This window comes from Manacus vitellinus, unplaced genomic scaffold, assembly GCF_001715985.3.
Source record: "Manacus vitellinus isolate BGI_N305 unplaced genomic scaffold, ASM171598v3 scaffold_27_pilon, whole genome shotgun sequence".
NCBI lineage: Eukaryota > Metazoa > Chordata > Aves > Passeriformes > Pipridae > Manacus > Manacus vitellinus.
In genome coordinates, this window is record NW_021940039.1 from 2,396,642 (window position 1) to 2,461,593 (window position 64,952).

At 49.5% G+C, this 64,952-nt stretch overlaps 1 protein-coding gene across 1 annotated transcript; it reads right to left on the reverse strand.

The window, feature by feature from the left end:
* Positions 1–9,634: 9,634 nt before the first annotated feature.
* NACC2 (NACC family member 2) lies at positions 9,635–38,504 on the reverse strand. The gene is given in 7 exon segments (XM_018074371.2): positions 9,635–13,308; positions 15,121–15,218; positions 15,509–15,614; positions 18,168–18,335; positions 27,131–27,399; positions 27,401–28,055; positions 38,403–38,504. Coding segments are annotated over 6 exon segments (1,734 nt in total). The 5' UTR covers positions 27,994–28,055; positions 38,403–38,504; the 3' UTR covers positions 9,635–12,808.
* Positions 38,505–64,952: the final 26,448 nt, after the last annotated feature.

Below are 64,952 nucleotides of genomic sequence, written 5' to 3' on the forward strand. Positions count from 1 at the left end.
GGATCCCAGGCATCCTCCTGCTGGGGCTGAGGGGGCTGGAGGGATCCCAGGCATCCTCCTGCTGGGGTTCAGGGGGCTGGAGAGACCCCGGGCATTCACTCACTGGGACTGTGGGAGCTGGACATGGAGACACTCCAGGCATCTTCCCATGGGACTGGGAGAACTGGAGCTAGAGAGACCCTGGGCATCCTCCTGCTGGGACTGGGGGAGCTGGAGCTGGAGGGATCCCGAGCATCCTCCCACTTGGGGCTGTGAGTGCTACTTGAGCAGTGATTCCTCATTAAATCAGACACAAAACCAGGCAGGGATCACAGAGTGGGTTTCCAAGACCTGTCTTGTTTTAGGGACCCTTCTGCATGGTACAGTGGGGTAGAAAAACAGGAGCATAAGGAAGCATATTAATGAATATGGAAAACTTCTCTTCGGGTGCTGCGCACTCATAAATGAATCCACTTTATAGAGCCATAGCAGAGAGGAAATGACTATTGGGAGCCTGATTTATCTGCTCAAATGCTTTGTAGTACTTCAGATTAATAAAAATATTTAATAAAGAATCAAGATGCTTTATCTGTAATGCAAAGAGAATCACATCCCCTGTATTTTTATTACTGAAAAATTGGAAGCGGGAAGGAATAATGATATAAGCCACTGTATAAATGACAAAAATACCCATTCTAGTTATATGCATTGCTGTACAATCTTTTTCTATCCTATAAACATAATATATTCTTATGCCTATTTCAACTGATTCAGTAGTCATATGCTGCATTGTGCAGTTTAATACCATCCCGTCCTCAACAGCTCTGGCAAGTGATTAAATAAGAAATAAATTTTGCTGTCATTGCATTTAAAATCAAATCAAGGATCATTTGTTACCCCAAACGAACCAGTTATCCTGCTCTGCTCATAAGGAGGCTGCTGTTTGCTGAAGCATTTAGAAATGTATATATAGTAAACTCTTTGCATAATGGCTTGTACTGTAATATGATCTTTATGAGCCTCCCGCTCCGGAGACACTCGGCAGCGCCAATAAACAGCACATTGCTTTTTTAATTTAAAGTTATAGGTATGAGACGTTTCATATTCTCCTGGTGTTCATCTGAGCCTTGTTGGCCGTGCCACAAAACTGGGGGCAAGGCTTTGCTTCCCACCAGTGTCCCCCAGAACCAGCCTGGAATCACAACAACCCCCCCCCAGTGCCAGAGGGTCCTCCCCGACGTCTGGAACAGCCACGGAATCGCTGCCCCTGCGGAGAAATCCAGGAGCACCAAACCCCAGCCGTGCAGGGAATACACCCAGGAGGGAGAGACAGAGTGTCCCATTCACCAAGTCCATTAAATTTAATGTCACCACCTCGTTAATGGCCCCTCGCGTTATAATGTGTAATATAAACGTACAAATTAATTGCGGTACCTTCTAAAGCTTCTTTAACTGCTGCTGGAATGAAACCTTGCTAATAACCATAATTTCAAAGTCCATTCTTGTTAGAGGATTGTGTCTGGCCAAACTCCTTTTGTTGGCTCGTTATTTTAATTTCTCTCCTCCCCAAGAATTGCCATTTTTTGACGACCTACACGTCATCACTGGGATTTACCTGAGAGCAGCTCCTCTTTCCTGTGGGATTCCTCATCCATGGGCAAGCCTACACTGATGGACCATCTGCCTCGTGCTCCAGGTGTGAGAAAAACCCCGTGGTGGGACCCTTTTTCCTTAGAAATAAAAAAAGAAAAGAATTTTCATTTAAAAAAATGACCATTGTAAGAAAAAGGGGGTTTCCTGAGGTGCCTCAAGTGGATTTGGGCACCTCTGTTGGCTCCCAGCCCCTCACCATCAGCCACAGACCCACCGTGGACCCCCCCAAACCCACTGGGTAAATTATTTGTTGCGAATTATTTGCTCAGCTTTAATTATCAAGTTTTGGCACCCATTAGTTAAACCGGTTAATTTTATTACAGAGAAAACAACAAATCACACGGCTGACAATAATGAGGATGAACAGGCATTTAATTATCCTTGTTCTAGACAGAACAATTATTAATTTTAAATTGCAAAAACTCATTTGAAAAGTTTGGAGCCTGGAGAATTATCGTGGGGAGCAGAATATTGCTGGGGGAGATCTACGGTCAGAGGCTTCATTAATACCAGGAACTCCAGGAAATCAATTCCTGCACCAGCCTCTTCCTCCCCGTTGGAAAGGGCAGGAATAAAACTAATAAACTTTTGTGGGGAGGTTTTGTTAAAGGAGGTTTAGAGTCTCTCTTGCACTCACTGCCCTTGTGCTGCACCCTAAATTAAATTAAATTTTATCCTAAATTAGGGAATGGGACCCTCTGGCCTCAACACACAGCCAGGGGTGCCCTTTGTGGCTGCAGTCACAATGTCCCCAGCGAGGATGACAAAGGCATGATGTCCCCAGGAATGATGTCTCCAGGTGGGAACAAGGAAGACACGATGTCCCCAGCTGGGGCAGGAGCAGAGGGATGGCACTTGCACTCACCAGGACACAGCAAGGAGGGTCCCCACAACTCTGGGCCAGCACAGATCCCTTCCCTCAGCCCTTCCTCAACCTGAGGCGACCTGTGGGGTGAAGGAAAGGAAAAAATACCCAGCAACAACAAAAAAGTTGGGAAAAAGAACGTGAAGCTCGAAGGAACAACGAAGAAACCCCATTCTTTATCCCCAGTGGTCAGTGGCACAGATAACATTTTTCAAAGTGTAATTGCAGTCAATTGTACTTTCCCCCCAGTGCCCGTCAGCTCCTCTTCGCTGGCGTGATAAATGTTGGCTTTTAAGCAAGAATGGATTGATTATTAATAGCTTAGATACCAGTTACAGGAACTGCAATAAAACTGGATTTTAATTTCCCTCTCTATTAAGGAATCTCATGTTTCATTCAGCGTAGGGAGAAAATAGGGGGTTTTGCAGAGATATTAGATTTACTGCCACTATAAAAGATCATTGATGGACCCAACTCTGGGTTATGTTTGACTGATTTTTCAACAAAAGGCAGCTTGGTGAGTTGCTGAGTCTCCCTGTACCTGTGTCTGGCCCTGAACTTCTCCAGCAGCAGTGAGCAGAGGGTTTCATGGAATCATGGAACCCCAGAATGGTTTTGCTTGGAAGGGACCTTAAAACTCATCCAGTTCCAACCCCTCTGCCATGGGCAGGGACACTTCCACTATTCCAGGTTGCTCCAAGTCCTGTCCAGCCTGGCCTTGGACACTTTCAGGGATGGGGCAACCACAGATTCTCTGGGCAACATTTCCACATCTCCAGTGTCTTCAACAGTGCTGGCTCCTGATCTTCTCCAGCCTCTCTCCCTTGCACTCCTGCTCACCATTAAACCCCAAATCCCTGCAGAAAATCACTTCATCAGGGTAGGGGTGTTTGGGCTGTGATTTGTGTCTAAATCAGGAGCAAAAGCATAAAAGCTGCCTTGACTGAAGAACATAGTTGTGCATTTTAATCTCTTATAACTTACTTTTATGATGTAATTCTGAATTATGTTATTGCATTTGTATTTAGAGAGCACACCAGATGGTGCATGCAGTAACACTTTAAATTAGGGTTTCCCAAATACACATTAAATTTAGATTTAATAAGACAGTTATCACATGGGAATTAAATACCAATTGATTATTTAGAAGATATCACAGCTCAGCAAAGTGTGCAGCTCAGCCATGTTCTTGCACAGCAGCTGGAGCAGGGGAAGGACACCTGGAGGGAGCTTCCAGGGATCCTGCCAGGCATCAGTGGCCTCTCTGGCTCTTGGTCACCTTGTTGGTGACACCTTTGGCAGTGGAGGGTGGACACAGAGGGAGGGACACTGCTGTCCAGCATCACCCCTGGGTACATAAAATCACACTCCTGAAGGCACCTCCAGCCACATAAACCCATTTACATCCCCTTTGACCCAGCTCTGCACATCATTTTGGGGCACATGAAGGGGCTCATCCCCTGCAGAGGGTCCTGGTGGCACAGGGGACCCTGGGGACACAGGACAGCTCTGCCTTGGGGGTGCCCCAGCACGAGCCCCGGGGGATGCATCCCTGTCTCCATGTGGGCAGCAATCACAGCTCAGATGTGAAAACATTTCAGATCCTTGGCTGCCACCGCTTTACTTTTTTTTTTTATTATTATTATTCCGACCAGCAATATGCTGCTCATGGACTGCGGGTAATTTACTTTTCTAATCAAATTGATTTCCATTCAAATGAATTCTCTTGTCCGTCTCCATTCCAGTAATGTTATTTTAGGCATAAGCTGTGCCTTGGTACAAATGTCTAATCAAAGGGGGAGATGCCGAGGGCACCGCGGCCCGTTATGGTGAATCACACACAAGTGAAATTATAGATGCTTTTAGACGCAATAATTTACGTATTGTAACTTCTGGTGAGGCCCAGGGAGTGAGGTTACATTCCCCTCCTGGATTTAGCTCTCCTCTTGGTTTGTGGCTCGGCATTTTTTGCCTTCCCCCCCCCCCCTTTTTGTCCTTTCACTGAATTAGAGTGATCCAACTCCTCTCTCAGAGCAAGCAGAGCCCTGGGGGGTGAGGGTTGGGGGAGGGCTGCTGGGACCTGAACCCAGCAAGGACCAGACCCACCCCCAGGGATCTGGGGTCTCACCCTACTGTCCCTGCCCCATCCCAGCCCAGCACAGACAGAATCACCAGGGACAAAACTCCAGTTGCTGTCTCACCTGACCCCGCTCCTGCAGCACATCCCTCGTTACCTCCACGCCCATGGCAGCCTCCCTGTATGAATGTCTTCATTGTCACCGTGCCACTGCTGCTGCCCAGGGCTGTCACCATCCCAGTGCCACCCCAAGGAGGTGCCCACCTGCCATCACTCCAACCCACTCCTGCACAACCCACTCCCCACCACCCCTTCACCAACCCCAAGGACGTGTCCATCCGCTGGGCTCAACTCCAACCCATCCCTGCCACCCCTCCACCAACCCTGTGGCATTATCACAACTATCACCATTATTACCCATTAAGCTACCCTACACCAACTCTCCAAAGCCCCTCCTGCAGCCCTGCTCGTGGCTGATGGACGTGCTGGTGGCACAGGGAGTTCGGTGCCGGTGCTCTCCGGTCGGCACCGCGGAGCGCGGCGGGCACGGTGGTTTGTGTCGGGAGTGAGGCACTTCCTACTCTTCCCCCTTTATTTGTGTTTTCTGTCCTGCACGGTCTCCCTGAGCCATCTCAGGCGCTGGAGTGCTGCTCCACTCTCGATTATAAAATGGCTTGGTGCAAAAGATGCATATAAATAAGAGCAGCCTGAAGTGCTCCTGAGCCGGCGGCGCGGGGAGCGCTCCCGGATGTGATTTATGGCATCTGCTCCCTGGGCCCTGCTGGCATCAATCTCACACTTCACTCACGTGTTCAGAGGCAGGAGGGGGAGTGGCAGCACCCCCAGCACCCCTGGCACACACCCTCCTGCTGCTCCCTCCCCTCGCTGCCCCCTGGGCACAGCCTCGGGAAAGGGGGATGTGGATCCAGCTGTGAGCAGGGGCTCAGCTCTGCTGGGGTGCTGCTCTTGCTCCCTTCTCTTTGCCACGTGGCTGAGAGCAGGGATGATGCCGGGTTCACAGGGGAGCAGCTGGATATCCCAGACCAGAGTCTGCTGGCTGGCTGCCTACCAGCAGGGACCAGCAACAAGGGCAAGGACCAGCAACAATGGGCAACATCTGCAATGGGCAACTCATGAAGGGACCAGCTGCTGCAATAGAGGAGTCACTGGAGATCAGCTCCTTCTGTAGTGTTCCTCAATGACCAACCCCTGCCGTGACCAATGCCTACTACAATGACAAACTCCTGCTACAGTGATCAATCCCTGCCATGGCCAACACTTTTAGCACCAGCCAACACAAGTGTGACCCTGAGAAGAGCTCAGCTGGCCACAGCCAAGGCTGTGGGTTCAATCCCTGTGTGGGCTGTTCATTTAAGAGTTGGACTCAATGATTCTTGTGGGTCCCTTTCCAGCTCAGAATATTCCGTGATCCTGAGTTCATCTGCCTGGGGCCGCCTAAATCTGCAGCAAGTGGAATAGCTCCCACTGAATTTGGGCTGGTGGCCCCTGCCCCCAGCACCTCCCTGGTTGTCCCCACGCTGGGGACAACCTGCACCTGTAGCACCAAACCACGGGGGTGGAGGTGCAGAGCCAAACACGGAGTTTGAGCGGGTGCAGCGCTGCAGATGGAGTACAACCCAAGTAAATGAAGGCAGGCCAAGTCTTAAACCCCAGAGCTGCTCCCTGAAACCCAACACACCAACAAACAGCCACTTTCAATGCCCTGGGGCAGAGTGCACCCGTGGGTGCCCCCATCACCTCCCTCTCACCTGGAGGGTGCCACCAAAATCATGACCCCACACAGGCAGGGGGAAACCTCCCGTTTTACAACAATAGCAACAGAAATAACAGTATTAATGCCAAAAAGAGACCCTTCCCACCCACCCCACCTTTCTCCCCCAGTTCCCCTCACACCGCGGCGCTGCCGCAGCCCCAGGGCCTGCAGGGCCTGAGCCTCCCCCTCTCCCCTGCACACTCTCCCTCAGCACATTTCCACAGCGACGTCGTTTTCTTGGTTAAATAACTCATTTATCTTTTTATACTCTCTGCAGATCATAATACACCCACTCTGACAATACCACACACCAAAGACCTAATTTTAGCGCGGGTGTTTAGAAGTAATCAGTTTGAAATATTGGAGCGGGCGTACGATGGGCTCGGGGTTTCTTTTTTTTTTTGTTGTTGTTGTTGTTTTATTTTTTTTTTCCCTTTCCCCCTGAAATACTGACGTCTGCAAGAAAGCTGCTCATAAGGAAAATTCTGATTATAACAACTCATTTAGAATAAATCAGTTTGAAATGGTTTATGTAACGCGGCGGAATGCGCCGTACGCGAGCATCCAAGTCTCTGTGTTTTTCCTTTCAATGAGACGAGATTAAATGAAACCCCAAATGCAAGTGGTTTTGGGCACTTCTATTTTGCTAAGCAGAGGGAAATGCAGCTCCTCAGCAATTTTATGGCCAATTGGGTTGGGGAAAAAAGAAAAGAAAAGAAAAAAAAAAGACAAAAATGACAGAGAGCAGAATTACACCCTCCCAGCTCTGACACCCCACTTCCCTTGGTACCCCGCTCCACCTCAGCCTCTTCAGCTTTGAAACCCCATTCCCTACCCCTGACAGAACATCATCCCCCATGACAGCCCCATCCTGGGCAGTGCCAGGAGCCCCTGGACCTCCCAGTGCTCCAGAGAACCTTCCCTGGTACCCTGTCCCCAGGGAGCAGGGGTGGCGGCACAGCCGCATCTCATGGAGCATCCTCACCTTGTGCCAGGGCCTGAGCCACACGTGAGACTTGGCACACTCATCCCACGTGTCCAGGAGCTGTCCTGCCTCTGTTTTCTGAGCCTGGTTAAGGTTTTCCCCTGGTGGAGAGGCTGGAAGGTCCCAATGGAGCAGGGAAGTGGCATTTTCAACTGGTGCTGCATCCTCCGGTCTCAGCCCCACTCTGGCAGCAAAACACCTGAGTGATGATCAGGGGGCTGCAAACTCAATTTTAAATCATTTTGCACCATTGCACATTTAAGTAATGATAGTAAGAATAAAAATCAGTATTATTTTTTATAAGTGTGGAGGAGGGGAGTGCATGATGGGTCCAGAAAAAAAGCCCAAAGGTGCCCAAACCACATCAGGAGAGGGAGGAGAGAGCCCAGAGCAGAGCAGGGAACTCCAAAACCCCCCAGATTTGGCCAAACCCTTCAGTTGGCCAAGTTTGGGGGTTGTTTCATACCTGGTATGGGAGCCTGAACCCTCGGAGTCCCGTCAGCACCTCTGAACAATCCGTCCTGTTCACCACCCACCACCCAGAAAAACAGAAAACAGAGCGAAGAAAATCTTTTAATTGTAATTTACTTTATTATTTTGTAAATGTGAATTTTACAAAGCGTTTTACAATTAATGATCACATTGGGTTGGTTTGTTGTTTGTTGTTTTTTTTTTTTTTTTTTTTTTTTTTTTTTTTTTTTTCTTTTTTAAATGGATTTTTCATCATATGAAAACAGCTATGAGCACAGTTCCAGCTCGGGGTGGGGTAGGGGGGGGTGTCTTCATCTTTTCTCTCTCTTTTTTTTTTTTTTAGTTACTGATATATCGTGTCAGCCATGGCTACAAAATAACAGTCTGAACTATACAGAGTAAGAGCACATAAATACTAGTGAATAATGCACGATAAAAAATAAAATAAAAAAAAAAAAAAGAAGCTAGCATCGTTCGTGGCTGAGACAGTTGAGGAACATAATTCAGTGGTACTGTGAGATTTCCTTACAGCACAGAAAGTATTTTTAACAGTCATGAATTACAGTACTACTTAATACCCTATGAAGACGCTTTAAAAACAACCTTGTACTTTAAGTCCTTTTTTTTTTTTATCCCAAACATTCTGTCCAAAGGATTAATGTTCTATTTGAATCAAGTGCCATCCAAATGTTCAAGTCAAAAATATTTATACATTTATACTCAAGTTGGTTTTTTTTTTTATTTAATAATTTTTTTTTAATTATTATTATTCTTCTCGTCTGCTAAAAATAGTATTGCAAGTTTTGGCTTTTTTTTTTTTTACCTTGACATAAAAATCACGATTATATTTTTTTTTTCCCGGTGTGTGTGCAAAACGCTTTAACAGTGGAAGAAACTCACGGGAGGAGTCGAGGGGTTTCCAAAGGGAGTGAGCTCGAGTCCAGCCCCCCTCCCTGGGTGAGTGGGGTTGGGGGTCCCACCCGCCCCTCCCTCCGGCCCCGGCGCGGGGGTCCCTTCTCACAGCACGACGATTCGGAGAGCAGGAACACTTGGAACAGCAGTTGAATCCCGGGATGGCTGCGGATGGCGATGGGATGCTGGGGGGGACACACACACACACAGCCAGGGAGGCACCCGGGGCTCATCCCGGTTTCCCACGGGTCCTTCTCCACTCGCAGCGAGGGATTTCCAGAAAAACGAGGGATCTGAGCACAACCCCGGGGGCCGAGGGCTGGGAGGAGGACCACGGCTCTGCTCCCCCAAAGGCCGGCGAAGCCGGGGGCAATTCCAGTTTTGGGGGGGGTGGAACCCTTGGGAGCCCCGGAGCGTGCCAACAACCTCAGCTCCCCACCCTGCAGGGAATTCCCGGAGGGAAACCACAACTCGAAGAACCGCACCAAAGGACCCGCTGCCATCCCTCCTCCCGAGCCCCATCCAGGGGCAGCTCCCGCCCTCGGCGGGGATGGAACCGGGGCGGGAAGGCCGATTATCCCGGGGCGGGAATGTCGCCGTCCCCGCGGGACAGCGCGGGGCGGGCGGCGGGAGGGTGGCGCGGTTCCCAATGCAGCGCCCGTTTGGTTCCCGGGCCCCGGGAGAGAGCGGCAGCGCGGGGCAGGTGCTTTAATTAGCGCTAACGAGGAGGAGAGGAGCTGGTCCTACACTACGGCAGCTGCGGGAACGGGGTGCTTACACTCTGCGCTCTTTAAAGGTGCTTGGTATAACTTCAGATATATAATATACAGGTAATATTGCTAATAGTCAAGCATTAAGAATAAAGGTGCAGACATACCATAAATACTGATGCTCTGATTTTACACTGTCAGACCTAGATGAATGCAGTTTCCTATTCACATTATAAAGCAGCCCCAAATTCTAGAATTTAAAATAGTGTCGTAAACAAAGAGGAGGAAGGAGTCGGTTATGATCTGATCTTCTTAATCCGTTTTCCTTGGAAAAAAAATGATCAAAAAATTCTAAGGCACTCAGGAAAGCCGCATACAATCGATGGACTGCTCTGTTCTCACCTTACATTCAGTGTTTTAAAGGGGTTATTTTTTTTTTTTGCTTTTTTTCGCTGTTTTTTTTTTTTTTTTTCTCGGAAGAATACAATCATTACCATATAACATTTTCAAACATATCATTAATCCTCCACACACAGGAAACATTAGTGCAAAATGCTTGCCCTCATCTACCAGATAAGGAAAAACCCAACGCCCTTCACATTTTAGAAGTTTGCCTTCCTAATAACAATAATAATAATTAATAAAACAAACCCAAATCAAAAAAAAAAAAAAGAGGAAAGGAGAAAAAAAAAAGAAAGAAAAAAACCCCCAAAATATACAGGAAGTTGTGCTAGGTATAAAAATATATATTTTCACTGTGCAACTTGACTCTCTCCAGACTCTCTGTCCTAAGCCATTCAAGTACTTTGCTGCTGCCCCCCTGGAGGCCCTGCTGGCTGTCTGGGAACAGGTTTGGTCCAGAATTAATCCCTACAGCCAAGTGCAGCCCCCAGCTGGGGGGCTCAGCCTGCTCCCCACCCCCAGCAAGTGCTAAAAAGGAGGAGGAATCCTTTGCAATATCTTTTCTCTCTATATTTATATATATATATGCACACAGACACACACAGAAGGGACGACTTCTGATCTCTGACACCCGGATCCGCTCCCAGCTTGCCTCAAAACTTTTGGCAAACCCAAACTTTTGGGGATCAGGAGGGTCCTCAGCCAAACCTGACCCCCTGAGCCCCACCAAGGTGCCCTCCAGCAGCTGCTGTGGGGGGCATGGGGACACCCCCAGGGCCAAGGAGGGCTGGGGATGGCTGGGGACAAAGCCCACCCCGAGCTCAGCCCTGTGGTCCCCAGTTTCTTTTAGTGATGTGGGTAAAGTGCAAATAGAGCCCCTGGCTGTGCTCATTCCCACTCTTCCAAAGCATCCCACACCTCTCCACCAGCATCAGCCCCCTGACAGCTGGTCCAGGGTGTCACAGTCCCCCCACCAAGCTGTGCCAAAACCCACAAGCTGTGCAAGACATGGGGCAGGAACTCCCCCATCGCTGATTTTTTTGTGTCAGGAGCAGTGGCACAGGCTGGGCAGCCTTGTTATTACGATGCAAAAAACTGCTTCAAGTATCAAAGAAAACAAAACAAATGGCCAAAAGTTGGGTTATCCTCTCCCCGCTCCCCCTTTCCCAATGGAAATACAAAGAAGGAAGAAAACCCTGAGCAAAAGCGCTGTCTGGATTCGGGAACCAAAGCAGGGAAGAAAAGAGGAGCACAGCCACAGCAGCCAAAAAGTGACTCTTTGTGCACCTTGTTCCTAGTCCCAAATGTGTTAAAGAACAAGCTGCAAATGTCATTAAAGCAGGTCATTAAGTCACAGTAAAAATAATCAGCATTAAAAAAAAGGAAAGCAAAAAAGGAAAAAGCCAAACTTGGCTTTCACGTCACTGCCCCCATCCCCTGGGGGCACCCTGGCCTTGGCATCCCTGTGGGTGCCCGGGGTCCTCCAGCCCAGCCCCAGCACTCTGGGTGGAACCACAGGGTCCTGTTGGAGCCGGATCTGTGGAAAAGGACTCCGGTCACTTTGGGGTTTGTAGGGGCAGAGCTGGTACCTGCTGCCCACCAGACTCCAGGGACACCCACAGTTCCCATCCCAGGGCCAGCTGGGGCCACCAAAGCCACCACAGCCTGGGGACATCAGCCTGCAACAACGAAAACAAAGACGAAATAACTCCACATTGGGTTTTCCCCAGAAGGGGCTGTCGGAGGGGGAGCAGGAGGCAAAACGCTTCCTCCTCCCCAAAACCTCTTCACAGAAGGGCACAAATCTAGAGGGTTTTTTAAAAAATTTTTGCATTCAATACACTTCAAATTATTAAAAGCCAAGAGCCTGGTTGGCCTGGAGAGGAGGGAGGGGGCAGAGGGTGAGCCCTGCACGCCACCGGTGCAGACACCGCCGGGAGCCGATGCCAAGAGCTCCCGGCTCCGTGCCCTTTGGAGCAAGAACAACGTGCTTTCCATGCTCAGATTCCTCCCTAAATCCCTTCACAGGCACTGAGGAGGGGGTGTTCCCCCCTAGGAGGTGCCCCCAGGACCCGCACTGGTGCAGGGGGTGACACGAGCCCGTCCGCCCGGGAGCGGGTGACGCGAAGGTGCAAACGCGGAGAAGCAAAGGAAAAGGAGCAGCTGGGAGGGAGGGAGGGAGGGAGGGAGAAACCAAACCCAACCCCAGCCGTATTGGGGAAAAAAAACCAACAACAACCACAACTCCGGCCAGGCTCTCCACCTGCATCCCACACAGTCCTCCCAACACGTGCCAGCCTGAACTCCCAAGGAACCTTCCCAGCTCCCGGGAGCTGGATGAAACTCCCCGGGACAACAGCACCGCAGCCCAGCCCCGCAGCACCCACGGCCCGGGGCTCTCCCTCTGACACCAGATTTCCCCCACCCTGTCCCACTTGGCTCGAGCCCTTCCAGAGACAAACACGGCCAGTCACAGCACCTGCACCCGAACACACCTCGCTTTCCTGTTCAGTGACAAAACTTCCCTTAGAGGACAAGGTTAACGATGGCTTTACTTCTGAGCTGAGTGATGGATGGGGTGATGACGGGGTGGTGGTGGGTGGGGGGGGTGGCTAGCTTTTCTCCTCCCCTTCTTAAAACAAAACGAGAAAGAAAATAAAAAAAAAGGAAAGGAAAAAGGAAAAAAAAAAAAAGAAAAAGCTACAATCTTATAGAGTAACCTCAGGAATATCAAAAAAGGAGCCCAATATTTTTTTAAGTAGGTCGCCACAGACCTAGTCGTTTACAGTATAACGAATGCGATTATTTCCTTCATAAATTTTAAATACAAGCAGAATAAAAATCACATTTTTTTCAGGCAACAGTAGCAGTTCAGTAGGTAAGTGGCTTGATCACATTTTTTTTTTGTTTTGTATTAGTAATGCATGCAAGCAGCTTTAGTATTACAGATCCCTTATAGGTCATGAAATGTTTGCTCTCTCTATAAAGTCCCTCCGTAAGTACCATCTTGTCTTCTCACGGGAGTCTCGGGCCGGCTGGAGGAGCCCGAACCTTGTTCAAAAGGTTGGGGAGTGCTTTGGGTATCCGATGCCATGGCATCTGTGGCAGCTGCCTCCTGTATGACAGAGCCGGCCCCCTCGGCGTCCTCGCTCTGTTCGAAGGACTGGTTGGATCCGTTGCTCAGCTCTACATTCACTGTGTTAGTTCTCAAGGCTACTATAGTTCCCGAGTCGCTCCTCCTTTCTGCATAGATTCGCTGCTCGAAGACCTGAGCAGTGTTGGGCTGGAATTCGGGATCCAGGGGGACACTGTTTGTGGTGGAGCCCATGACGGTGCGGTACATCTCCATCCCTTCCGGCAGCATGGACTTGATCTTGGGCAGCCAGCGCTTGCGGACGCGGCGGGCGTTGGTGCACATGTCGGCCGCGATCACGTTCATCTCGCTCTCCTTAAAGCTCGGGGCAAAATTCTGACAATACACTGCAAAGACAGGGATACACAGAGCTGAGGATTCGCGGGAACCGGCACAGGGGCGGCACAAAGGCGATCCCAGAGACCTCAGCGTGGGCAGGTGCCACGGGGCGGAGGTTCGCCCACGGAGCAGAGCTCTCCAAGGAGACACTCACACACAAGGCTCCGCAGCTGGAGACAGACACAGCCAAGAAGGGATAAAAGCAGAAGGCATAAACATCCCAGGTGGCAGGGGAAGGGGGCTGGACAAGGATAACTCGCTCTCTGGGAGGCCCCAAACCCCAGAGGGACCAGGTTCTGCCTGCAGCCTCAGGCTCCAGCCAGAGCTGGTACCTTCAGCCACCAAACCAGAGATGGACACAGGAAAGGTCACACAGACTCCTCAGAAGCAGTTCCACCGATGGCTCTTAAACCCACAGTGCTGCAGGCACAGCAGGGAGCCTGGGAAATGTGGGAGCTGAGGGGGATGCACAAAGGATTGTCCTCTGCCTGTCCCCTGCATGGACCAGCAGCCCGGCCAGCACAGCTGCTCCAACTCCACTGGCACATCCACTGGGATCCAGCAGGAGCTGGGAGCTGCAGAACCCCACGACCCCTCACCATGCTCCTCCACAGGAGCCAAGCACCTGATGTTATGGAGCAACATCCAAGGAACTGCCACGGTGAATAATTATCAACTAAAACTTGTGCACAGGGTGAAACCCAGGCAGGGAGAAGCCATCCTGAAACCCGCCACAGGACACATCCAGAAACCTTTCCAGCCTCAGGAAGGACCACAGCTGGAAGGTGCAGCCCTGGGACTCTCCAGGGTGAAGCTGCTAACAGGGAGCTGACTGCACCACGTTCCATCACATTATTGAACATCTGCCATCCTATCCCTTTTCTCCACGTGCCACAGATCTCCCAGGGTGGCTGGAAGGCCCCCGGAGTTCAGCAGCATGGCAACAATTAGGGAGGGGAAAGATTTATCTTCCAAATCTTAGAAAAGAAATTTAAAAAACTGCTTAGAGTTTCGTATTCCAGCACAGTAATATTTAGGTAAAGATTTACCCTCCAGAATCCAGTCAGGGTGAGAGAACACGTTGATTTCCACTGTATATAATGGGCTTTCTGCACCCCTCAGAGTTTCCTACAATACCCAGCTCCTCACTCCCCAGCACCTCCAATTACTTGCAGCAGGGCTCTCATTTTATGTATATTTTTTAAAAAATAAGTTTACAAATATATTTAAGGAAATAGACTAAAACTAACAGAGCAGCTGATGGAGAGCAGATCCCACCCAGCAGGGCTGGAGCAGCTGAGGGCTTCCCTGGTTCCTGGGGGCCCATTTATTGCTGAAGACCAACAGCTCTCATTGTTGCCAAACCCACAATTTAAATAACCTTTTTAGAGCACCTATCAATAAGTTAATTAACTGCAAAATGAGTGCTTTAAAACAGAGTAAACCAGTCCAGTAGCAATTATGTTTCATATGAAGACACTGCCAAAACCCACCAAAAATTAACTTCAGCCCCCCAAAATTATAGACTCATAGAATGGTTTGGATTGGAGGGACATTAAAGATCATCCAGTTCCATCCCCTGCCATGGGCAGGGACACTTTCCACTATCCCAGGTTTCTCCAAGCCCCATCCAACCTGGCCTTGGACACTTCCAGGGATGGGGCAGCCACAGCTTCTCTGGGCAATCAAAAAATGATGCAAACTAAAAAATAACTTAATTTCACCATTATTACATAACAGAGATGGCCCTCCCTGCTCAGGTCTGGGCTCTGCCCTTGGAATGCTGCCCCAGCCAGGCAGCAGTACATCTCTCTCCTTACATTTGACTGCATTAAGGACTCTGCTGTCCAAGGGCTTCCTGCTGGGATCGCTCGTGGAGGACCGGATTCCAGTTCCGCAGCTGTTGGCAAGTGTGTTCCTGCAGGAAAGGCAAAGGAAGATCCTCAGAGTGGGGACTCCAGGGGCCAGCCCTGTCCTCCTCCCTTCAGATTCTGATGGAGGGATCACCACATAATGTGACTTTAAGGCAAGGACTTGGAAAACCTTGCGCGTGGAAATGGAAAACCGGGTTCGAGCAACACTGGGAGAAAGCACAGAACTGAGAGAGCAGCACATGCAGAGGATGGAACGCTCATGGCACAAGGTTAAACCTCCAGGAAATGACTGGAACAGATCCCCTGGGAGAGCACGAGGAGCAGGGGGACGTACCGATCGAAGAAGGTGGCCAGGAGACGCCTCAGGAGGACCTTGTGTTTGACACCGGCACATAAGTGGCAATTCATCAGCTGCCCCCGGGTGATGTAAACGCCTGAGCCTGGAAGGGTGGAGAGGGAGAACCCGAAATTAGAGCCCTGCCACGCTCACAGAGCCACCAACAGCTCCTCCTGCACCGCTCAGGCCCGACACGGTGGGAGAATGTTCCTCACGCGCTCCTGTGGAAGCCCAACGAGGACGGCGGGATTTGTGGAAAAGCCCAGCAGGGACTGTTATCACGGTGCCTTGGGGCCTTGGCAAGCCCCAGCTCCTAATTTTATCTGTACAGAAAGGAAGTCCATGGAAATTCAAATGAAAGGACTCTTATTTTCTCACCAACACACACAGTGCGGGGCTTTATGCTGTGATTTTATATGTACAGATCAGATTATTTATTCTCTCTGAAGGGAGAAAACCCCAATCCATTTGACCTTTTCTTTTTTCCAGTGAAAGACTGTAACTAGAAATGAAAGAAAAACCCTATCTAGCACAGAAAAGGTACTTGGTTACAGATCTAACCCTTTCCAAAAGCCCAGCCCATCACCTCTTGATACCTCTGGCGAGCAGGGAATTTTCCTTCTAATGCACAGGAATGGCTGACTTTGAACATGCTGCCTTTAAGGATGTTTTCAGGAAGAAAAAGGAGCCCCTGCAAAGCAGCTGGACATGTCCAGGGGTCTGGCAGAGCTTTACAGCAGGTTTTGAACCAAACCCTTTTACTTTGCACACAGACAAACCACTCCTGCCTCAGCATTGGCTTCCAGGGAGATGTTATTCGATTTTTTTCCAGCATTCTGCTACATGAGAGGGTTTTGGTATTTGCTTTTAATTAAGATTAAATAATGGGTCATATCCGGATCTAGAACACGCTCTGTTCTCAAGATATAAAAACACCTACCAGAGAAATAAAATCACCTCCTGCATTTCCAGGAAAGATGACTGTTCCTGACCTCCTGGATGAAACCAGAGCTGCAGAGCCTGAGCCTGACCCTCTGCACCTTCCCTGCCACACGCGGGCCACCAATTCCATCCCAGGATCCAGCAACCCCCTGGATCTCTGAGCCATCCCACTTCTCAGCCTCATCATCCATGTATTCTCTTCCATGTAATGAGGTTTTGGAGTTTTAGTAGTCTTAGTTTTAGCAGTTTTAGTTTGAATTTTCCTAGTCCTGTGAGCAACAGGGAGTTGGACTCAATGACCCTTAAGGGTCCCTTCCAACTCATTCCATGTATGTGTCCCCTATTTATCTTCCACACACTCCCTTCCAGGCACAGCCTCTGTCCCTCAGATGGGCTGGGATGACTGCAAGCCTTGCTGAAGACCCTCTCAGAGATTGCTGCTCAAGTTTGCAGAATCAATCCTGGCACGAAAAATCAGAGACAAAAGGAAAACGCTCCCAATGGAGAGTTGAGGAAAACTTTCCCAGCAGGACCAAGCCCCCCCCCCCAGGTCTCCCCAGGTTTGAGACAGGAATTAGCTGGGTTTATTTTGTCTTTGAAGAGATAAGGCATCACAGTGAACACCAGACACCACCGAGGGGAACTTCACTTTAATAAATGATAAATAACCGAGGCAGCCACTATCGGTTACTGATATTAATCTGCTTTTTTTTCCAGATTGAAAAATGTAAATCAAGCAGAGCTGCCTCAAGCCAATTTGCAGCTCTCACTGTGAAAATAACCTGCACCACTTGATGGTTTTAAGAAGTCTCACAGAAAATGTAAATGGGTACAAAATGAATATTCCAGATACAAAAGAAATACTTGTGGTCGTACACTGTGCTTTGCCTTCCATCAAAGTCCCACCCTCCATCAGCTGGAAACCTTTCTGGGCATCCTCTGAAATCCTGATTCCTTCTACAGACTGAAAATAAAATCATGCTACTCACCAAGAGATAAATGACCAGAAAGGAAGAACAACTGATTTGGATGGATTGTGCTGCCACACGTCCTTTTTGTACCAAGGGTTTTACAGGTACTACATCAACTCTACACCACCAGTGTCATCAAAAGCTAAACAACTTCCACCTCACACTGGCCATAAATCCTTTACAGAGAAGGAGCAAATTCTCCCAATATTGTAAATTCCCCCCAAAATGAAAATAAAGATAGTTGAAAGGACCAAACTCAATTCCTTCTCTTCCTTCCCGCTGCAGCGTTTGGCTGTTTAGTAAATTTTGAAAGAAACTTGTACAGGTTTTTCAAAGCTTCCTCACTGACACAAATTTTATCTCCTTTGCTTTGTAAATCTTATAATGTGATAATTTTTTTTTTTTGGAGGGGGGTCTGTTGGGTTTTTAGATCTGAGCATCTAAATGAAAACACGCTGGCGCTGCAGCTCACACCGAGCGGGGAGAACACAAGCTGCAGAATTCAATTAAAATGCTAAATTAATTCAATTGAATAAATCCTGTTAATGACACATTTTTCTATCAGCAAATTAAAGGAAACTCAGAACTTTTTAAAAGATGATTGGTGATGAATAATTTCCAGAAAGACACAGCAAGGGCACAGCAAGACGCACGACTCCAGCAAGATGGAGAACACAGTTCCAGAAGGGAAACATCAGCGATTCCCAGGTATTCCCAAGCAAGGAGAAGTTACCCCTCCTTACCTGCAACGAGCTCAAGTTTTTCTCCAGGATCTCCCTCCGAGTAGAGTTTTGGGTGGCAGCGGTATCCGATCTGACTGATAAGACTGGCTGGGAGAGCAACGAGATCCCGTCGGATGAGGACACAGGAGCGGTTCTCCAGCGGGATCTGCTCCGGCTTCTCTTGAGCAACTTAAGAATTAAAAGGGAAAACTGTTAAAATAACTTATTATGCAGGCACGACACCACCAGAAGGTCAGGCTTCGACTTTTCCACGGAGCAGTTGGAAATATTCCTCCCTCCAGATGTACGAGCGCTCGCTCGGCCGCAGGGCAGGTGCCACCTGAAAGCACAGGAAAATCCCCTGGTCTCCCCCCACCATCCACCACAGCAGCTTCACGTTCTGCAAGAGGGATTCTTAGAAACTAATTATGCTTTAACTTTTCCTGAGTTAATCATTTATGAAAATGGGCATCTCTGTACAGCTGGCATCGCTCTGCCAGCGCAGCACACGGAGCTGCTTCCCAAACGCTCCCAGAAGAACGGCAGGTAACTTCACCAGAGGGTTCTAAAACAGGCAGTAAATTGATAAACATCTGCATCAGTACCATAACTACTTCTCTTGATGGTTTTTTCCTGCTGAAGTTACAACCCAGGCCCTGCAGATACTGTCTGCCCTCAGAAAGGTCACCCCAGCCTCTCCCAAGGACAGCACCTCTGGCTCACCCTCCAAAGTGCCTTCTTTTCCTCTGCCTTCTCCAGGCCAACATTTCCTCTCAGTAAGAAGAAAAACCCCAACCAAAAGCCAAAAAATGTTAGTGAGATGTGGCACCAAAACCAAAACACCAGATTTTCCCAGCTTGCCCCAATGTACCATCCCCAGAGCCCTCCACTGCCCAGTAGCAACCAGTTCCATGGAAAAGCTGGAAGTACTGAGCAGTCCTACCAGCACTGCCAAGTCTGGGACTTGTGGATGCATAAATTTGTTTCTAAATCACATTTACAGTCCAAGGCCACAGGATTGCTTAAAATGATAATTTTTGACAGCAAAACAGGTGTACATCAACTCCAGGGTGTGGTGGGAGCAGCTACAGTGCTGAATTGCAGCCCAGCTCTACAATGACCCCCCTTTTTTCCCCCAAACTGTTTGATAATGTGTCAAATGCCAAGTACAAAATCAAACCCAGCCCTGTGCTTCAATATCTGTGCACACAGAGAGAAGCAAAAACCCGCAGAAAGGAGCGTTTCTGAACTCAAAATGTCTCCTGCTCCAGAGGTGTCTTTTCCTGCGATTATTGCGGAGTTCTGGGGGCCACTTTTCCTCTCTCCAGATAAAATAACAAGTTTTGCAGAGTTGTTGCTGCAGTAACCAGGGGGTGATGGCTCTGGGACAATGGGAGCACTGTTCTAAGTAGGACATGCCCGGCACGCCGGGCTGTGCCGTGGCATCCTATCGCAGGCACGGGGCTGGGAGCATCCCACCCTCGGGGCTCCCTCCTTCCCTAAAAACTCCAAACACCAGGAGGATGCCCCCTCCTCATCCTTCAGGGATTAAGGACCAAAGAGCAGCAGAAGAACCCACAGGATGTTTTTAAACCAAACTTCTCTCTCCATCACAGCCCCACTGACAGACAGAATTCTCCCCAGCCGCGACATTCCCCGTTTAGCAGCATTCCCAAGTGTCCAGATCCAAGATCCCACTGGAGATGGGGCTCAACTTCTGCTCACACCAAGGGAGAATCTCAAAGATCTGAGATTTTGAGGCTTTCAAGGAGTGATAAGCAGAGTATATCCAATGAAATACTATTATTTTCCAGATTAAACAAACCGAAAGGAGAGGGGTGGTGGGTATGGAGGAAACAGCAGCCAGGGAAGTCCTGCTCTGCTGTCCTTCCAGGGGTTTTTGGCTCCCACCAGAGTCCTCTGCCGGTCACACACAGACTGAATTAAAAGGTAAAATTATATATATAACCCCTTTGAGCTGTATATATAACCTATACACCCCCCTCCTGAGCACAGCTCTCTGCCCGGGTTGTGTAAAATTGCACTTTTAATATTGCATTTTTACTTTAACCCAAATGAGACAGAGTTCAGAGCAGAAGATCCTTGCAGCCTGTGATGGGAAGAGGAGAACTCAGCCTTGAACCTTCTCCCTTTTCCATCAAGTGTCTTTCTCAAGACTGGTGTCACTGAAGAAATTAAACACCTACAACATCCAAGTGCAAACAGCTCCAGTGGACAAGGACAAATCTAACTGCTCTGCCACCCTCCACAGGCAAACATCCAATAAAATCCCAAATTTTGGGGTCAAAGAGAGTAGCAATAATAAGGCAGGGAAGAGAAAGATCAGGACAAACACTATATTCATTCTACCTTCCTGGAAAAACCTGGATTTGGTGTCAAACCCGCTGCCTGAAAGAAAAGTAGCTTTTCAGGAAGACAATCCTGCCTGGAAGAGCTTGGCTTTTGATAATATTTCACTTCCTACACAAGGAGCCACGGAGAAGTTTCTGTTTCTTCCTGTGAAATCAAATACTTCTTAAAACAACCCAAAATGCAGCTAAAAAGACCAACTGTAACTCAACCCGCCCCTGGATTTTGGTTACATCTGCCCTGCTGACTCGCTGTCTATAAATCTCTTATTAAACACGGCCCTGAATCACTTTGGGGGCTTTGTTTCCATTCAGGCTTTAGCACGAATTCAACGACACCAAACAAAAACTGTCAGAGATTTTGGGCTTTCAGTGCCACCTCCATGGAGCAGATAGCAATCAGTTATGTAAAGGAGCAGGACACAAGAGCCACTCTGGTCCCTGTTTCCAAAGAAAGCCAGTCTGTTTGGCCTTTATGCTCCGGAGAACAGGATAGTATTTGCTTCTAATTAATCTGTATCTTCAGAGGGCAGCGGCTCCTTCCCTTTGAATGAAAGGACAAACAATGGGAAGTATTGTTTGATACAGTTTTGTTCCTGACCAAGAAAGGAGCTCCCAGCCAGCAGAGAGGGGCAGGAAATCATTACGGAGGAAGCCACGGGAGCTGCCAGCCAAACACTGGAATATTTTATTTATTTGGATATATCCTTTCATCCCAAACTTATATGGATGCTGCAGCTGCAACAGGTGGTCCAGAATGGGAAATATCCATTTTTCTGGGTTTTTTTGGCTGAAAAAACAGCCTCAAGCTAACTCAGTGGTCCATGCTCCACAGCTCCAGGCTCTGCATGACACTGGGGCACATGTCCACCCTGTCCCTAGAACACATTGTCCTGTTCAGCAGTCCCTCACACCACCTTTGTGCTGAGCCCATGAGGGTTTGGGGACACCAGGATGGTTGCACATCCCACCTGAGGTGTTTGGGACCAGAGATGCTGAGCCCACACTGACCCTCCCCAGTGATGGGCAACAAGCTGCTCAGGGGTCTGGCATCACTGGGAATGGTTGGACACACACCTGGCACCAGCACTCACTTATGCCCTTAGTTCCTGACAGTCCAAACACCAGGGCTTCGAAATTACTCATGAACCCCCAATTCCCACCAGTTTGGGTTCCCCAAACTGCACATAAACTTCAAGACATTCCCATGGGCACAAAACAACAATTTATCACTTAGGAATGGAATTTGGAGATACAGAAAGAGCAGTGATGGAGCCTCACCCAAAAGTTAATGTTTAGACAGTCCCAATATGAAACCACAAGTCTCAAGCCCTGAAGAAAAGGTCTGAGAAACCACCTCCACCTGCTGCACCACCAGTCACTACGGATGCAACACTTGGATGATTCTCCCCTGTTCCCTACATGGCAAGAAGCCTCTTTTCAAACAGCACCATTTCACCAACATTTCTATCCCATCAGCCTATTTTCCACTGGCTGACTACCCCAAAAATAGCATCCCTGCCATGGCATCACCAGCATCTGCTGCATATGTAAACCTGTACCAGAGGACACACACAGACACCACGGGACAGATCCATCACAGAGTCCCAACGGGGAGAGTTTACATTGTCCAAACAGCACATTTACAACAACCTACTGGAATGCAGAGATTTGATTTGTGACCTATTTATACAGGGAGGTAATCTGGAATTAGTATAGGAAAAATATTACTGGTTTATAAATACCCCTATCTTGCTTTCGCCTCAGATCTCAGCCAGGAGTGAAACATCTGCCAGCCTAAAATTAAACATCTGTGTTTTACAGGGAGGAAAATGGGACTGGAAGTTTAATGCCAAAAAAGGCCAGAGGCTGTGAGCCCCCAGTGTGGGGCTCAGCCTTTCTCCTGAGCCTTCCTCCCGCTCAGCACCACCAGCCCTGGAGTCGGGGTGGGAGATGCCGGCACTGCCCGGCTCCCGTCGGCACAGAGAACCACAGAGTCACGTTGGAAAAGACCTCCAAAATTATCCAGTCCAATCAGCACCTCGTCAACTAAAGCCACACAGAGTAGCTTCCAGCAGTTGGGATGTTTGAATCGTGCAGCAAAATTCCAAAGTGAGCTGGTGGATAACCAAGGCATCCCTTGACCGCTTTATTTCCTAAATAACCACGAGCTCTTTGCTGCCGAGCATCCCCTCCCCAGGGTCAGACTGGTCACTGCAGGGTGGGCAGGGACAAGTGGGACCTTGTAGGATCAGGTCACATTCCTGCAGTTGGAACCAGCTCCTCCATCAGGCTGCAATTATCCAGCAGCACAGCCGTGATTTACGTCGCTGCAGCGCCTCGTGCCCAGGCTTGGGTCGGGATCTGCACGGGCTGCATCATTTTGGATTCTGGGCTGTTCCCTGCCCTCTTTCCTTACTGTCAGGAATCAGAGGCCAGGAGAGAAAACTATTCTCTCAGCTAATTACCACAACTATTCTATAATGGCTATTTTAGATGAATTTTTAATGAAGTGTGCTCTTGTCAGTTCAGGATTTCATAACTTTCAAGTCCAGCCTTTACATTCCAGCCATTTGCTGCATAAAGATTTTTCCTCTCCCCTGCAAACCGGTGCAGCAGGAGCAGGGGAGGAGGACGGACCCTCACACAACTTCACTTGTGCCTGTCAAAATTAAATTAACTGCATCTGCTGAGCTTGGAGCTGACTGACAACAACGTGGCTCAGTGCAGAAAAACGCCGAGCATCTGCAAGTCCTGCTCAAACCCACTTCAGCTCAGGCCCACGACGCTGTAATTAACAGGGATAAAAATACTTTGCTTTTGTTTAATATTTTCTGGAGTTGTGCATTCCTCAGATCAGATGCTGGAAACCTCATTAAGTCTCGCTCGTGTCCTCAAGGCCCACATGTTCTCCACAGCCAGACCTACTTATGGAACGAGGAGCCATTTTACCGCAGTGCTCCCGTCCTGCCACCACGATGGTGACACCACCAGGGCCACTGAGTGTGGCCAGAGGACAGTGGGAGCTGAGCCACCTTCTCCCACATCCCTCTGCAAGCTGCCACCCTGTCTACCAACACCTAAGCCTGACCCTCCCATCGGCCTGTGTTTAACCCTGGGCTTGTCCTTTCGTTCATCTGCTGCTCCTTTTGCAGGTCCAACACTTGTGCTGGTCCCTCACACCAGAGCCACCACTGCAGGAGGGACATCACTCAACTCCTCACTCCCTCTTCTACCACCAAACCCTTGGCCAAGGTGATGATCTGCTCCTTGTTTCTCTGACCCCAACTACCTGGAGGGAGGTTGGAGCAAAGCGGGATCGGCCTCTTCTCCCACATAACAAGCGAGGACAAGAGGAAATGGCCTCAGGTTGCAGCAGGGGAGGTTCAGGATGGACATTAGCAATAATTTCTTCATGGAAAGAGTGGTCAAGCATTGAAACAGGCTGCCCAAGGATGTGGTGGAGTCACCACAGTGAAAGTGTTCAAGAAACAACTGCACGTGACACTCAGTGCCCTGGTCTAGCTGACAAGAAGGTGTTTGGTCAAAGGTTGGACGTGATGATCTGGAGAATTTTCCCAACCTAAATGATTCTATGATTTGGAGATGTGCCTCTGATCCAGCTTTGGAGACTCAGAATGGTTCTGAGTACAAAAAGAGGTGAAGAAAAATAAATAAAACCCCCCTAGTCTTGGGGCAAGAAGAGGATTGATGACCCCAGCATGGGTGTGGGTGATGTTCAAGGCAAGCGAAGAGCACCAGCCACCAGTGTCCTACCACACACTCACCAGCATGAGCTCAGTCAACACTTCAGCTGGAGAATGAAAAAGCAGAGAAAAAGGAGGAAAAAAACCACTGCAACCAACCCTCTCTGAAATTCAGGGCTTCATCTGCTCTGCTCCTCTTTGGCTTTGTTTTTGTTTTCACAAACAGGGCTCTTGGAAACCTTGGCAATCCCTATTTTACAGGGCTCCCCCCTCCCCCAGGCCTTTGTGAGGCTGTCGGGATCGACATGCCAGGAGCAGGATTAGCTGCCTTCTCTCTTCCATCTCACGGGTTTATTATTCCACACCTTTTGAGGGTACAGTTTATCCCGAGTAATTAAAACACAGTTAGCTGTGCAAGTCCAAACCATAATGGAATAGCTTAGGTTTTATTTTTTTGTAATCTCTTTCTTGTGTGCCCTCTTTTCCAGGAAGCCTGAATACTACAGCTGGCTTATTTAAAACAGGAAACTCCCCTGAAATGTGCTGGTGAGGAAGAGGAATTTGAGCAGAAATGTGGGATATTGAGGCTTTACAACCTGTCTCATCCCTGCCTCGGCATCATGACGTGGTTTGAGTCTTCTCCCTACAGAAAACAGGCAGGAAAACTTGGCTGTGGGATGCCCAGCTCCAGCACGAGCTGCAGCATCTCCAGTGACACCCGAGAAAGCTGCTCGGATTTTCACTTTTCCAACCGGGATGACTCCTGCCCCGCAAGGATTAGGGACACCCTCAGAGCTGCTGGTCCTGCCCTCGCCTTCTGAGTTGATTTTGTTCTGTTTCTGCATGAACTGGCCCCGTGGCAGGGATGGAAAACACCGTGTCCAAGGGCATAATCCCACTGCTCCGAGGAATAATGTGTGAGCCCAGCACTGAAGGCAAACCCACATTACTCACCACAGGCTCTACAGCAGGGAAGAGCAAAGCAATATAAAATCAAAACAAGTGTGTGCAGAAACAGCCCAATTTCTGTTAAATCCGCCTCTAACAGCAGCTGTGGAGGAGACCCTGACCTTGTCCCCATCCCTGATCCTGCTCCTCTCCCGTCCCATCCCAACTACTGGGACCTGAAGCACAGCTGGGAGGGCACTCAGGCTTTTGAGGTTCATTTTTCACAGTTGCTGGTCCACTTTTCTCAGCAAACATTTCTAATATTGAAATAGTAACCCTGCTACCCGCACGGCTTTCCCTCTTTTTCACACGGCTTGGGAAAAAAAGCTTGGAAAATATTGCTTATCTGCTCACTGTCTGGCAGAGGGACATGCCAAGGGGATGCTGAGCTCCTGCTCCTTGGGATGGGATAGGATGGGATGGGATGGCACAGGGTGTCAGGCTGAGCCTGTTCCCAGTACTAGGGAAGCCTGGCTTGGGGTAACAGAAATTGTCCTATGTCAAATCTTGTTCCTTGGTTAAGACTAAAATCAAACCACTTTGAGGAAAGCTGATCAACACCAGCTCAGCAACAAACCAGAGCTAAACATTTGCAACATCAGCCCAGCAATTCCAGGATCCAGAGCAGGGAAGGCGGCTCCAGGTGAGCGGATGCCGCGTGCGGCCGGAGCCGGCGGGAAGATGTCCCTCCCCAGGGAGCACCCCTGGATCAAAGCTGCTGCCACAAACACCTGCAGCTCTGACAGGGAGGCCACTGCGAGGCTGAGCTTCCATGTGGGATGCTGCCAGCCTCGTCCAGGCGGGATGCTGTGAGTTGCTTCCACGTGGGATGCAGACACGCCAGAGCCCAGCGGGCATCTCCTCCTCTGGTCCTGAGCCCCTGGCTCTGTACCCACCCCTGATCCTCAAGAGGGTCTGAACCCTCCAAGGTGCCTGAGAAAGGGGGTGTGTGTCCAAGGAAGTGAGAGGGAAGGGGCCTCTCATGCCCTTGTGTCCACTTCAGGGCTGAGCAGCAGCTCCAGGATGAGCAACACCAAAATGAAGCCACCTCCTCTGCCTCAGGCCCACCCAGGGATTCACACTACCATCCCTTATGGATCTTGGAAGGGCAAGAGAGGAATTTTACTTAGTTCTGTTTCTAATGCTGAAATAAAAAAAATTAAGCTCCCTCAAAAAACTGCTTTTCCCTTTCCAACAGCGATGTGTTGGGGCAAGGCTGGCTAAGGAGAAGGGGGCACTTCAGGCAGTGGGGAGAAAAGTCCTCCTTTTCTTCTTTGTGAAGATATTCCTAATTAACCCCTATTAAAATGATTTAGTTGATGTTTTTCTTCCTTATACATTCACCACTTTAAAAAAAATCTTATTGTAAAACACCAGGACAGGGGGACCGTGCCTGGCACCTCGCTGAAGACTAATTCCCAAAATAACCACCCAGCCTTCACTGGGCCACCAAGGACTGATGCTTCCTTTCCCATGGATGACCACCCCTCTCAGATGACCCATGGCAGGAGAACTCAATCCTCACCTTGGGACGGGTGTCACCAGCACAGGGCTCATGCAACCACCAGGCCCCTTGTTGGCAGCCTCAGCCAAAAAGCGAAGGGCTGAGCTGACCGTGGTGGATGATGTGACCGTGGTGGATGATGTGACCGTGGTGGATGATGTGACCATGGTGGATGATGTGACTGTGGTGGACGATGCAGCCACTCATTTAAAGGGCCTCCCAGCTGGGGACACAACCCAGGAGCGATGGCATGGCAGGACCTGCCCATGCCACACCCGGACACAGCACCAAGCCCACCACATGCATCGCCTCCTGCACCGCGCCACAAAAACCAACAAACGAAGCCCTCAAAGACCAAAGCCCGATGAACAACCCAAACTGACCCGTGGCAGCCAGACAAGGCCCAAGCAACCCCTGCAGGGGAGCAGAAAACCCAAGGACAGAGACGCCCATTACCAGAGTAGCCTCCCGAGGACTTGATGTACATCTGCCCGTACTGCTCCTCCACCATGGTGTCGTAGGCCTCGTCGTCCTCCTCGTCCTCCTCGTTGTGGTAGGAGGTGGGGCTGTCGGTGGTGGGGATGCTGCTGGCGCCGGGGCTCGTCCGCTCCCCCTGCGAGTACTGCACCTGCTGCACGTTGGGGATGAGGGTGGCCAGGTTGGGCATCCCGTAGTAGGACACGCGGGAGAGCTTCAGGGGCCCCGCGTTGGCGCCGCCGCCTGCGGCCCGCCCGGGCGCCGGCTTCCAGGGGCCTTTTCCCAGGCCCGCCGGGCAGGGCGGCCGCCTGCAGCTCCATGTTCTCGTGTTTGACGCGCGTGAGGAGCGGGATGGGCATGGAGGGGGACATGACGTAGGGCGCCGAGGCCGACTGCAGCTGGTTGCAGGGGCTCTGCGGCTCCGAGCTGGGGTCTTCGATCATGGTGGTCTGAGAGTCACAGTGGGGCGAGCTGACCTTGAACATCAAGTCCGTGCCTTTCTCCACGATGTGCTGGATCTGCAGGAAGCCCGCCGTGTACATCACCACCAGCTGCTCGCTCGCGGCCATGGTCAGCTTCCCGGTGTAGCAGAAGGAGAGGATCTGCTGGAAGCAGGCGGGGGGGACGGTACCCGGCAGCTCAAAGGCGTTTTTGCTGTTCCCACTGAACAAGTCTCGGAAGTAGAGGCTGCTGGCGGCCAGCACCGCCCGGTGAGCCTTGAAGGCCTGGCCCTTCACCACGATGGAGACATCGCAGTACAGCCCCAGCAGCCGCTGCTCGTTCAGGCAGCCCAGAACGGTGTTCCCGAAGTTGGGAATCTCTATGTGCAACATCTGCGACATGGCTCAGGATCGGCTGGAGCTCCTCAGACATTCAATGCAGGAATATCCAAAGTAGGGCACATCTGAAAGAGGGAGAAGGCAGGGAGAGAGGAAGAGCGTTTTTAGACAGTTCACCAGAGCAGGCGAAGCAGAGGAACCCACCTCACCCGACATCAAAGGCTCAAAATGAGCTCTGAGAGCCGACGTGGAAAAAGCAATCGCTCATAAAAATTACTTATCAATGTCTTCAACCCACGCTGGGAACGCTATTCCAAGGATATTCCCCCAAAAATGCAAGTATTTCCTTCAAGTTGCAGTCTGTTTAAATAAGCACCACTGATTTATTCCCCCGGGGCTTTTACTTTACGCAGGAAAATCTGAACGATAATGGGAGAGAACAGTAAAGCAAACGAAAGACAGTCAGACAGATCTCCGGTAGCATTATATAAGAAACACAACAACCAGCAGCTCTGTTGAAACTACAGAAAAGATATTTATAAAACAATGTGCCATTCTGCCCGAAATAAATGCAGGATTCTGCCGGAGCGACAGCTCCCAGGAAAAAGCACTTTGAAAAGCAATCTTCCCATTTGCACCGGAAAGAGGGAGCATTTCAACAGTTAAACCCCTTCTCAACAGATTTATCCTCCAACAAAACGAGGCTTAGCTCCAAATTAAGCCAGATATTTGAGCCCCAATAAAACAAACCAAGTGCTGCAGCGAGCCGCCTACCACGTTGTCTTCTAATTTTCACCCCCCCTAAACCCAAAGCGGGGCAGGGGGAGCCCCAGCCCAGCCCCTCCTGCGGTCAGAGCCCCCCGGTGCCCCCCAGCCCCCCCGGGTAACCGGCGTTGAGGGACCCTCCGAGCCAAAACCCCGCCGGCTGGAGGCTTCCGCATCCGCCTCCGAGCCTCCGCTCTCCCGGCGCGCCCGTCCTCCGGCCAGCCGTCCGTTTGCCGCGGGCAGATTCTGCCTTCCACCACCCGAAAGGAGGCTGCCTGGGGCGTTGCGGAGTGGACCCCTGTGCAAACCGCGAGGCGGTAATGCCACCGCGCCCGACGCTCCGAAAACTTCAGCGGGCAGCAACTCCACTTGCGGGATTCCACCCGACACCGAAGGCCCAACCCCCCCCCTCCCCTTTGCTTTCCCTTCCCCGAAGGGAGTCCAGTGGGTTTTAATAATTCCTTCCTTTCAAACACTACTGAAAGGCAAAACTTTTCCGGTTTTAACTAGTACCGAAAGCTTCGGAAGAACGTATTTTAAAAAAAAAAAAAAAAAAAAAGAGGGGGGGGGAATAGAAGTTTATCTGCGAAAGATTAAAAAAAGAAAAAAATCTCTGCAAAGAAAATAATAACCCACAAAGAGCCGCTCTGTTCCCATTGCTGGGGAGGAAAAAAAAAAAAAAGAATGAGGAAAAACAAATAAAAAAACAAAAAAAAGTCCCTATCTGCCAAGCCACGGCGGTAACAGGAAGAAGGAAACACCAACTCGGAGCCAATCTTAATTGTATCTGCCATGGTTTAAAATAAAAAAAAAACAAAAGAAAAACGAAAAATTTCTTCCAAGCCGAGGAAGTTTGGGCCCGTGCCTTCGCTCGGCCTGGGAGCGGAACGTTAACCTTGAGCAGGCGTCCCGCTCGCCGAGGGGCTCCGGGTCCCCCGATCGCTGCCGCCGAGGGCTCAGGGCAGGGGGGGGAAATAGAGTATCAAGCCCTGGGTTTGTATCTGCTGGAGCTGAAGCTTTTACCAAGTCAAATCTCCCCGGCAGCGCACAGCATCTAAATGAATAGGCCGGATGCAGATTAACATTCAGGCTGCTCTCTGCAATGAATAGAGCCCTTTGATTAGGGACCTGAAGTAAATGCCAGTTTCAAACCGAAGCTTTAAAAACAGAGAAATATCAGTGCCAGAGGAATGCTCTCAGTGTTGGTACAAGACAGACTTTTGATGAGTCACTGCAATGCAAACAAAGATGGCAGAAATACTGTACTGTATGCTGATGAAATGCTTAGTGGTGCCACGGCAACTGAGACAGGTTTTAAATTTATAGTGCAGTTTTGCATATGAATTACGCTGTAAACTGCCTCCCCTGCCATCTAGTACATCCAGAGTGTCAAAGCATTTAAACTATTCCAAACAGTCTGCAGAGCTGGCACTGCTGCTGGTTAACTCCTGCGGCCGGAGGAAGGCACTGAGCAGGGGTGGGGAGCATCCCCTGCATCCCCCCAGCTTTCTCCTGTATCCCCAGCATCCCCCCAGCATCCCTTGTACCCTTCAGCATCCTCCTGCATCGCCTGTATCCTCAGCATCCTCCTGCATCACTCTTACATCCCCCCAGTATCGTCCTGCATCTCCCCAGCATCCTCCTGCATGCCCTCAGCATCTCCCCAGTATCATCCTGCATCCCCCCAGCATCCTCCTGCATCACCCCTGCATCTCCTCAGCATCCTCCTGCATCCCTCCAGCATCCTTAGCATGTCCCCTGCATTCTCCTGCATCCCCCCCAACACCCCCTGCATCCCGCCCAGCATCCCCTAAATCCCCCCCAGCAACCCCTGCATCCTCCCCAGCATCCTCCCATCTGCCCCAGCATCCCACCTGCCCCAGCATCCCACCCCAAGAGCTCCCCAAAACCACCCACCCAAAAGCAGAGCTTTGGGAATGCCCAAATCTGCCCAAAATAAAGGTGCTCCTTGGGCAGCCACAGTCCTGCCTCCTGCCCCCCCCAGCCCCTCCCCAATACAAGAAAGCCTTTCAAATGCAGGAAAAATGTTTACCCCTTGGGGAAAGCTTCTTTCAGTCTGTGGCTGAATCCACTAAAAGCAAATCCATTTGCTTAAGTAATGAAATCCCAGTCACATTGTCTCCTGGATTCAGATTTTAAATTACCTTCGCATTTATTGAGCATGTTTGGTGCTTTTTTCTGGGAAAGAGGGTGGGGCCTCCCTTTGCTCACTTCTGCCTTGCCCAGGGTGTTTTTAGTTCTGCCCCTGCTCTCCAGTTTGGTTCAATTGCTCTGCTTGGATGGTCACACACACTTAACATTTCGGAGCTGGGAGGTGAACCCATCCTTAGTGGAGGGCAACTGCAGGGAGCACAGGGATGCTCTGGTGTGACCCTCTCCTTCCTGATGCTGCTCAGATCTCCACTCCCACATCCAAAGAGATGTTTGGTGCACGAAGTTCAACTCCAGAGCAGCAAAACTGGGGCTGGGTTGCCTTCCCCTGCACTTCCAGCCACACCAGCAGCACAGCTGCTCTGCATCCCACGGGACCTGCAGCCTCCAGAGCCACCCTGCTCCCAGAGCAGGATCTCCAGGCACTGGGAATGCTCAGGGACCCCAGGGCAGGTGACTGGGATCTCTGCCTGGTGTTGATGAGGAGGCAAAGGTGACACCCTGTGAGGAGGTCAGGGATGACCCCTCGACAGCCAAGCCTGAGAGCCCCCAAAACCTCTTCCAACCATCCCACCACCCATCTCTGCTGGAGAAGGGATGGAGTCTGCCCTGGCAAATGCAGATCCACTCTGGATCTGGGAGAATTACTGAGAAAAATGTGCTTCACAGAATAAACTTCATTGCTCAGGCACCTGAAGGAAGCCTCACCCATGGTGATGGCAGACCATGGATGGAGAAGGATCTCCTCTTTTTCTCCCAGAAAGGGCTCCCTAAGAGCTGGAGGAGAGACCAGGAAGGCCCTGGATGGGACCTCCTTGGACCCAGCAGGGCAGGATGTGAGGGACCAGCCAAGGACAGCTCAGTAGCACAGAACAAGCCAACTTAAAATAGATATTAATTATTAATATTGCTTTGAATTTGCTCTATAAACAAGCCAGGCACGCCAGGAGCAACCCATGTCTCCCTAAAAACACCAAAATTGAGCTGGTTTAGGGTATGTTTAAGTCAGAGAGAAGCACCAGAGTGCCCCAGCCTCCCAAATCCTTGGCAGATCTCATGTACAACCTCCCAAGATGCTCCACACAACTGGTCCCTCCCAAAATATGGCTCTCAGGGAAATGGTGAGAAAAGTAACCATCTTTGGTCTAGAAAGAGCATTGAGGAACACAAGCCAAGCTGTACCAGCAAGCTGCAAAAGCCCAAACCACTCCAATAAACTGCCAGCCAGGACTGCTGGAATTTTTTTCTTCCTCCTCTCTCTGCCCCCCCGTCTTTTTATGACCAGACTGTATTAAAAAAAAATCCAAAAAAACCCCAACCCAAAAACACCAACAACCTCAAATCCCCCAAGAATCCAAGAAATAAAAGAAGTCTTGAAAGCCAAGGAGAGCCTGCTCACGACCAAAACTCACATTCCCTAAAAACAACAGCAACAAAATGCTACTGTGACTGGATGGCAAATGCAGCAACACTTGATAATGTCTATCTTAAAAAGATCCTCTACTAAATACGATTATTTTTCTTTTAAATAGAGCAGCAAGTGACTTCTGAAGGGTTTGAAATGGCTTCAGCCCATCTGACATTGGAAGAGCTGCGCTGCAGGAAAAATGACCTCTGCAATTCCAGATGTAAACTGTATTTTTCCAACCTCATCTCCCAAGCTGAGCTGTGCCCCACGGTGCAGGAGGAGCCCCCAGCACCCTCCCCACCCAAAAAAATCCAGTCCTCTTTGGGTTGCCGTGTCCTACAGGTGACAGACCATCAACTGGACACCTCCAAACGGGAAAACTTGGACCAAAGTGGATTAAAACCAGCCAAGCACCTCCTACTTTTGATTATCTGACATATGTGACCACTCAGGCAAAACATCATTTTGTTTTCTGATGGCAGCCTCGTTTTCCAGCACTTGGATACAGCAGGACAATTTGTACATCTCTGCCTGATTTTTGTAAAGTCATAGCTTTTGTCACAAGATGTTCATAAAAAATGCAGCCGTTATTTGAGACAACTTCCAGGAGAGTTTGGGAATTCTCAGCCTCTGCCCTCATCTGCTTTGGGGAAAAAAAAAAGCAGGTTTGCTCTTTTCCAAACTAAATCCCTGCTCCGAGGTCTGAAAGGTTGGGAAGAGGCGACAGCAACAAAGGAAAAAAGCATCGACCTGGAATAAGATGCTGCCATCAGAGCTCCCCCAGGAGTAATCAGAAATAATTAGATAATGTATTTAAATTGTCTTTTTTTCTTAGCCAAACAACATGCAAAGAGCCTCAGTGGTGAATCACCCCCCCAAAAAACCCCCAAATATCCCCAAAGTCCTGCAGTTCCCGCAGGAAGGTGCTCTGGGCAGCAGCTGGGGCAAGGACAAAGGGACAGGGACCCTCTGGGGGTGGGAGACAAAGCAGCCAAAGGCTTTCACCCCCCCAGCCCAAGCCCCTCAAAAGAAAAGAGCTGAAAAGTCCTGCCCTTGAAGGCCCCAAAGGGTCAAAGGAAACTTCTCTTTCTTCTGTAAATGAGGAGAGAGGGGGGAAAAATCCCACCCTTGGATTTGAGGCTGGCAGGGGTTGTCATCCACCAAAGCCACCCAGTACCCCCAGGCACAGGGTGCCACCTGCCCTGCCCTCAGCACACGGTTTTGGGGTTGATTCCCCCCTCCTTTTAATGCAAAGGAAATGCACTTTTACACAAACCCAAGGGAAAATACGCAACAGCTCCCTGCAAACTCAGCAGCCAAGTACCATCCCCTGAGCCCAGAGCTGCTGTAATGCCTCAAATGAAATAAAGAGTTAAATAAAATAAAGAGTTAAATAAAATAAAGAGTTAAATAAAATAAAGAGTTAAATAAAATAAAGAGTTAAATAAAATAAAGAGTTAAATTAAGTCAAATAAAATGCACTTCAGGTCCAGGCTGTGCATCCCCCTCCTCCCCCCCCTGCACCGCAGGGAGACAAGAAGCCAAAAAGTCATTGCACCCCAAAACTGAGCATCCCCCCCTGAAAGGGGGAGAAAATCCCGGAGGGGAAGGGAGAGGGATTGGGGCTCGGCCGTGGAACGCTGTGGATGCCTGTGCAGAGGAAAACAAGGTTAAGTTCAGTAATCAAATGCCAGTCCTAGCGAGGCTCCTCTCCTGCAGCACCGGGAGCTGCAGCTCCAAAGTATTTATTTTTGAAATGCTGCAAGTGGCAAGCGGCGCGGACGGCCCCTATTTTTAGTGTAGCAGCCAGTGGCAATGGGTGAAAGAAGATTATTTCTGCCTTATTAAGAGCCCGAGGTGAATTTGCAAAATATTCCTCAGTAGCACAGCAGCAGCCCACACGCAGCAGACATGCAGCACGGGGCTTCCAGAATCCTGGAAGTTCGCACAGAAAGTACAGACCTGCAGGTTCGGGCAGGGAATGGGGGGGAGAAGATGGAAAAGTGAGCTGAATTAATGCTTGGTGATGCAGCTCAGGAGGTGAGTGTGGCCCCACTGCCAGGGCAGCCTGGGGTGGGGTGATGGGTGCTCGGCTTGGGGACCCCCGCACAGCCTCTGGAGCTTTGCTCAGGGACCCCAGCACAGCCCTGGGGTCTCTCCTTGGGGACCCCAGCACAACCCTGGAGGATCTTCCCAGGGACCCCAGCACAGCCTTGGGGTCCCTCCTTGCAGACCTCAACACAGCCTTGGGGTCTCTCCCCAGGGACCCTGGCACAGTCCCAAGCATCTCTCCATGGGGACCCCAGCACAGCCCCAGGAACCCCAGTACAGCCCTCGGGTCTCTTCCCAGAGACCCCGGGATAGCCCCCAGCATCTCTCCCTGGGGACCCTGGCACAGTCCCAAGGGGTCTCTCCTTGGGGACCCCAGCACAGCTGTGAGGGGTCTCTCCGTGGGGACCCTGGCACAGCCCTGGTACCTCTTCCCAGAGACCCTGGCACAGCCCTGGGGTCTCTCCATGGAGACCACTGGCATAACCCCAAGCCCTGAGGGGTCTCTCCTTGAGCACCCCAGCATAACCCCAAGCATCTCTCCCTGGGGAGCCCAGCACAGCCCTGAGGGGTCTCTCCTTGAGGACCCAGCACATTCCCAGCACCTCTTCCTGGGGACCCCAGCACAGCCCCAGGAACCCCAGCACAATCATGGGGTCTCTTCCCAGAGACCCTGGGATAGCCCCCAGATCATCTCCCTGGAGACCCTGGCACAGCCCCGACGGGTCTCTCCGTGGGGACCCAGCACAGCCCCATGGGCTCTCTCCCCCAGGCCCCTGGCACAGCCCTGGCACAGCCCCATTCCTGGGCTCTGTCCTGCTGCAAGGTGAGTCACCAGCAGCCCGGGCACATCTCTGGCTCCTCGAGGTCACCCACCCGGCAGCCTCCAAAAAGTGCCGTCATTGAGCCCGGGTGAAGCGTGTTACTGCCATTATTATTTCATTAGTTGTTGTTGTTTTTTTTTTTCTTCTCCCCTTCCCTATCACTGATTTTAAGAGCCTCTCAAACCAAGGAGAAGCAAAAAATAGAAAATGCAACATTTTAATGTTGTTTCCCCCCCCCCCCCCCCGATTGCTGCAAGGAGAAGGGAGAGACCTGGATAAAAAATACAGTTATCCAGCAGGATGGAATATTTTGCCACCTAATAAAAACTCAAGACCCCGAGTAAGTTACAGCCAGCAGAAAGCAAACAGCACCCCATCACCCTGCCTCCAGCATCCCAGCACAAGCACTAATTCCCATCCGTAACACATCAAAAAGACAAGTGCCATGCTGAATCCTATTCTCCTCACTCCTAGTACACAACAGCAGAGCAGGCAATATATAACATGCATGACTCAGTCCTACCACCGTGCCACTACGGAACAGAAAGCTTTAAAATAAAAGTAAATATCTTAAAAGGTCAATTAAGAAAAGCTTACAAAACATCAGACGCTGCTTCTTGCTAGAGCTCATTACCTAGTATGGTGGAGCTGCCTGTGTGTTTTTTTTTCTTGTGCAAGTTAGTCTGTGAGTCAGCATTAACACACATGAGAACATCAGGAATACTGCCTAGTTCTGATGCAATGGAGGTTGTAAAAAAAAAAAAAAAAAAAAAAAGAAGAGAGAAGAAGAAGAAGAAGAAATCGCACTCGGTTTGGACAGGAGCCTGTAATTCAATTGCCTTTACTTTTCAATTACTGCATAGCCTACCCTGACCAACCTGCAGAGGGGAAGGAAACTTTGCTTACATCTCTGCCTTAAAATTAATGACTTTTTACTTTTGGCTGCAGCTTATTCTCCCTGCTTTTTCAAAAAGGAAAAAAAAAAAAAAAGGCATAATATAATTAACCCTTCAAGGGCAGCCGAGCCCGCGCAGCGATCGGGATCTGCGTGGGTTTTGTAGGGATTTCAGGGCTGGAAAACGACCCTGCCAAAAAGTTCTGGCGGAGGGAGACATTTATACATTAAACTTTTAATAGTCTATAAAGCAAAGCTACAATTGCATCCGAGCTTGATCCTTAATGGAAATATAAGCTTGCAGACAAGGGAGGTTATAGACTGCAGACATTTAACTCTGCGCTTCTGGGCTTAGAGGAGCAAATATGAGACTGCACAGGAGGTTCTTCAAAAACAAGGGGTTTGGTCATTAAGCAAAAACCCTGAAAAACCTAAAATTGGTGCCATGAGATGCTCCCCTCAGCCTGATGCCCACTTTCCCCAGGCAGATGAAGGCAAAGCTGAAAACCTGCATTTTTCGTACACTGCATTTACTGCCTGTACTTTGGCAAACAATTCCCTCTCTCCCCCCTTCCCAGAGGGAAAACCCCTCCAGACTGATCTCTGCTCCCAGGATCACTGCAGGACAGTACAGGAGCCTCAACACTGACTTCATTTTTGCCTCCTCTGCTCCTGCAACAAAACCCTTCACCGAGGCAACAAATTGTGCCCAAAGCTTCAGAATGTGCCTATTTCTGTAGCACACCCTAAAACACCCCCAGACAGCACTGCAGCCCAGAACGTTGTATTATATAGGTGATGATGAGGATAATTCTATGATTATATATATGAAATATGAGAATACAAATCATATATGGTTAATATATTTTATATATATATATATAATATGGTCAACTGCATCTTCTGAGCCAACACCAACATGTGACAAGTTCTGTGCTGCTGTGCAGTCCCTGGGAGAGCCCAGCACAGACATTCCTTAAATTTGAGGGTTTTACAGAGGGTTTTACCTTATGCAGCAGAGGAGGGTCAGAGGTTGAAGGCAAAAATTTCTCCCCAATATTCACAACGTGCTGCAAACACTGAGCTGATCCCACAACAAACACCAATCAATCATCCAAAAAAACCAAGGATAACTAATGCATATGGATTAATAATCCAGTGGATCACAAAATATGTTAAATCCCAGCTTAGTGTGCTCGTTGTTTTTATGAGCAGGCACAAACACCATAAAACTTCTTTTTTCAAAGTATAAATACTTATTAATGCTGATTAACCAACATAGAACCCCCTCTAATATCAGAGATCAATCACTTTTGCAGCTTCTCTTGCAGGGAAGGGTCTGTCTCAAACCACTGTGAGCCTGCTGCTTTTTTTTTTTTTTTTTCCTTAAGCATGTGGGACACTTGAATACAGATGAATTGAGTTTTAAAGGAAAAAACCCAAGCAGCAACTTCTGGGCCAAGTTCCTGTGTGCCAAACTTTTCAACTGCCACAGCACAGCTCGACAGTGTTTCAAAAGAATTTAAGCACTGTTTTGAATACTGCTGACAATCTCCCTCATCAAAATTTGTAATTTAAATACCTCAAATCTGAAAAGCACGCTCCCTGGGGCATGCTTCATTCTCCCTCCCCACCGCCCACCCTCCCCAAGCCCCATTTGGAATAAAATCCGTTGGCTTTCCATATCTGGCTGCTTTTTCCCCCCCACCTCCCGCAGCCCCTCCGGGGACCCCGGCGCTCAGCAGAGCTGCTGCTTCGTGGATTAAACCTCTGGTGTGCACTGCTGCACCCCAAAGCACCGCCACCTTCCTCTTTTTTAGAACTCTGACGCCGGTTTGTGATAAAACCAGCGGCCGGTTCAGAGAGAAGACACGGATTTAAGAGCTAAAACCGGTCACTGGTTTAGAGATAAAACGCTGAAACCAGTCACCGGTTTAAAGCTAACACTGGGCTGCCCAGACTTCTGCATCAAGAAGGGGTTAATCCATTCCCACCCCTCTATCCAGTGGGTGAGATGTTCCTTCAGACACGCCAATAACCCCCCAGATAACTCTCTGTCACCAATCCCAACTGGCCAGGGGTGTCTGGACAGGTTTCTCGGGGTGCCTGTGCTGTCGGGAGCAGCAGCTCCATTTTGGCAGGAGCGTGTTTAAGATTCCCTCCCAGTGCTGCAAAAGCACCTTGAAAGGTCGCCGAGCGCTTTCATATTCTCGGATCCATCTCGGAGGCTGCAGCAGACGGAAAAGGGATTGACCTCGCCGGGAAACCGGGGGAGAGTCCCCGTGAAATAATCCATCAGCACCACCCTTCGCCAGCCGCAGCCGCCTTTGTCATGGGAACGCTCGGAAATCTCACCTACCTATTGCAGCCGGGGCTGGAGAGGGTTTAAATCCCAGCCCTGCTCTCCTGGGATGTAACCAAAGCCTGCACGGAGAGCTGCGGAGCGCCGAGCCGGCACACAACATAAAATACCTCCATATTAAAGTCTACGCAGAGCCTGTGCCCATTACCGAACTCATTAAAGACAGTGATACTTTGTAACACACTCTAATCTTTAATATTCATAGCTCGCCTCATTTGCATACCATGCCATAAATAGTTGAAGCAGAGGTAAAACACAAAGCGCTCCACTTGCATTTCTAATTATGCCTAAAAATCAAATGTAAATCACAACACAGCCAAGACACTGAAAAAAATATTAAATTTGCTGGCTCGCTGTTAAAAAAATCTTTTTAAAAGGAAGAAAAAAAAACTCCAAAACAAAACCAACCCCGAACCGCACGCACAAACCTGATTATTTTTAAAAAGAGAAATCCAAGGGGCTCATGTTGTGAGCAGCAGGATGACACTGTTTTAAGAGGGGAGATGACACATCCCAGCCCCAACCCTGGTGATGGACCTTGGTGAACTCTGGCCGTGACCTCCTGGGAATTTCAGCTCATCTCCCCTAAAAACCTGCCTTTCCCACCAAACTGGGCTGCAGCCACTCATTTAACCTTGGTCTTTGGAGAAACAACAGGAGCCTTTCCCTGCGGCGCGGCCGGGAAAGCTGATCCCCAGCTAAGGAGGCAAATTTGAAGAATCAGCTCGAGCGTGAACTTGTGCCCCTGTGTTGGGTTGGCTGGAGGTCGGGGCTTTGGGAGGCAGAGCAGTTCCAGGGCTGGGAGCTGCTCCATCCCGAGGTTTAATGGGAAAAGAGGTGTTCTGGGGCACTGGCACGTCCAGAGGGAACAGATGATTTCTGAGGTAGCATCAGGGAGCCGTGGGCTCTCCAGATACATCCCAAATGTTATCCCTTAATTTAGGAGCTCCAGCAAATTCACCTGCCTCCCCGGAAAGGATGCTGGGGAACTGTGTGGTGTTGGGAATGGCTCGTGGGACTTCAGTCCCCAGCCACCACCATCCTGGAGGATTGGTTTCCACAACAACTCTCAATTTATCCACTTTTAGGGAAAAGTGTGGCACCAGCTGAGAAGCCAGGATGTTTCCAGGGTGGAAACAGGCACGAGGCCTGGTGTCCTCACCTGCACAGCCAAGTTGAGCTCACTTCCCCCAATTCACAGAGGCATCAGAAGACTTTATGCCTGTAAAGCTCCTCAATACCCTTGGATAAAAAGAGTTATTAGTACATTACTGCCAACAGCATAAATAATTTCCCTCGGACCACTTGCTTCTGCATCAGGCATCACAAAATCCTCTGGATTTTATGGAATCTCATCACCACCAATAAGTGAAAATGCACGTTTTTAGTTCAAGAGCTCCCCACTCCTAGACACTGATCCTGAACAACACTTCTGTTGTTCCCAGGAAGCTCAAAACCTCCCCAGTCTTCATCCCTCTCTCTGCTCCTCTTTACATCCATCTCCCTGCTCCTCCTCATCCTCTCCCAAGAAGCCGCTCACAACACAGAGGCGCAGCATCCACGGGACTCAAACCAAACTTTTACAGATTTGGGCCCAAAGATTTAATTAAAATCAAATGAACTGAATTTTACAGGAGTAGGACAAACCCCACAACTTTTGGGAAGCCACGAGGCCCCCTGGCCCAGCAGAGGAAGGCGGAGCGGGGCAGGCTGGATCCCACACGGCCCGGCCGGATCCTTTCCCACTTACCTTCCCCTTCCCACTGGGACTCCAGCTGTATAAACCCACCGGGTCTTAATGAAAGGCTTTTATGGGTGGCTGTCCCCAGGGAAAAATGCATTTTTGAGTCACTTGAACCAAGACTGATTTTGCAAAGGGAGGTAAATATCACGGAAGGGAGCCGGGCACTCGGCAGCTGCTCCAAGCCATCACCGCTCCCTTATGAGATTCCTCCCGTTTAACAAAAGGCTTAAAGAGACTTCTGAGAGTGAAGAGTGGAAAGAAATAAAAAAACCATGTTTATAAACATCATGTTCTGCTCCTACATGTACATCGGCATTCCGGGGTTCCCAAATTCCAGCGGTGAGCGGGTGAGGGTTCCCCAGCCCTGTCCTCGTCCTCCCCTGGTGCTACAGCTCGTCCTGCCCCTTCCCAGAACCCGTGTCCAGCTCAACAATGACATGACATCAGCTCTAAGAAAGAGTTAAAAAGATCTTTTCTGCAATATCAACTTCCAAAGAATTCCAGAGACGCCATTAAATTTTAACCCCAAAAGGTGAGCAACCGCTCCGTGCCCCCTGCCCGCGCCGAGGGAGAAGTGAAAGCGAGCTGCTCACAGCCTGCAAAGCTTTTCTGCTCTTCTTATGTACCCTGGCACCCTGCCCAGACCTATTTTTAAGCCCATTTACTAGAAATCCCACAAATTAAAGGAAATACGGATAATGTTGTAAGAATCCTTTGGGCCAAATAAAAGCTACACATAATTTTCCTTGTGCATCAGAGTAAGATCCTTAACCACAAAAACCAGATTTCCCCAAAGCTCTTTTGCAACAGCGAGAAGAGAATCTTGTTTTGTAAAAAGTTGCTTTGATTCACTCCTGGATTACAGGGAGCACGGCGGCTCCGCTGCCTCCCGGCCAAACCCAGGAGTGATTACTGTTATGAAACAGAAAGGTGTTAGGAGAACACAAATAAATTTGACATCTCCAGCTCTGGAATAGGGCCTGCAATGACAGCAAGGCACAGAGTGCCGTGGGGAGAAGCTGAGGATGGGTATTGGGGTTTTTTTTTCTCCCTAGAGGAGATTTTATTTTCCAGCTTCTTTCAAAGTGTGTTTTCGTGGCGTTCACGAAGGGTCAGTGTGCTGGGAAGCCTCCTCCTTGAGCACACCACCAGCCTGGGGAAATTCCTGCTTGGTGCACTCCACCCCCACCGTATCCCAGCCCTGAGAAACCCTGACAATCTTGTTTTGACAGTCCATCAAATAAGGAGCCCACAAAACTCATCTCAGCTGCCCTCGTGCCAAAACCTGTCCTGTTCCAGGCAGGAAAGTCACCACAGACCTGCTTCTTCATCTCCAACCCCATTCCTGACTGCATCCCAGTGCCACAGTGGGACTGGGGGTGCTGCCCACCTGCACCCCCAGGACAGGGCAGGATGATGCCAGTGCAGGTTGTGCATCATGTCACCCACAGTGATGGGCCTCCCCAGCATCTCCTTGGGGATTCTATGAGAAACAGTGATTTTATATCAAAATACATCTATGCCCTGTATCTCTGCATTTAAACAGTTACAGTGGGGTCTCTCATGAGGTGAGCACAGGGGAGAGGGAGTGCAGGAAATAAAGGAGCATCCAGCTGCAGCAGAGCTTCGGGAAGGAGGGGCGAGCCTGCATTTTGTACAGCAGCCACAATCTTAACTATGCAAAGACTTTAAATAAACTCCAGTAACAGCTCTTGTACTGTCGTAGGATTAAAAAGAAACCAACAACCAGACACATGTTTCACTACAACTCATCAGACAAGCAGAAACAGCCCCGAAACACAACGGTAAAAGCAGCATTTGTGGTTAATCCTGGCGGGGAGGGGATGAGGGGAAGGTGCTTCCTTTCCAACAGTGACAGCAAAGCCATCACCATCCAACCTGACTCTCCCTTCACTCTTCTTCATCCCCACTTAAAATGTCCTCCTCACAAACATTTCAGCTTCCTAAAAAGAAAAATAATTATGCAGGGGAATAACCACTCCTATCCCACAAACGCACGGATCCGAAAAGTTAAACACGCAACTTCGGGAACTTTTCCAAGATTTATATGTTTTGCATGGAAAGCAAATGTTGTGGGTTTCTTTTTTTTTCCAGCCTGGGAAAATATTTAAGTGCTAAGTTTAGGAAGCCAAGTCCATTTATTTCTGGTTTATGTTACTGCTCAGATGGAATCTAATTAGTGATTTAAGCAGCAGCAGGGGAAGCGGTGTTGGCCCCCGACCCGGGGCTGTGCCCGCACGTGGCTTTGGGAATTCTTGCCCAAAAATGGGTTTTCTCCATGGCACAGGAATGGCAGGAGAGGCTGAAGGATGGTCAACTTTCCCTGCAGCATCACGAAGTTGGACAGCAAAGGAGAGAGCCCCAGGTTCCTTTCCAGCCCCACCGGTTCATCTACACAGTAAAAAGTCTTTTCACAGTGATTCTCTTGGAAATAACAACACTTGATTTGCATTTTCCTGTGCACTGGCCCATTTTACTGAACTGCTGCCTTCCCTGAGTGCAGATGGAAACTCCTCCCTGCCCTCCCAGCTTGGAGCAGCTCCCAGTTCCATCAGTGCCAGTGGGACCGGTCCCATGAGCCAAGGCAGTGGTGGGGAGCAGTCCTGCCCCATCCCTGGAAGTGTTCAAGGCCAGGTTGGATGGGACTTGGAGCAACCTGGTCTATGGAAGGTGTCCCTGCCCATGGCAGGGGGTGGAACTGGATGATCTTTAAGGTCCCTTCCAACCCAAACTGTTCTGGAATTCTACAAACCCCTGAAAACTATTCGACCCCGAGTCTCACTCACTCGCTTAAACCTGGAGACTTTTCACCCCAGCCACAAGGCCCTTCAGCTCTTTTGCAGCAAGACAGCAAGTGCTTTGCCTCTATTTTTCCATTTCTTTGTGCATTTTTGCAAATCCTTCTGGCCAGTTAAACCAGAACCATCGCAATTGCGAAATCCAGGAAATTTGCTGCAACGCTCCGTAACTCTTGCGAGGCAATTAGCCAAAACCTCACACAAATAGGCTTTTTTGCCACACCGTTCTAACCACCAGGCATTAACCCATTTTCTTAGGAAACAACATCTGCTGAAATAACTTCCTAATCTAGCAGCAGGCATGGAAAAACCCCCACTGCAGTATCTCTGATCCGTGGTGAAGAGAATCTGCTGATTTGTCCCACTCAGAGGGTACCGAGTGGCCCCAGCTGAGTAAAAGGTCCTCACACAGACCCTCTCCCTGGAACATTCATTACTTGGCTGGGAAAAGTGACAGGGTCCAAGTTCATCCTGGGGGGTGTGGTGCAGGATTTACCTCCCTGAACCCAACTGTTGTGGGGTCTGAAATCCTTGGAGCTAAAGGAACTGCCCTGCAGCTGCAGGAATAAATCACGGCACAGGCAGGACAGTGCCTGGGTATCATTGGTAAGAATAAACCACTGGGCAATAAAGCAACCATTTCCATTTCCTACCTCACATTTACATGGCATTTCTTCCTGGGAAGACCTCAACATAGAGTAAAAATTAAGGTCCGTGATTTGTCCAAGGAAACACTTATGACAGAGAGATAAACTGAGGCAGAGCAGGATAACATAATACCCAACATCACACAGGGAGCCAGAGCCTGCAGGCACAAAGACAGAAACCACCCTCCATACTTTTCCTTATTCCATATTAAAACAGCAGCTACACTTCTGGGCCATTAGTTATAACTCATTTCCTCTCTTTTTCTCTGCCCCTGCTTTCTCCCCCATCCTGAAAAACCAATAAAATAAAATAAAAAGCTTCCTTTTGGGAAGGCAGCGGTAATACCACTGCTCCCATCTGTTGCTGAGTCCAAGGACCTGCACAGGGGGGAAAGAGGCTGGAAAGCTGAAGGGGAGTCAAGTGTTTGCTTGGTCTTACTGAGAAATGAAATCCAGCTTTAAACACAGTAAATCGGAGACTATTCTGAATCACCTCTTGAATTTTTTAACGCTACTCCTGGGAGCACTGAAGGTAAATATGTTAATTTGACTTCAATCATGGTGCAGGGAAAAAAAAAAGGCAGCACACTGTATTAGTTTAGGGTACCAAGTCTTAAAGCTATTCATGCATTTCTGCATATTTTATACTCAGCAAATAAAGTTCCAAGGTTCTATAAGGAGGCTGTGAAATTATTCTGAGTAAGCAATAATGAGCTGTGCATTATATAAGGCTGATACTAATGGTAATCTATTATTAAAATTTAAGAGTTAGAGCAGCTACAGAGTCCGACAGAAGGTTTTCCTCTCCAGGAAGGGAAAGCAGCACCTGGAAGAGGGAGGCTGGCCAGGCAGTGGGTTTTTGGGAGATGCTCTCCAACCAAGTTGCACCCCAGGTCCTTGGGATAATCTCTCCCATGTCTAATTAACTCTTCCACAGGTACCACCACAGCCACAGCCTCATCCCACAGCACAGGCACGATCCCGACTCACGGCAGGTTCATATTCCCGGCGTGTTTAATCCTCTGCCTGATGTTTCAGCGTAACAGATCTCCCAAAATGCATTAAAAAATTAACAGGGTTTCAGGTTTGTACATCTCAGTGATCCCCAGGGGGATCTTGACCCTTGATTCCTGCTGAGATGCCCCACTTAGGCTGCACAGAGGGCACGGATGTGACCACTAAAACCCAGTGTGCTTCTCCTCCCTGTGCCTATGCTCCTGCCAAATCACCTCCAGGACCTCCAAAGCAGCACCATGACATGGACCATGTCAGTATTCAAACACATGAAGGGAGAGGGCAGCATCACATCCCAGCAACCTGGTCAAGTGCAAGGTTCCCTGCTCACGACAGAGGTGTTGGAATGAGATGAGCTTTAAGGTCCCTTCCAGCCCAAATCACTCCATGATTCTATGATGCCCAGCAAGTTCAAGTCAAACTTTGCTTGATGCTGGTGTGAAGCAGACCTGCTCTGGCCCTCTCCCAGTCCCACTCCTTCCTGGAGTCGGATGCTTTCCTGGGGACTGGAGCTCCAGGACCCATCCCAGCGAGCGCTGTGGATTTTAAGGACAAATCCTCATCTACTGCAACATCCCCTCTCAGCACTGCTGTGAGAGAAAAAACAGCAAAAACCCCAGAGTCTGGCTCATTTTCCTCCTTCCTACATCTTTTGGTGAGAATCAAAGGAGTCCCTGAGGGTTGGAAATCTGTATCTGACAAACACACAGACACAGGCGCATCAGCGAGGGACCGGGGTGTCCCCACATTTAACCTGCTACGGCTCCACCTCGGGGCTCACAGACCCTGAACGCACCTGGGAATGTGGTGGTCTCACCTCATCACCTGCCCCTTGGAGGAAAATCCTCCCTTGGTTTGCATGAAATGCAGAATTAAATTTTTGCTGCATCTCAGGGCGCGCTGCCAGCGCGCGGCCAAGTTCCTTTTTTTTTCCCCAACAAAATTTTGCAGTAAGTGTAGATGCCGAAGGCAACGTTCTGCCCAAACCAAAGGATAACGAAGCATAATAATTCCAGGAGAAACAAACTTAGTCTGAGACCTTTCAGCACTGAGAAGGATCCTAAACAGCGACGAGCTCTTTGCTCTCCGGGCCGAACAAAGCGCTGGGAAAGAAACCAAAGCAGAAAGGATGGAGCAGGTCGGATCTGCTGGTTGTTTATGGCATCCACCCTCCCTGTCTGCCCATTCCCTGCTGTATCACACCTACCTGGGCTGAAGGAGTTAACAGCTCTTCTGGGATGTAACAGGAGAAGGGAGTTAGTCATCTAGGCATGTCCGGATCGGTATGAACCGGGAGCTGCCTATGAATGAAGTTGCCTTGGAGATGCAGCCAAAACCAATGACCAGATATTAACTTTTCACACTGGGCTGCCAAGGCAGGCAGAACGAGTGAAACCAGCAGGACAGCTTCCAGCAGAGGTGGGAGCATCCAGATACAAGATCAGGGACCCCCGAGATCCCCTGGATGAGCAAAATCCTGCATGTCTTTGCTCAAGGGGAAGGAGAAATTTCCCCTTGCAAAGCCAAGCGGGTCAAGGACTGGCAACAAAACCCTGTTGTGGGACCTATGGAACGGGTAGTTAATGCCCAGATGCAAGATGGTGTCTTCCCTTGGTCTAATTTTACAGTAGATGTTAAAGATACCAGCACCAAGCTCCCTAATTCTTTCTGGAATGAGCTTCATAAGCAGAAAAAGCTGCTATGGGCACCTTACCCAACGCAGTCGAAACGAGATGTCATGAAACAAAACCATTAACGAGGAGTTCAAAGGCTGGGCTGGTGAAGGATCACATGCCTGCCTAACCCCAGCCCTTCATCTGCACTTCCAAGGGCAGGTTTGGAGGTGGGTGAGCAGGAAGGAGCGGCTGTTCTGGCCATCTGCTCTTCCAGCCCCGCTGGCTCCCAACGCAGTCACTCAGCAGGAGGAAACTCAGCTTTCAAGCAGAGGTTTCTCAATCTCAGCTCAGAGCAAGGTGGTTCCTACAGGGTGTTTCTGCCCTTAGTGAAGGTGACCAGCCCATTTCCCAAGGGGACTGTGCAAGGAGGACAGCGGGTGACCAAGAAGGTGGTGGGTTGCACCAGCAGGAAGAGCATCCAGTAAAGCCCATGGAAGACCACCTCAGCTGGGCCTCACCTCCCTCCAAACTCACTGGAGCACTGCACCATGGAAAGAAACAGCTTTTCAACCATGACGAGGCCTGCTCTGCTTGAGATAAATCAGGGCATCATGAGATGAATCAAACATCACCCACTGCTGGAGAACACACATTGTCAATGGGGACACCACAAACCCCAGGTTCTAACCCAAAGCCCAGCCTCTGACAGGGAATACTTTCAGGCCCTGCAGTGAAATTCACTTTGGCTCACACAGGGAATGACTTTCAGGAGAGGTACAATCCCCCATCACTGCTGGGCTGGACACAAAGCTCAGCCCCACCAGCACCTCCACTGCCCCACCGGTGATGAAGGGGCTGTCAAACCACACCCCAGGCTGTTGGGGACACCACAGATGTCCCTCATGAGAACAGCAGGAGATGAAATGGCCATCTCTGCATCAGAGCAAACGCTCTGTTCCCATCCACACAGCAGCCCCTTGATATTTTTTCCCAGAAGGAAAAACAGAAGATGCTTTCCATAAGCAGACGATTTCAGCAGCTAATTTTACCATCACTTATGGTCGACTTTATGACTAAGATTTCATGCTGACTATATTAATCCTGTCAAATTTCAGAGTGAGAGAGAAATGATACTGTATATTTTATGGCTGCAATAACTTCTAAGCCATTAGACATGCATGCTGACATGAAAGTAATCAAATAGATTTTTTCCTATTACAATGAAGAACTTTGTATGAGCAAATAGTCTTTCTGGCACAGGAACGAAGCGCCAAGAAGCCTCTGCTCACTCAGGAAATTAGGAAATCGCCACGAGCCATCGTTCAGAAATTTGAGTTTTCTGCTTACTCACATTTTATTGTCACCAAGGCTGAAAGGAACACGTTAGCCGAGCGAGCGATCGACAAAAGCCAACGGGAGGGATAATCAGGGGGTTTTGGAGCCCCGTTAAATACTGCAGAAGCTGCAGTTGATGGCTTTCCCAGCATTAAAGGCTCCCCCGTGCCTTTTTTAAACCTCATCAGACACAGAGCCCCTCGCACAGGGCAGCAGCTCACTGGCCACTTCTGCAGGTGTTGGGTGGACAAGACCGAATAGGTCAGAATAGGTTATTTAGAGGTTATTTGGGCAGGTCCTGGAGACCTGGAAGTACAGAGTCATTGAGAAATCCCATGTGCCAGAAGGTCAACTGAGAAAACCAGCCCAGACTATGCTCCATCTCCTCTGCAGAAAGCAGAGAAAGAACAACTTAAGATAATTCTTTGAATGTAAATAGCCCTTTAATTATAATTTCCACTTGCTTCGTGTTCTGTTGGGTTTTTAAACCCAACTGATCGCTGCACTGGAAACATGGAAACCCTTCTCTGACTACCTAAAATTCCAGTTTAAAACCCTTTAACCCAACATGTTTGTCAAGTTCTAAAGAAAGTCAGGTCCAAACGGACCCAGACAAGTGTCAGGGCAGAGGTGACGGCCCGGGGTGTCCCCTGCCACGTGCAGGACCCTCCCCATGCCAGGACACTCCATGGGCAGGGGCAAAGCCAGACAGGGCAGGGGTTCTGTGAGCTGGGCCTTGCAGGGACGGGAGAACCTGTTTGAAAACCTGCCAGGTGCAAAAACCCGTGAAAACCTGTTTTCTTCCCCTGATGGGTGAGGACATGTTGGGTGTGAGAGGACGAGATCACTGAGGCTCAACACCTTGAAAGGCACAGCAACCAGAAGGAATTAGGTGCTGATAACACACATAACATAACAGGCTCAGCCAGCACCCTGCAGGCACAGTCACCTCTCTTCTACAGCCAATAAAGTTTCAGATTTTCTTTTAATTTTCAACATGGATCTCATACCTTTCTGTAGAGTATTGATACCAATCATTAAATAATGTCAGGTCTTTCAAACCAAGCAACCTGCACATAAAAAAATTGCACAGGGAGGTGCCAGAGCTGTCTAAAGGCTCACAGGAAGATGGGTGTGTGTGTGTGTATATCTGTGTATCTTTGGGTATGTATAAATATACACATATGTATGTATATTTGGGATTAGGCTGATTTAACATGAATTCAGTTGCAAATCAAAATGCTTTGATGGCTCTCTATCAAAACCATTTATTTGTGGTTATGTTTTCTTTGTGGCACCTGGGTCTTTTTTAAAAACAAAAAATAACTCGGAAATATAGAACCATAAACCCACGGCTACACGGATCACCTCAACCAAGACTTGCTAAATGCCAATATTAGCAAATTCCAATTTTAGTGAACTCCAATTTCAGTGAATTCCTTTGTCCTACCACACCAGACATGTGTAAAGTCATTGGTGTTGCTGCTGCATCCAAACATGCAAAACGTCTCCATACAAGTTATTAAATAAAATGAACTGTTTGGATTGATGTTACACTTTTTTCCCCCCTTTAAATTAGAATTAAAGCTAATTTAAGATTTCACAACTCCAAGTTCGCAAAGACCCCCATTTGCAGCTGCAAACCCCTCGCTGCACCTTGTTATCACTTCCTTACCTTCCAGAACCCAAATAAAACCAGCTGTGGCTCTGCCACCATCTCTTTTAGGAGAGGAGAGCTCTGGCCAAGCAGGGCACGCGTGTCCCTGCCCACACTCCTCTGCAGTGACTGCAGCACTCAGCACCCTCCGTGCCTCCAGCACCACCAGCGCTCCCGGCAATCCTACGGACACCGAGGGAAGGGACGGGCTCAAGGTGCCAGTCCCAGCCATGCTGGGGGACAGGGACATCTTCCTATTGCTACACCTCCAGCTACCACCACCCCTGAAATTAAGAATCACAGCATCATGGAATGGTTTGGGTTGGAAGGGATCTTAGAGTTCATCTCATTCCAACCTCCCGCCGTGGGCAGGGACACCTTCCACTAGACCAGGTCGCTCACCGGACCTGGCCTGAAAGAAAACAGAGTTAGTTTTGTTTGTTTGGGGGTTTTTTTGTTGTTGTTTTTGTTTCGTTGTTGTTTTTGTTTCATTGTTGTTGTTTTGAGGGTTTTGTAGTTGTTTTTAGGGTTTTTTGTTTTGTTTTTTTTTAAGTAGGTGTAAGCAAAACTAACCCAAGTCAAATCCCATCCCAGAACACTGAGCCCCATCAACCAGCACCGACCAAACGGGTCCCTTCTGCTGCCCCGGAGACTTATAAGGATTTCACCTTCCAGAGCAAGCCTGGTCCATGGGATCTGGTTGGGATCTGGTGCCCAGAGAAGGGTGACCAGTGAGCCACGAGCCCACCACCCCCTTCCTCTGAACCCCAGCAGGAGACAGCGAACCCCTTCAACCAAATCACTCCAAAACCGCGCTTTAAACTTATTCCCCAACCCCTGCAAACCCCACGGTTCCACAAAGGTAGGGAAAGAAGCCTCCCGGGAGAGGCGGCGAACAATATCCATGAGTTTCTCATGACCTTAACGGAGATTGCCATGACAACACCACTTCGATCCTCCAAACATGGATATATTCATTTGCACAAGTGTGATTGAGAATAATTAGAGCGAGATTCCCCGAGCCGGGGAGTCGCAGCCGCGCCCGGCTCCAGCGGCAGAGCCCAAGTTTCAAGGGAAGCAGCCTCAAATTTAAATGTAAAAAAGAAAAAAACCCCCCCCCCTGACAACACTCTTTAGAGCCGCGTGACCTAATTCATTATAAAGAATGTCAGTTAGCAAACCTCTTAAATAAAACATTAAGCTAGAGGTAATTTGAAGCCTTGTGGATTTTGTTTTACTCAATTATTTTCTAATGCTCCGACTTCAAGAATAAATATGCGGAAATCAAAAAGAGGGGAAAAAAAAAAAAAAAAGGAGGAATACTGAGGGTTTCATTTAATTCTTTTTTCAAAAGAAATGAAGACATTCATACTAAACCAAAATACCCTCTACCAAGCCAGATTTTTAATTAAAACTTTTATGTCCTACAAGATTCTTCAAGGTTATAATATCTGCTCCCACATCATGAGGCGGCATCATGCTCAGAGAAGGGCAAGCCCATAATTCACATTAAAATAACCTGTGCTATGCATTGGTATAACTTATATCCAAGACATAAACCCACAAATTAAACCAGGTGTGAATCCTATTTTTTTCCCTTCCCCATGATTTCCATAACCAGCTGTAATTTTCCCTCTGTTGGGAAGAGTTTCCCTCCAGCAGACACAGAGGGAGCAGCAGATCACGCTGGCCTCTGCTTTGGTTTTATTAATGACTGATGGTGAGAACATGGTTATAGTGAGGCAGGTAGGAATAGAAAACCTGTAGAGCAGTAAAGAATAAAAGCCACTGTGGATATGAACAGTCTGAAATGAGGTTAACTGGGAAAAGGGGGAAAACAAAGGGAATCACAGAATCCCAGAATGGTTTGGGTTGGAAGGGACCTTAAAGCTCAGCTTGTTCCCACCCCCTGCCATGGGCAGGGACACCTTCCACTAGCCCAGGTTGCTCCAAGCCCTGTCCAACCTGGCCTTGATAATCAGCACTGCAAATGCTCTTCTAAGAAATACCATAAAACTCCAAGAAATACAGTCAAAAGGAGGCATCCTTGGGAGAAAAAAAAACCCCACAAAAGTTTAGAGCTAAATATTTGTGTTTGGCAGCATCAGCCTTTTCAAGGGGGCACCAGAAGGAGATCTGCACGAATGTGTCTGTCACTGCTCCACCAGCAAGTCTGCGTTACCAAACATTCCAGAAACAAAGAAACCCAGGAGATAAAAAGATTCCTTTCTGCCATCCTGTTTAGAATAAAACACCTCCCTGCTTTGATTCATCCTTCCAAACAATCTTTGGGGAAAAAAAAAAAAAAAGTCACCCTTTCCCAGTAATTCATCCCTGGGTTCCACACCCAACCAGCAGCTCCCTTCGGGAGTGAGTCTGACCCCGGGAGATGCCCAGGGAAGCACAGGGCAGAGCCAACTCATGGAATGCCTCACTGCTCTGATTATCACACCCCAACCACACCCTGGGGCCACTTTCGGGGTGTTAAAAAGTTCCCCTGTGTCACCCAGAAAAGGTATTTGGTGTTGGTAGAAGGTGTGAAGGGTGGAATTCAAGGGGTGCATCCCACCCAACCCCGCTCGCACCGAGGGCTCCTTTTCAAGGCAGAAAACTCCGGATAAATCCACTTCTCTGCAGCAGGGAATAAACAAGGATTAGTATTCACCCGTTCATAACAGGGAAACCCTGCAGCTAGAGGTGGAGTCACTCAGGGCTGGAACATCCAGCCTAAGTTGCTTGACGAATGCTAACTACAACTTCCAGCTTATTTATCTAATTTGGGTTGATTTTTAAATATTGAGTTATCTAACCAGACACAAGAAAAGGAGCCTGAAAACTTCCCATCTTCGGGAGAACTCTGCCTGCCATTTTATAACGCTGTAATTCAATCTACATGCCTGAATATTACTGACTTTTCTCAATCAAATTTGTATTGAGAAATGCCTTAAAAAAATTCAGGACAAATGGTACATTTTTATAAATTGGTGTTAAGTGCCTGGAAAACGGGGCTCTACAGCAAATGAGCTTTTCCAAATCTGACTGCAATGCACAGCCTGCAAATATTTTAGTCATTTACAATATTTATTAGGGTCTATTTTTGTCAATCAATCCATAACAACAGCAGAACATCCAAAACCTCTAAAACAATCCGCTCGATTTTAGGAGAGTCTGGTTTCTGTGCAAGAAATGGGGCAGCTCTGAACTGATAAAACCAGTTTGTAGCACACACAAAAAATATATGGAGGAGGGATGAAGTCAGTGGTAAAATCCTCAATGACTTCAGCCAGGCCAGGATTACCTCCAGGAACATGCTGATGCTTGGAGAAATCTAAGGAAGATGCCAAGGTTGGAGAAAAGGGAAGCTCAGGTAAGACCTTCTTGCTTCACCTGAAAGGATGTTGTAGAGAGGTGGGATTGGCCTCTTCTCCCAGGTAACACCAGGATAAGAGGAAACGGCCTCATGCTGTGCCAGGAGAAGTTCAGGTTGGACATCAGGAGGAATTTCTTGCTGGAAAGGGTGGTCAGGTATTGGAAGGGGCTGCCCAGGGAGGTGGTGGAGTCCCCATCCCTGGGGGTGTCCAAGGGAAGGACTGGACGTGGCACTGAGTGCTCTGGGCTGGGGGACAAGTTGGGGATCAGGGTGGACTCAATCTTAGGGGTCTTTTCCAACCTCAGCGATTCTGGGATTCTGGAAGGCTGGGAGGCCTCAGGGCAGGGCCACCCATCCCACCTCCGGTGTTCGTGGTCCAGCCTCCCATCACTCACAGTGCCCCCCATTCAGGATGAGGGGCCAAACAGAGCCATAAATGGGTAATACTGCACATCTGGGCAGTCTGACCTGTAAGGTGAATCTCAGCCTGGTACCCCCAGGGCACTGCTCAGGGTGAGGGTGATGCTGTGCACCCCAAACCCACGGAATACGAAACACCACCAAATAATTCCAGAGCGAGGAACAGCTGAGAACCATCAGAGCCTGTAATCACTGTCAGGACAGATCTGAAACACCGATCTAAGCACAAAACACCTCCCTGTCTATTCCTGAACCCACGAGGTACAACACACTCCCCCCAACCCCAGCCCTCATTTTAAAATTCAGCCTTTATCAGCTTGAGTTGAGCAAATCCAGTGGAAAGGCAGAAACGGATTGTGCTAGTAAGCAGAAAAACTGTTACATCTTCTGAATGTAATTTTGCCAAAAGCCTCTGCACAATTTTTTTTGTCACGCTTTGCATTATGAAGGAAATTTCTTTTTAGAAGAACAGGAGAATGATTTGCATAATATTCTTTGCAAGTTAATATCAGCCTCTGATAATGATCTCTGCATAATGCAAAAACGTTTGAGAAGACTGTTACAACACTAAGTAATCATATTTTAAATTATGTTTCCCTTTATAGAAAGGTGTTGCAAAAACACACAGACATGAAATCTGTCTGTTGAAGTCCCAAGAACCACCTGACCATCTTCCCACTATTCTACTGTTACAGATTGCAACACTGCCTTTCAAAATCTTACAAAACAAATTACGCTGCAACAGTCTGGCTTCACAGAAGGCAGAGCTTTTTCCTGTGCTGCTGCTCCAGCACATTACATTTCACAAGAGCCTCTGATGTACTGCACGAGTTAAGCAAGGACCTGGAAATTAAGCTGTAACACAATCAGATGCACCGCAGCAATTAAGGCGGGTTCTCTGCTCACACCAGCACCGAGGGGAGGTGGCAGCACCAGGGCATGGCCTACCTGCCACCAGGGACTGGGGACACTGGTTAGGCTGGGTTATTACTGCTCTGGCCCAGTTGGCTGCAGAGCCACCAGGGATCACGGCTGTGACGCCGCTGCCACATCCCACCGTGCCAGGTGTCCCCTCTGGCAGGCAGTGATCTTCCCGAAATCTCCCTGTTTGATGCAGCCACAAGATCTCCACCAACGCCATCGTTCATGGCTAATTAGGTCAGGAACTAAACATAAAAGCAGAGGTCCAGGAGGAAGCCATTTATACAAGTATGCCGGGCAACATCCTAATAGATGTGGGCACCGACGATTTCCCTCAACCCATCTGCAGCGGGGGATGTGGGTGGGAAGCTAATGCACTTGGATATTAAATACTTAATATGTCACTAAGACTAAACAACCACAACCAAGTGGTTTAAACCTGAGCTAACCTTCCCTGAACTACAAGAGAGAGGTTCCTGGGACAGCCCTCGCACGAGGCGATAAAATACAGGAGTCGTACGAGAGGCAAAGAAACTCTCAGATCAATCCATTGCCTCAGATCTGGAGGGAAGCATGAAGCAGGATCCACGGTGTAGGCTGTGCTCCCAAGAGCGTTGCCTTGCAGTGCCAACACCAGGATGTGCCCCAGAGACAGTCAGTGCCCACAGCCTCTGCCCATGGACCACATGCAGAAAGTACGTATAGTCCAGCCAGTGCTACCCACGCCTGTGACACACAACAGGGCATCATTCAGCCTGGAGGGTGGGTGGTTCTTCTCCCACCTACAAAACGAAGACTAAAATTCAAATATCAGATCTGTGCAGTCAGGGCAAGGAGAAAACAGCCTCTCAGATGTCAGCTCAACCACTGCCCTTGGTGTGAAACCACCACAGACACACGGGATCATTCCCCTCATCAACAAGTTTTGGGAACTTGCAGAGTTTGTCCAACCACATCCAGCAACAGGCAGGAGAACAGCAGGGAAAGTTCTCAGACCACAGACCAGCTACAAAGCATTTCAGGGAGCATTTCTGCAGACACTCATCCCTTGGTGGCTTGGCTGTCACAGTGTCATTAGCCCGCGAACACGCTCAGATGTTTCTGCAGGGTCTTCACACACCAGCTGTGCCAACAGATGCTCTGGCACTGTGGGCACAAACCCTCCATCCCCATCCTGGCAGACAGTGTGGCAGTGTGTTGTCAGGTCCCAGAACACCCCACCTGGAAGAAGGTTAATCCTCCAACAATCCTCCACCCCATCCCATCCTCTCCTTTCCGTACCTTTTAACGAGCGTCCAGCAGTTCCTCGCCACACCTCACTCCAGCCTCCCTCCGACGGGTCTGCCAGCGAATCTCTCCCTTCCTTCCCCCAGACTGACACCTCCATCCACACCGGTACCACCAGACTCAATTCCTAAGCTCCAAATCCACCATCACCTGGATGCCAAGAGGGAAACCTTCTCCAAAGTGCCAGCGAACACCGGCAGCCGTCGGCACGTGTGCTCCGGAGATCACGAGGGTGTGGGAACCGCCTCGGGAACCGCCTGAACCAAATACTTCTGTTGCTAATGCTGCACATCACGCTTTACATAACATTCCTGAGGCACGCAGGAGGCCAGGAGCAGGCTGGAGGGTGGGGAGGGGACAGACTGTGGGACACCCAAACCATTCCAACAGCACTTATCCGTGATGCACGGCCAAGGGAGGCTGCAGGAGCATGGTTGCAACTGGGCTGGCACTTGGCATTGACTTGTGTTGCTTTATAAATATGTTGCAATTGAACTGCACAGAAAGTGCTTGAAGAATTCTAGGGGGGGGGGGAATACCAGTTTGAAGGTGCAAGGGCTGCAAAGAACGTACAAATCATGACTCACTTTCTAAAACCTTACAAGAGAGCAGTAAAGGCCACTGGGATATTTTTGCTGTTTAAAATCCCTTGAAAATCAACACTACGCACTGTGGACATCACCAGTGGACACGTGTACATGGAGTGGTCCTCTGTATTTTGATGGTGGCCAAGCAAAAAAAAAAAATTAAGCTTGGTGGTGGGGTGATGGACTGGACCAGACATGCTCACGCTGCAGGTTCACTTGGTTTCTCCACCCCCTCCAAGTCCCACTGCAAGAAGTTAAATCCTCCCTTCTGCATCATTTCTTGTGCCAAATCCAGATCAGTCAGCAAGTACTGCAGGATACACCTCTCCTAAGGCACTCACAAACGAGGCAACAGCCAGTTTGGGATCTTAAAGGGGAGGTAAATGAGGAAACTTCCTAAACTGGATTGTAGAAATACTCATGGAGATACCACATGGCTCAGGTACCTCCAGCTGCTCTGCTGTGGCCACAGACTCCCAAGGGAATGCCCAGGTGCTTTCCCAAGCCTGGGAAGGGTCTTGAGCTGGGACTGTTGGACAGCCCAGGAAGAGGGATGGATACTCAAGATGCAGCCAATCCTGTGCTCCTCTCCAGGTTGGTCCCAGCTGGGGAGCAGAACAGGATGGGGCATTTCAGGCTCCTCCCCAAACTGATTCATGAACCTTCAAGGACATGGGAGTAGAAATCCTAACACCACCATGTAAGGATATAAAAGTGCTGCAGTCTGGAAGTAGAAGCATTGCCACCATCAGTAGACCTGAAAACCACCCAGAGCCAGGCCCCTTGAGCTGGTGGCACAGGTTCTCCAGCCCTCACTGCCTGACCCCACAGCAAACCAGCCTTGGGCTCAGTGCTCACACTGCCAGACCAAAGCACTACAAGTACATTGGGCTCAATCTACATTTTTACAGTTGCACAGGGAAAAACACCACCAAAAAAAAAAAAACCTCAAAAAACCAAACAACCTAACAGTTGCCTGAAAAACCAGTTATTAGATTGCTTGCAATGAGTTGAAATGAAATTCCCACAGATTTTATTGGACGACTCAGATATTGATTCTGGTGTGCTCAATCTGCAGCACAGAAATGCACCTTGCTAGAAATCCCACCTGTGTGCCGGGCCACAGACACGCACTGGGAATGTCTAGGGCTGCTTTTTCTTGCTCCCTCTCCCTTGGCCTACAACTGCCACTGCACATCAATAAAATAAGGCAGGAATTCCAGACAGTAGTGCCTTTGTTCCCTGCCTGCACGTCTGCCACCACCCAGAGAGATGGAAGAGCAGGGGGAGCTCACGCAGGAAAAGGAGAGTGTGACACCCACCAGAGCTCCCACCTCCATCCTGGTGGTCATCACCTGCCTGCACCTCTGAGGGCTTCTGAACCAGACCTCCAGGTAACCCTCAGGAGCCTGCCAGCTTTCCTGCTCCCAGGAATTCTCTCCTTGTACAGGATCCCAGTGGGACTGTAGCATGGGAAGGCAGAGACAGGTCAAACACACCGAGATATTGTGGACTGGTTTCCTTTCCCTTCCCAAAGGCAGTTTAACTTGAGTGGCATAAACACTGTTGGGTTTCACCCAAAGGCACAAACCACTCCCCTGTGCCAAAACACATCCCCAGTTCATCCAACTGCACGAGTTGGGACATGGATGGGTCACACTCTGGGCAAGGTCTCCCCCATTCCTGCCATTATTTGAAGATTCTGGATCCTCACTCCAAATTCTCTCAGGTTATAAATCCACGAGATGCCTTGACACAAAACAACAACATTATAAATTGGTTTTTTTACCCACATAAAAAGGGAATAAAACAATTAAACCCCAGGCTCTGGTGTGTGCAAAGAGCTATTCCATGGCTCCAAGAAAGCACTTCCATCTCCCCGGCCGTCCAACACCCGCGTCCCTGTGATGCGGTGCCAGCAGCACGCTCTGTGCTTCATGGCTCACTTCACAAGGCATGAACCCAGCCCCCAAAGACTTCCAGCGTGTTCTCCCGAGCCCTGCAGATGTTTCAGCTCCAGTGGGCTTCCCAGTCAGCCCACCAGCATCCCTCCCTGCTCCCCTGCCTGCGTGGTAACACACGGAACAGCGAGTGGGGAGGAGAGCGGAGCGGCTGGGAGACAACAACTCTGCAGCTTCCACAGTGCTCTTTGGCTTTTTTCTTTATAAAAAAAAAAATAAAAATAAAATTCATGCTTGCAGCATAAACATGAGCTGGGCTGGTACTCCACTCCTCCCTCAGCGGGATGTTCTCATCCTTCGACTTCCAGCTCATCCACTCCCAAGGCACATCCCTGCCCGGACAGCAGCACACCCACCCTCCCAACAACTCCAAACCCCGTCCCCATGCTGGGAAGGACAGTTGTGTTCTTCACTAAAGGACCTGCCCTTCCCAGTTTATCCAGCATCCCACAGGAGGTGCAGGAGATGTGAAGTTCTTGGACAGCACAGGCAAAGCTCTGGAGAAGGTGCCCAGGAGTGAGTCTAAGCCTCAGACTGACCAGCACAGAGTGTTCTGGATGGGCTGGACCTTGGAGCAGCCAAGCACAGCCCATGGCCTTGCTGGAGCTGTGGCACAGATCCTGGGAGCTGTCTGATGAGTCAAGAAGTCCCGTTGTTGGATTCACTACACAGCCTGGGAATTAGTCAATCCTCCTCTTTCTCCTGGGGAGGGGGGGGCTGGCCCTCACCCAAATATTGTGTAAGCTGAAAAGGAGCTACTTAAAAAAAAAACCAACCCAAAACAGATAAAATGTAGAAATACTATTCTGGAGGAACGGGGGAAAGCTGAAGCCATAACAGCAAGTGATTACTTGCTGTTCTCCCATTCCCTTCCTCCGAGAGCCTTAAAAAGGCTTCTCACCATCCGGCTCCGGCCCTGCTCACATTACACTGGGATCAACCAAAGCAGAGCCTGGTGCTCGTGTCCTGCCCAAGGTCACGGTGACAGCCAGCTGCCAAGGAGCCCAGCACTTCCCAGAGCTCTGCCCCAGCCTCCAACACCAGCATTCCCAGCTTCCCAGGCAAGACTTGCCCGGTGGGGAGAACACAGGACTCGGAAGCGATGGAACCGTGGGGCTGGTTTATACGAGGTTCATTTCCATGGACACCATGCAGAAAGCTAAGGCAACCTTCCCAACTTCCACTTTTTCCCAAGGCTTTTCTCTCGCCCTCCTTTTCTTCCCCCCAGTTCTTAAAAAATCCAATTATAGCACGACTCTCTCAGCAGGGGTCAGTGTGGAATAAGAATCGCCCGAGTTAATGGACATGAGACCAAGAAAGATTAATGCCTAAATGGTTTCAAAAGTTGTATGATGCCGATTTCATTAACATTTTAATTGTAATGTATCTTTTTAATCTTCTTTCACACTAATGGTTTTATATGCTTCAAAAAAGAAAAAAACTGCTGACAACAAAAATATCAACATACCAAAATTAACAGACGGAACTGAGTGCTGTAATGGGAACTGAATGCAATGCAGGAAACCATGTTAATGATGCATTAAGAGTAGAAACCGTGCTCAGACAAGAGTCAAAAATTCAGTGCTACACTTGCATGCCCTGTTTTTGTCTTGCCCAGGTGTCTTTCAGCAGGGTTGTGCTGAAGCAATAACCCCAGCAGCATTACCAAATGCTTAAATTTGTCCCCAAAAAGGGTGCTCTAAGCCTGGAAATTAATCTAATTTAACCAGGAGGATATAGAGGAGCAGCAGATTCAGAGGAGGTGGCTGCTGCTGTCCATCACCCCTGAACAGCCCCACCACGGGCTCAGGTGGAACCACAGCAGAATCCACAGACGGGAGAGGCGCTGCCGCCACCGCCGCGCAGAATTTTATTTCACTTAATTAGAAGACAATTAAACCTAAGCAATAATGTTTCATTAAGCATGGGCATGTATTGATGGCGTGAGCACGGCTAAACGGAGGGAGGCGCAGAAGGAGAGGATAATTGAGGAGCAGACAAATGAAGTTTCAAACAAGTTTTGTTTGTAGGAAGGAGGGAGCGACGCAGTCACCGGCACCTACCCGTGGGGCTGGGCTGCAGCTCCAGGGGTGATCCAAAAAACACAGTGTTTTCCCTCACAGTCCATCAGAATTTGCAAGAAGGGACAAGATCCGGTCAGAGGGATACAGCCCCTCCTTATGACCATTAGCAAATCATCAACTTTACATCTGCAGTGAGAATGTGATTCCAACCACAACACAACAACCAAATCCTGCTCAGGTTTAGTCCTTTAGGGTCGCTGCAGCTGGTGCAGTGCACAGACAGGTTTCTAGTGAAGGGACACCTATGGAGAGGGGTTACTCCTGGGAATTTCATTCCCACAGGATCTCAGCCATGAGTTTTGCACCCAAGAGAAGCACCTCTCCCAGGAGGGATCCATGGTGCTCCAGGTCAGCCAGGTACATCCTATCCCACTGGAAGTCTCCCATCAGTGCTATTCAGGCCTCTTCCCTTGGAAATCAAGTCATTTTAACCACCTTCAAGTGTATAAATCCTCGCTTCCCATCTCTTTTGGGCACTGCCTTCTGCATGGCACACCTTGAAGCACCAACCCTTTATTTATACACCTGCACATTACACCTCTGTGTAGCACAATGCCACCAGAGCTCTGAGCACCGAAACACTGCCACTCCTCTGCCATGTCATCACCAAACAGCACTTCCCAGAACCTCCCTGCAGGGAACGATGCTCCCTCCAAACCCAATCCTCATTTTCCTAATGCTTCGTATAATCGGAGCGTAAATGTTTGTCCTATGACAGGGAGAACTGGCATGTAAAACATGTCCCCCCACACACAATATATATATATATATATCTCCAAGGCTGCCATATGCTTCCCCAGTGGATACCACGATGGGAATGGGTGTGTGGAGCAGAGCCAGCGCTGGCACCCGAACACAGGGCCCACCACGGCTCTGCCACCGAGCCCACGAGCCCGAGGAAGCACAACCTCCACCCCCACTTAACTTGCAATTCTCTGCACATGCCACTGTGCTGCTGAAACTCGTCCCCCCCACCCTCCCCGCCCCAGACACCCAGGGATGAAAAACATCTGGCTCCTCTCCCCCAATCAATACACCCAGAAGAGCCCTGACTGCTACAAACGAGGTGCTGCGCAGGAGAGCAGGAATCTTCTCCTGCTGTTTTAACGAATGATTAATAGATCCTGATATTGGCTTTACGGCCGCGGGGATGACACCGGGAGGTGAAGTGTTTAATCTCATCCCAGTGACTATATATGGTCACTCTGATGGAGTCACCTCCCTCCCCTCACGCTCCGCTGCCCTTCGCTCCTGGCACTGGGCTCTGCAGCAAAACTGGCAGGGCTCGGGCACGGCGCCGGTGCGCCAGAAGTCAGCAGACTCCCCACGTTCCTGTGCTCTCTCTCCCCCTCTCCTAATTTTTTCCGGCTTCTAAAAACCTTAAACTGGGAGGAGAACACGAAGAACGCACAAACACTCAGCAAAAATAACCCCAAAACCCTAAAACATTTTAAGAGTGTTTTACAGAGAACTGTTGCACGGGGGGAAAAAAAACCCAACAAACCTGTCAAGTTACTTATGCTTAAATGTATAGTTCATAATCACTTAGAAGGTTGGGGGATTTTTAAATAAAATCAATCTTTTGGTGAGAAGTGTATCAATTTATTCAGCCCACACAGACTGGTTTGTTAGGGGAGGGTAGTTTGTGGCTGCTGAAGCAGGAGCAGCCATTCCTGCCACCCACCCCCCCCAATCCACCCACCTAGGGGAAAAAAAATGCACTGAACTATTTGTCTTCATAGGAAATCTAACACACAAAAATGTACTTGACACGCAAAATTCTTTTAAAAGTCCGACGTGAGGACCTCTGCAAAGCCCGAGGCCAAACTGCGCCGGCTGCGAGCAGCCCCGGGAACACACACAGCACAAAACCTGTGCCAAGGGCTATTTATCTTCATTTTATCCCACTGAGCCCTGAGCTTTCGGGGGGTCTCGGTCACCGTAACAAATAATTGCTCCCGACACCACTGCCCCAACACCTCGTGCACGGGCTGCCCACACCAGCATCCCCCTCATCCCTCCCGGGGCAACCTCTGCCCAAACTGGGGATGAGGGGGAGTGGGGGAACCTTCACCAGGCTGAGCCCCCCAGCAGGGAAGAGGAGGAAGCAGCTCCACAGGCTCCTTCCATCATCTACATGGCAGGCTCTGTCCCAGCAGTCTGATTTTTATTACCTCCGTCCCCATTTAGGAGCGACCACATGACAAACCCGAGCGCAATCCTGCCCGGGGAGCTCGCCTGGGATTGCCTCTCCCTCCCTGGGATCACAGCATTTTAGCAAGTTTTCCCCTTAGCAGCAGAATTTGCGGGTACAAAGAATGCAAGATTTAATTTATTTATTTTTTTTTTTTTTTAAAAATTCCTGCGCTGCCTCCAAACATTCGCTTGAAAACAAGTTGGACTTAAAAAAAAAAACACAAAAAAACAAAAAACCACCCAAAAAAAAAACCCCAACAAAAAATAAACCGCTAATGAATCACAGTTCCTAGCAAATGAGCAATTGCAGTTGACACAATGAATTATGCCTGAAGCAAGCTGGGAAACATATTTTGCAAATGATCTCATCCACAGGCAAACCTGGCATGACACTTGATTTGCTAAAAAAGACACAAAGCCTGTCAAAATTCCTGTCACTTCACAAATAAAGTCAGGTAGAGAAAACCAACAGCCTCACCCTCTTTTAAGCATGCTTCACCTATTTCTCAATTGCTTTACAGGCTTGATTTAATAATAAAAAAAAAACCCCACAACACCCTCCTGTAGGTGTGCCCATCCCAGTGGGTGCTGAGGGTTGTTGGATCCACTGCCACTTCCCTGGATGAGGAATAAATGGGCTGGGAAGCTGCTCTTTGGATGCCAAACACAGGCTCAGCTCGATTTGAAGCCTAATTGCAGCAAGATCTGATGCTCGCTCTGGCCATTAGGTATGGCAGGGACCTCACAATTCCCTTTCATTTCCTCCAGCTGAATGCCTGGGTTTTATTTCTTACATTGCATTCAAGTAAACTCAAAGAAAGGTAGGAAAGGGGGGGGGGGAAAGCCATTAAAGTGCAGCCCCCCTGCTCCTCAGCATCCCTGGAGCCCTCTGGGAGTGGTTCCCTTTGGCCCAGCACATCCCACCCTATTTCCCCACCTGAAAAGCTGCTGGCTCAGAAAACCTGGAAAAATTCAAACCCATGGCTGAACCCTCCCTTCTAACCCCATTTTGTCAGGCTTGAGTATTTTTAAACACAGAGCAAAGCAGGAGCCGAGTCCCAGCACCCTTTCACAGGTTGTTCCGTGCTGTCTGTCCCCAATCCACGTCACCCCAGTGCCAAGCTCAGTCCTGGTGTGTCACCAGGGTCAGCACATCCCTGCTGAGCCCGGCATGAGCCCTCCAGAAGGCCTGGCAGGGCCAAGGGCCTTTGAGAACAAGACAGTCTGAGATAAATATTTCCATTCCAAGGTGAGCTGGTTTGTGTCCCTGGCTGGGAAAGCACAGGCCAGTCTGGAGGTTTCTCCCAAGCCAACCCAGAGCTCACTGCATGGGTCAGGCTCTGGCAGAAGGTTTCTTGGCTCTTGTTCCCCGAGCGCCGACCGGCAACGCCGCAAACGGCCTCACACCTCCCGACACTCCAGCTGGGATTGGAGCCAAAGCCCAGGCCAGAAGGGACTCACCTGGATGCTCCAGGCAGGATCAAGTTCAAGGAGAGGGGATTTTTTCCTTCCCTGGACTTATCAGCAGTGAGGATGCTCTGTGTCCCCTGGACCTGTCACTGGTACCTGCTGAGAGGAAGCAAAATCCACCCTCCTGCCCCAAATCCCAGCAGACTCCCTCAGGAAAGCACAGAGTCACGGCTGGGGAAAGGAAAAGGCTTTTATATTGCCAGAGGGCTCCAAAAATATCACTTCCAAAGTGATCCAGCATCAACGCATGTACCTTAGCTAATGGCATCCATCTGCTAAAACAAGGGGGGCTCTGGGGAAAGTTTGGGCAGCCCTGAACAACAATTTGGGGAATTCTGCAAAGCCACAGCCCAGCCAACACAGCAAGGGTCCCAGTGGGACCCCTCCAATGCTGCAGAGACCCCCCTTGCTCCTGCCCTGACGCCTGCATTTACCCCACTCTCTGTATTTCCAGCTGCCTTGGGAGGGTTTTTTGACAAATTTTAAGTTCCAGAAATCCATCCCCACCCTCCAGTGTCCCAATGCGACAGCTTTTCCCCCATGAAGCCTTAATTAAAAGGCCTCTGCAGGAGGAAAAAACCCAAAACACAGCAGCTACAACCACAGAAGGACATTTATTCTCCGGAGGAGAAGAAGAACCCTAATTATTTTATATTTGCCGCTTACTTCAAATCCAACTACTATCACCTCCATTATCCACACCTTGGGGTCACAGACTTATTATCCTCAGCAACTCAGCTCATAAGGAACAGCTCAGCTTTATTCTTTTTGGTGAAAAACTTATATAATTTCAGAGCAGGAAATTTGGGCTTAGCCGTGCTGGGAGGCTGCAGTTTGGAGCAGGACCGGGTCTCCCAGGGACCCCTCTGCCAGAGTCCCCCCAGCTCTCCCCATGGAGAAGCAGCAATTTTCCCGGTTTGTTTACCGATTCCAGCTTCTCCTGCTGTTTAATATTTCAGCTGGAGAAGGTGAGCCGGCACGCCAGCCCCTCAATTACCCAGGGCGAGAGGCAAACACTTGGCAGGCACAGAGCACATCAAGCCGCCCGCAACCTCGCAAATGCCTCCGGAAAGGAAGGGGGGGTGCGGGTGGAGGGGGGAGAGAAAAGGGAATATTCAAATTAATGACCCGGCGGGTAATGGAGGCTTGGCTGGAAGTGATCCTGCACTTTGCCATCGCTCGGGCCGGCGGGAGCAGCACGCGATGTACCGCTGGCGTTGGGTTTTCCTACGGCAGGGAAGATGTTTGGAGAAGTCCTTGAGCGCTGTAACTACAGCAGCTGCAGTGGGCAGGGGAGCGCCGGCGCTCCCCAGATCCAAACCCAGCTCTTTTATCCCAGTTTTTCCACCACGAAGCTCACGGAGCCCCTCGGGACAGAGGGGTCCCCGCACCGGGATGGGGGGCACAGTCCATAGCGAG